Source organism: Lissotriton helveticus, chromosome 10, assembly GCF_964261635.1.
Source record: "Lissotriton helveticus chromosome 10, aLisHel1.1, whole genome shotgun sequence".
Lineage (NCBI taxonomy): Eukaryota > Metazoa > Chordata > Amphibia > Caudata > Salamandridae > Lissotriton > Lissotriton helveticus.
Window position 1 is genome coordinate 269881252 of NC_136071.1, and position 72089 is coordinate 269953340.

Below are 72089 nucleotides of genomic sequence, written 5' to 3' on the forward strand. Positions count from 1 at the left end.
CTCTGGGTGAGCTAGCCATTTCATACTTTCTGAAAGAAAGAAATATACATTACAGTAAGCACAATACGAAAATAATGGAAATGATCTCACTATTCCTGACCCAAAATTGTTTCATGTTTGGAAATGAATTTTTTTGGCAACGCAACGGAGCTGCGATGGGGTATTCCTTCAGTCCCAGTTACACCTGCCATGTAACGGGCTGGTGTGGGAAAGAGAGATGGCATGGAACCCAATGTACAGCAAATTTGTGGACAAAATCATCAAATGGACACGGTTCATTGATGATTTATTCATCGTGTGGAATGGAAGTGTGGGGGAATTTGAGGAATATTTTGAGATTCTAAATTCAAGTGTGGATAACTTGAAATTTACTTACAACATCAGTAATGAGAAAATAATATTCCTGGATACAGAGATCTACATAAAGAATATGAAAATTGAATAAACACTTCATAGAAAAACAACAGCCACCCTTTCCACCCTAGAAGCGACAAGTTTTTACCAACCAGCTCTTATTGCTAGCATCCCTTATTGGGAATTCCTCCGCTTGAGGCGTATTTGTAGTGAGGAGGAGGAATGGAAATAGCATAGTGAGAAAACAAAGAACAGATTTCTGAACAGAAAATACAATGGTAAAATTGATAAATGTTGGTCGAGGGCAAATGAACAATCAAGACAGGATTGCTTGGTACCGAAAACACCCAATGCAAAACCCTCAGCAGAAGAACCAATCCACCTGATTTTGGACTACACGCAAGAAGCAAAAGAAATCTCGCAGATCATGAGAAAAAATTGGAAGATTTTGAAGTTGGATCACACAATGGGCAAACTAATGGGAAACCATCCAACCATCACATACCGCAGAACCAAAAACCTCAAAGACAAATTAGTGCATAGCCATCTAAAAACAAATTAAAAAAAGGACTCGTGGCTGAAAACAACTGGCTTTGCCAAATGCCATAGTTGCAAAGTGTGCCAAATCGCCAACCCTACAAAGGCAATAACTATGGCAGATGGAAGAATTTGGCGGCTCCAACAACTCATCACCTGTAAAAGTAGCCAGTACACTGTGTACATAATTGAATGACCATGCAAATTAAAATACGTGGTCAGCACAATTTGTGAACTCAAAAAAGAGTATTGGAACATGTAAGAGCGACAATAAACAAGGATAAAAACAACGCTGTTGCAAAACATGTGAAAACATTCTCTAAAGGGGATTGGAAATGTCTCAAGTTCAGTGGTATAGAGACTGTTCCTCAAAAGGAACGAGGTGGAAACAGAGAACAAAAATTGAGGCAGAAAGAGTCTCGCCATATACTCAATTTCAGAAGTATGTCCCCTCACGGCATGAATTTTTCGGAAGAAATATACATTCACTTGTAAATAGCTCCCATGATGTCCAATGTGTCATTACAGAAGAGAAAATAAAGGTTCCCGTAAATAGGAGGTGGCTTTTGAAAATTGAACTGCATTGTACAGACATCTAAATTGATATTGTGCTGGAATAGCCATGACTGAAAAATAAAAAAGCAAAATTCACAAAAAAAATCCATAAAGAAACCCTTTGATCAACAAAGCTGTAACATAACACACTGAAATAAAATGCTGGTTATGGATTAAACATTAAAAAAAATGACTAAAAAACAGACTGTAAATAGGAACCTGTAAATATGTATATAAGTATCCTCCTATCTGTTTATTTGCATTTGGAACCAATTCCATATATACTTTTGTAATGTCGTAAAGGTTTAATTTTAACTTTTTGGTAACTACATGTCCCAGAATGCTTGGTGTTACCTTGTGAGTTTGAAACAGGAAATGATGTAACTCATTTTGAACTTACAAAAAACACAGGGCCTCATTTATGGGATATGACGCATCGCTGCGTGAAAGAAGCGATGCGTCACTTCTCAGTGCGCACTCCTTGCGACATTCCTGATGCGTCATATTTAATGTATGACGCATCATGTCGCAAGGAGTTACAGATACGTCAGTATTTCTGACGCATCTGTAAGCGCAAAAGTGACGCATTGCTGGAGTGTGTCACAAAAGTGACGCAACTCCAGCAATGCGTCCTTTCACATGGGGAAAGCCCCATGTGAAAGGGCTTGCGTCAGTCTTATGCCTGGTGTCAGGCAGGCGCAAGATTTTGACGCAACAGCGTCCTAAAAGTGACGCAGTAAAATCTCATAGATTTCACTGCGTCTCAATTACGAGGCTTTTTGCGGGTGAACGCCCCCTCTGCATACATTATACCTGACGCAGGTATAATGTAGCGCAGGGGTTTACAAAGTGACACATCTGCTTAGATGCGTCACTTTGTAAATAGTGCGCAACAGGAGGCATGTTTTACACTACCGATGCGTCACAAAAAGTGACGCATCGGAAGCGCAAAACTGACGCAAGGCCTCATAAATGAGGCCCCCAATGTTTAGAGAACTAACCGACCATTGGCCAAGGTATAGGAATACCGAAACGAGTAGATTGTTTGCTTGTTAGAAAAATGACTGAAGAATAAAATAATAACTGGAATTCGCCTGAGAGAGTGCGCCCTCCTTTTGTTTGCACTGGGCTCAGTGAAAACGGCGAGAAAATATATATATGTATATATATATATTCACTGAAAAACCATAGGTTTCACACACATTATAGTTAGGAATTAGCATTTAAAAAACCTTGCAAATTCATTGAAAAAACCATAGGTTTCACACACGTTATAGTTAGGAATTAGCATTTAAAAAACTATGCAAATTCATTGAAAAAACCATAGGTTTCACACGTTATAGTTAGCTAAACATTTCTCTCATACAACACCTTTGAAATTCCTCCGTTATAGTTAGCTCAGCTAACTATAACTTGCGCGCCCGCAAGGCACTGCTGATGATGTCACATATTACATCACTCATGACATGGTCAGTGACATCACTCATGACATCACTGATGACATCTCAAATGACATCCCTTATGACATCACTGATGACATCATCCAGTAAATGTGTGTCTTTCTGAAAAATATATTTTTTTAATATATGTATATCTAAAGGTCGATGGAAGAATAAATGGGTAAATAAGTGTCTAAATGGATTTTTTTTGTAACATTGATTGTATAACTGACTTATTAAGTATATCTTAGTGAATAGGTGTACTAGCGAGTAATCTTTAAATATTTAAATATCTGTATCAGTGTCTCACTTTGTTTATAGGTGGCTGCATGGCTTGGTGAGTAGCTACATGAGTGTGTATATGGGTTATTAGTTGTTTTTTTGAGTACCAAAATGAGTGTTTGTACGGTTTGGTGGGGAGTATTACTTAGCGCACAGATGCATGAATTGCTGACTCACTGTTTGTATGTGTTTTGAAGACAGTATGTGAGCAGGACTGTATGGGTGGATGAGTGTGTGTATGGGTGTGTTAGTGAGTGAATAACTGTCTCAATACTATCTTTATGAGTAACTACATGTTTTAAACTAGTATATGTGAGTATTGATGTATATAAGTGAGTATATCTGAGAGTGAGAGATTCTAAGACTTCCTGTATAAATAAGTATGTGTTTCTATAAGTGATTGTTTAAGAGAGTAAGTATGTCAGCGATTCTGTAGAAATTAGTGTAGTGGTGGGTGTATAGCTGTATATGCAAGTAAATGGATATTTGATAGTTTTTTTGCATGTGTGAGTATGTGTGTGAGTAACTCTATTGATGAGTGTCGGTGTATAACAGGATATATAGGTGTATGAGTACATATGATGAGTGAGTACATCTATGAGTGACTATATAGAACTGTTGGAGAATGAGTGGATGTATATGTAGATTTTTGGATTACTCAATAGGTTGTCCTAACTGGAATTGGTATCTCTATTTGTTTGAAAATTTTTGTTTCTATTTTTGATCGTGTGTATCAAAGGTTATATTACAGTGAGAGGAGGTCTGCCACAAGAAGGATGTCATAAGTGATGTCATCAGGGATGTCATTTGAGATGTCATCAGTGATGTCATGAGTGATGTCACTGACCATGTCATGAGTGATGTAAAAAGGGGGCGTGCCCTCTGAACACCTGCCTGCAAAAATGTAGTAAATCAGTATAAAAAAATAACATTTAATACATTAAAAATTGTCATTTAAAAAATCTTCGAAATTCAATGAAAAAAAACATAGGTTTCAGGCCTGCTATAGTTAGGAATTAGCATTTAAAAAAACATTGAAATTCACTGAAAAAAACATACGTTTCAGGCCTTATATAGTTAGGAATTAGCATTTAAAAAACCTTGCAAATTCACTGAAAAAAACTATAAGTTTTAGGGGTGTTATAGTTAGCTGGACATTTCACTCATACAAAACCATTGAAATTGCTCCTATATAGTTAGTTGTACTAACTATAATTCGCGCACCCGCAATCCACTGCTGATGATTTCACATATTACATTATTCATGACATGGTCAGTGACATCACTGATGACATCTCAAATGACATCACTGATGACATCACTGATGACATCATCCAAGTGACAATCACATACACATTTTCATACACTGGTAAAATCTTTCATCATTCTTTGTAAAATACAGAGTATCATATTTGAATCCATTGACACAGCAATACAAGTATCTAAAAACCCACTCAGTGATTCCTAGATGTATACACACATCTAATCACTTACCTGTAGATTCACTCATACATGCTGTCAAGGAACAATAGAACACTATCAAAAATACTTATACACCTATATCGACATTACACACCAGCACACAACCTATTCACATATGAAGTTATCCTACTCACTTATGCAAACAATGGATCATACTTACATACTCACTTAGCTACACACTTATAAAAACACCACTTCATCTATTCATTTAGATAGTAAGTCATACTTAGTGTATTATAAAATCATTATTACAAGTATACAGTTATCCATATAGTCACTTACACAATCATTGAGTCTTATGTATACTTATTTATATACAACAACTGACACATACACTGCCTTTTATTTTTCTAGTTTGTTGGACATGTACCATTGAGAAATATATTTGCTCATCTCCACACCCATAAAGATATTCACTCACCCCAACAACTGTTAGAACATGTAGTTTTAACTTCATATATCTACTGAATCAACTATTCACACATCTTTGGGCAGTCACACCCCCCACCGAACCACACACACATTCACTCTCCCATACAAATACTCATTTAACTAATTAATAACTAATATAGACTTTCACATAGCTAGTAACCAACTGGAGAACCAGTTTACACAACAACTGACACAGTGATACAGATATTCACACAGTTTAGTCACTATCCACTATATTTAGTAAGACGCTATACATTGTTAAAGTAAACAGTCAATTACACTGCTACTAAATCCTCCATCCAAATATTTATTTTTATATATCCACTCTTTCCTCAATGCAAATTGCTATATATATATAATGCATATTTAAATAACGAAGCAAACCACATTCACTGGATGATATCATCAGTGATGTCATTTGAGATGTCATTAGTGATGTCACTGACCATGTCATGAATGATGTAATGTGTGACATCATCAGCAGTGGATTGCGGGTGCGTGAAATATAGTTAGTACAACTAACTACATAGGAGCAATTTCAATGGTTTTGTATGAGTGAAATGTCCAGCTAACTATAACACCCCTAAAACTTATAGTTTTTGAGTGAATTTCAAAGGTTTTTTAAATGCTAATTCCTAACTATATAAGGCCTTACACCTATGGTTTTTTCAGTGAATATATATATATATATATATATATATATATATATATATATATATATATATATATATATACGTATATATATATATATACATATATATAATATATATTTTTTCCAAGTACATTCTAAGCAGGGTTATCGAACATGTATCTTCTGAGCTACTGTAACTCTCCAGCTACATCTGAGTACCTCACCTGTGTGCAGCCCAGCTTATTAAATTAGAAATACTTTGCTTGCTTGAATTAATATACATATAAAACAATTAAGATTATACAACACTAATAATATTAGTAGCTCTCAATGCGTTTCATTGAACATAAGTAGCTGTCAGTCCAGGAAAGTTTGGAGACCCTGCTCTACAGGCTTCCACATTCTTCGAGACATTTCAAAGCAATTGTTTCAGTGGATAGAAAGTAAACGGCACAGGTCCTTTAATCAACAGCAATTTTTTATTTCGTTGATTCATTTACACCAAGGTTCAAGCGCATATGACCTACATGTTTTGGCCATAGCCTTCAATAGGGTCATAGAGATTCATGAGACTGAGTGTCAATTGAAAGGAACAATCCTGTTTCTATTACCAATTAAACCAACACAGCAACTGAAGCATCACCCACACATATTCTTTTTACATAAGTGGCAGTTTGGTTGCCATTTTTCTTTTTTAAGGTTATACATTTGTATAATATATTATGTTCATTCTTAGAAAGTGTACATATGAAACAGCTGTTAGTACAAAGCAATTTCTTTTTTTATCTTCTAATTACCTTAGTCAATAAAATGCCCATTGTGCTACTTCTTAGGGGCCTATTACGATGGGGGACGGACTTTGTCCGCCCGCCAACGCATCGGGGCACGAGACCGACCCCTCATGTCGCATTGGTCACGCCATTCAGATTAGGATGTGCCTGCCACACTGGCGGGCCCATCCCGCATTTTTAACATTGCAGCGGGTGGTGCTGTCAGCTGCACCCGCTGCAATGTTGAAAATTAATGTTCTGCATTTGCATGCACAACGTGACAGGCACCGTGTGGTGCCTGCCACCTTGTGCATGCAAATGCAGGGGGCTACCATAGGTACCACCCATGTGCACCCCCCACCCCCCAACACCCTGGGGGCCTGCTACGGGCCCCCAACAGCAATGATCGCGCGCCTTTCCATGGCAGCCATGGAAAGGTTGCTCACCTCCCGCATCATAATATGGATGGCCGTGTCTTGCAGACTCTGTCATCATATTATGCAGGTTTTCCGCTTGGTCGACTGGCGGAAAAGCGGCGGACGGTCTTTCCATCCGCCGCGGACCCCCCAGCCATCCTAATGTGGCAGGGGGGTCATTCATGGCAGGATGGCGGGCGGATCACCTCAGCCGGGCTGGCGGTGGCTACCGCCTGCCAGGCATGGGCAATCCGTCCGCCGTCCTAATAGGCCTCTTAGAGTTTTTGAGCTTATTGGAAGGCTCTATGATATGATATGAGATTCTTTTAAAACACTTTGCAAACAAATTATGGTGAAGTATCCATAGTATACATGTGATGGAGTCTTTTCTATGCCCCATATTTCGAATCAATTTGAAACATTTTGAAATAATGTCAGTGCCCATGATTTACACCAATATGCACAACGGGAGTCTTTTCTGTGCATAATATATCTCTATCCAGAGGCAAAATAAGAACAGTACACCAATATTTCATGATGAAAGTGATCATATGGATTTCAGATGCGGGTACATTCCGCAACCCACTCAAATCATATCTTTACTCAATAGAAGTATTGTGCAAATCTGAATAATAGAACGTGCAAAATGCATCAAATAGCATCCGATCCTAAAGTGCAAGTACACTTTTGATATACAAATCCACTCATTTCCCGTTTCTCATTCGGAAATGAGAAAGATATAAAGTGCAAGTACAGAAAAAACCTACTGATATTAAAGTGAAGGTGCCTTAAATTTTCACAGTAATTTATCGTCATAATATAAAGTGCGAACATATGCATATTATTCACTTCACTTGTTCCCATATATTGTTCCTATTTTAATTTAAAACAAGGTATATCTATATGAAACATGAAGTGCAAATGCAATAATTTCCTATATAAAATGCAAGTGCAGATACAACCTCCTGATCTTAAAGTGCAGGTGCCTTTAAATGTTATCACAGTATCTGATACTCATATTATAAAGTGCAAATGTATGAATATTATTCACTTCACTCTTTCCCATATATTGTTCTTATAAGACAAAGTATCGCTATACAACACATGAAGTGCAAATGCAACCAATTTCTATCCAATCTTAAAGTGCGAAGACTCATATTACAATACCTAGCACTATTGGTGTAAAGTGCGAATGCATTAATCTCACAACTAAGAGGTCTGCACTGATTACTATAAAGTACATGAATTTCACCATGTCCATTTCCATTTTCCACAATTTTGGATTTTGTCACTTTTCATATTGTCAAGTTTGCATTATACACATCTCCCATCAGTTCTTCATATTCTCACTGGTGCATATTACACATCTCCTGTCCTTTCTCCTCCCAATTTGTTAGCTCTCACAATACCTTTTGTTTTACAATTTAAGCCATAATCAATAAGAGCTATGAATTATATACCCAGACAAAATGTAGTGGGCATTAGACCAGACCAAAAAGAGAAAAAGAATAATAAGATGGAAAAAGATATATCAGTAAATACTTATCTAAGAAATATCTGTGTCACCATAAATAGATGAACATGAAGCTCCACATCTGCATTTAAGCCCCAAATATATATATATATATATATATATATATATATATATATATATATATATATATATATATATTCCTTTTTACAACTCAAACAATAATCTTATTCTGTTATTTACAAATATTACTGTATAACACATTCTCTGACAGCAAATGCTTTCTATATCAGAATGAAGTCTTTAAAAGGCGTTGCATTTTGTAGCAAAGCAATTTCTTTTTTTCAAGAACAGAGCATATATAACACTTTCCTATATAGTTAATGCAACATCAGACATTCAATATAGAGGAAAGTTTGACACAGGGTAATGATCCAAAAGGTATACATTTTTACTATGGCAAAATAGTTGCAGTGAAAGTTAGTAACAAAATTGACATTTGTAATAAATGTCAGTTATTTTGATGGCTATCTCTTACTACTCCTATGCAGTGCTGTTGGTGAAAATGGTTGAGACTGTGCTTGTGTTGTGCGTAGGTGAGTTGGTAGGGTTGAGCTGGTGGTGTTGTAGGATCGAGTAGTAGAGGTGGTGCAGATGGAGGTGGTGCAGATAGTTCAGTTCTTCCCGTCAATTATCTGAATGAGTACTTTGGTTGACAGCAGTTATCTCAGAGTAGCCCCCATTGCATGGTTATTATCTCACACATGCAAGTGTTGTGGGTAAAACTGATCCTTCTAGATGGTAGAATAGTATGGTAGATGGTAGAATTAACCTATGTCAGAGTTCCCTAAAGTCGGTCCTGAGGGCTGGATCCATGCCATATTTTTAAGACAAATGCATTTATCTAAATGGGGATATGCAAAAAATCTGGCATGGATCCGGCCCTCCAGGACCAACTTTGGAGAACACTGGCCTATGCCAACCCCCAAGCATCGATCTCACATGGACAGCAGGCTTTTCTGCATGGAGAGTGGTGCAATCTGGGCTAGGAAAATTCAGGAATGGGAAACGCCTGCTCTTCATCTGGGGTGTTATGTCTCTCTGATAATTGAGAGAAGACCGGCGATGCAACTACTTGGGCGGTTGTGTGTAAGAAACTGTTCAAAGTTATCTAGTAGTTGAAGGCTGTGCTAACGTGAGACTTTCATAGTTGTAACAAGTATCCATGGTTGCTAATGCCTGGGACTGGCAATGCTCAGATGTGATTGAAGAAGAACAGTGCCTCCTGGCCAAAAAGTTGCCTTATTGGTGTTCTGTGTGGAGGCACAAATGGCTTCCTCTTGATCCTGTTCCTCCTCCTGGCCCTGCCACAGACATTATTGTTTGGAGGAGAATTGACATTTCACCTCAGATTGTCCACTATCCTATGCTTGTAGATGGTTCTACATCATCATCCGGCGCAATGTCCCCAATAATAGGAAAAATAATAATCAACAGTTGAAGTACATCAAATCTAGTGGTATCTATATTTCAATACAGCACTTTAATAAACACTGTTCTGCAACTAAATACTAAATATAGTACAACCTAAAAAAAAAGGTTCAAGTAGGTATAGAATCTCATAACTCAACATTGTGAATTCTCCAGCTCCAGCCATTGAGATTTGCCTTTTGGGGATATCCCCTGTAGTCACCTGCTGAACTGGGTCCTTGTATGTTTCCCTAAGTATCTCCAGATCGAGCACTAGAAAAAGAGAAATTTGGTACAAAGAATATTAACCCTTTATAAACATCGGCATGAGCACAAATGCTAATATGCTAGAAGTATATACAAGAAAGGTAAACAATCCACACAAATTAAAAGGCTTTTATCATTTTATAAAATGACACAATGGAGGGCAATGAGTTATTGAAAGGAATAGTGATGACATACAATAAGAACAAAACACAGGCTCCATGACTTACCTGACCAAATGATGGTGGCTGGCATGATAGCTCTCCCACAATCCTCAGATTTATGCAGTTTCCTTAGGCTTTTTGTATAGGCCCATTTCAGTATCCAATCACACTAAAAATACTCAGGGCTATCCTCCAGTGATTTTTTGTTATGAGTCTGTGCAGGGGGCCCTTGTTCTATGAAACAGGTATTCACTGTTGGATGATATAGAGTCCTATGATTGGCTTATCCCTGATTGCATGATTTCTGAATTGGCATCCGTAGAGAGGGTTCGGCCAGCTGTTTTAGTTTCACAGAATAGCAATATTATTCAGTCAATTGAGCCCACTATACCTCTCCCTCCAGCAATGACGGCGTATTGCCTACAAAGGTCCCCTAGTGACTTAATATTTCTCTCCTGGAACATAGAAGGTTATGAAAATAAAAAAGATAATCACAGTTGGTATAAAGTGTTTATGAACTTGGATATTATATGTTTCCAGGAAACGTGGACAGTGCAGCATGTGTATGTTAATGGTTATCACTCCTATGTTACTTCTGCAGTTCCCTCAGCATCAGGTATATCCAAGGGGGGGCTACTTACACTTATTGCAAACACAATCACCCTAGGCAATGTGAACTTTATTAATAATTCCCCCCATTTTCATGTTATTAAGGCTGGATGTTTTAGGAAAATTGATTTTTTATTCATTCATTTTTACAACAATAATTTTAAGAAACCCAAACAGGTGATAGAGGAACTAGGGGGAATATTCGAAGCCTTAATTATACATAGCTCATGATAAGTCTTTTTAATTTGGGCTGGGGATTTTAATGTACATTGTTCCCTTAAATAGGATCCGCGTGTGTGTGGGGTAACTGATTCAAATCACGTGTTACTTGTCGATTTTATGCATCATAATTATGGAAATTTTCTGAACAGCTTATTATTAACCTGGAATTTAGTAATAATCAATCCTTGTCACCCCCTGACAGGCCAACTCCTTCCTACTTTTCAACGCTCTGAAGCTACATCGACAATCAATTTAATAATTTCTCAGGCCAAACAAAAGAGCTGTATTAAGTTCTCTAGGACAGAGTTGACAGAGTTTAGCGACCGTGCCTTCCTCCTCTTTAGTTTTGTTGGGCTGTTTTCTGCCAGGCCAAGATCTATATGTGCCCCAAAACCGATACAGAGCGTGAAAAATGGATTTACTCTCGAATGGGAGAAAATTTATCCAATTCTTTTCCTCCTAAAGGTTGTAAAGGAGGTACTTCCAGATATAGATTCCTGCTTAGATACTAACACTGTTAGTTATCATGTAGTAATAGCATTTAACAACATTTTAACATCTATTAACTCTAATCTCGCACTTCCAGTCAAAAGAAATACTCCTCCCATGACTAGGTGGTTTGAAACTAATTGTTCGAAAGCCTCTAGAGAACTTTGTACAGTCCTTAAAACAAACCCAGAAATAAAGATCTAATAAGGAAGCTACGTGCTGACTATACGACAGCCAGAATGATGAGAAAAAAGGAAGCGTGGGTAAATTTGTGTGAGGCATCGAAGAGTAAAGACAGCGAGGCCTTTTGGAGGGTGGTAAATGCTCATCTCATGGAAGATCAGGCGGGGAATCTCTCTAGATGCTCATGTAGATGAATCCACTTGGCTCTCTCATTTTCAGAGTATCTTTAATGTAGAAAAGGATAGTGCTACAAAAAAACTGGGTGACTCAATGGTTGCCCAAAGGTGGATGGAATTCTCGTTAGAGGAAATTGAGCTTACACTCTCTCAATCGCCTACCTTAAAGGCAGCAAGGCCGGATGGAGTTCCTCTGAACATTTTTTTGGTATGTATTAATTTATGGACTCTGCTCTTGACGCATGTTTTTAATGATGCCGCTAAATTGAGACCTCCAGTATCATGGAAACAATCGGTGATCATCCCCATATATCAGAACAGGGATCCCATGAGCCCAGCAAATTATTGCCCAATTTCCATGCAAGATAGTATGGCAAAATTAATGGAGAGATTGCTCTTAAATAGACTAGAGGAGTGGGCATTGGCCAACATCATCTTAGCAGAGACTCAATATGGGTTCAGAAAAGGGAGGGGAATGAGTGGCCAGGGACTTAATCTGGCCTTACTTGCAGCAAAGTATGTTTGTGCAAAAAAGGGCAAGTTTTATATGTTTTTTGTGGATTTGTCCCCGGCCTTCAACTGTGTAGTCCACACAAAATTGCCGATAGGTGTGGAAAAATCCATAATCCTTTTTATGAGGGAGCTTTACAGAGAGGTGGTGCTATGGTCAGGTTTGGTAAACAAGGGGAATGCACAGAAACATTTAAAATTGAAAAGGGGGAGCGCCAGGGGTGTGCCTTCGCCCCTTTTTATTTTCCCTGTATACCAACAAATATAATGAAGTTTTGACTGCACAGTGCATAGATGTTCTTTCAGCTGGTTGCTTATTGCTGCCCGCTCTCTTCTATGCAGAGGATGTGGTCCTGATGGCCAGGACACCCCTGGCCTTACAGCGCCTGATTTGCTCCTATTCATCTTTTATGGCTGAACTGGGTTTGCTTTTCAATAAATCGAAAACATATGTTATGATAGAAGGTATGGGAAAGAAGAAGTCTAATACGTTTTATTTAGATGGGGGATCATTGGAACAAGTGGAGTCCTTCATGTATTTAGGCCTCTTCTTTGACTCCAAACTAAGGGTCCCGCCCGCCACTGTACCAGGAAATGGGATCGACCGCCATAGGTGCAGCAGCCCCGCCATGCAAATTAGGATGCCACAGTGGCGGTGGCATCCTGCATATATTGCTTTGTGGCGTACGGTGCTGTAAGCAGTACCCACCACAATGCAATATATGCATGTCATGCATAGAAATGCACAATGTAGCAGGCACCGCGCAGTGCCTGCCACAGTGTGAATGCAAATGGAGGGGGTACCATGGGTACCTCCCAAGTGCACCCCCAAACCCTCCAACCCCTGGGAGCTCGCAACGGGCCCCCGAAAGTAAACTCCGCCTGGCTTTCAATGGCAGGGTCTCCGCCATGGAGAGCCCTGCACCGCGGCACATCCTAATATAGATCGCTGTGTCTTGCAGACACTGCCACCATATGGAAACCCTTTTCCGCTTGGTCGCCTGTACGACCAGTGGAAAACCGGAAGACGGTCTTTCCATCCACCGGGATCCCCACCGCTATCGTAATTTGGCAGGGGGGAAATGGTAGGCGGGTGGTGGAAAATGGCGGGCGAATTAGCACCGTCAGACGGGCGGTGGCAATCAGCCCGCCATCCAAATAGACCCCTTAATTGGGCAGCCATAGTTGCAAACAGAATCAATTTGCTGCACAGAAGCATTGCTGCCATATGAAAATTTGCTTCAAAATTGGGTAAAAAATTAATCAGAGAAATGCTAGAAATATATATGGCAAAATCGGTAGCAATAGCTACCTACGGCGCTGAAATATGGGGCACAGTTGATGGGGTATTTTGCAGAAAGTGGAGGATAAGGTTGCTAAAAAATTGCTATCAGTTAACCCAGCCTGTTCGAATTTAATCACTCATAAAGAACCTGCCCTCCCTTTTATTACAGACGCAGTTAAACTGGCTCCACTCCTTTTATGTCTGCGCATCTGGAAAAGGGACACAGTCGGGGTAAATCAAACTATATTAAAAGATGTAATTCACCTAGACCGAGTCAATAGCATTCAGTGGCAAGTATATGTCAGGAAGTCCCTCACAGATTTGGGCTTAGATTGTCTGTATACAACACCCCATACATACTTGGCGTTTTCCAAGTCTAAGCTGAGAGAGGCCTTCCTTAATAAATGTGAGTTAGAAAGATGGCAACGCACCCAAACCAAAGTTACGGTTATTCATTACCACACCCTGCCTAGAGTGCCTATGGGCCACGACTCTTATCTTTCCTTTGTTACTAATAATATGCATCAATATCTTTTAACAAGAATAAGGTTACATTTTTTTTCCTTGATGGTAGGATACCCAGCAGACGAACATTCACTAAATAAACATGCCCTAGTGATGGACTGTCTTTTCAAATAATGTCCCATATTTTATTATTTTGTCATTTTTTATAAAACAGAAAAGAAAAAGTATATCCTGCCCATGATAACAAAACTGTGCATAAATTCTCACTTTTCAGTGTTTACAGTTATCAATTCTCTGGAAACTCCATATTTCTGTTTTACGGTTGCAAAATATCTACATTCAGTCCTTCGGACTAGGAGCAGCTCCACAGATAGGGAAGTTGTTTTATTTGATCATTTTTATTAACTGCAGCCACCCCCCCAATCCTAGAAAATTAATTGCTGCAAGGTTAAAAAATATGCTAATTGGAATTTTATGGGGGTGATATCATTTTAACTGACTGTTTTAATATTTTTTTTATAATGATTAAATGTCACTTTTAATAACGAGGTTACCTGCAAATATCGCTATTTTAAAAGGTTAAAACATACAACAATTTATTAATTGATTTTAATTTCTTTTTTTGATCAATTTGTAATAATAAAATTGTGTTTCTTGTTTTTTTTCTGTTATGCATATTCCAAATGCGAATAAAGTCATTTGATTTTGATTTGATTTGATTTGGGTGTTATGATCAGAGTGTGTGCATCCTAAATTTTCCATTTTCGTGATGGAGGGGAGCAGCGAATGTATAGCTACTAGTCTGTCGGTTCGGACATGTAATTTGTGAGAAGCAGAGTAAAAGGAGCAAACCTTCACTGTTGGATTACAGTAGCACCATTCATCCTCTAGGTGCTATTTTTGGAGCCAGTCGGTCAGCATGCAAACATTAGAGGTGGCGAATGTATGGGATAGCAGAGGGAAGGAACCGTCAAGTGTGGTGTCTAATACACTGTTAAAATCTCCCCTAAGAAACCACGGTATCCCATTACAGTGAGAAAGCATATTTGGGACTGGTTGTAAAAGGGGGTCTGGTCCATATTCAGTACATAGATAGATACAAAGAATACAGGAAGGCCATCTAGTCACCCTTGTACTAGTGCATAGCGGCCCTCCAGATCTATATTCAAGTCCTCTGTTACAAATGGGGTCCGGGTCTAATCCACAACAGTGATCCATGAGCATAATTAGATTAGTTAGTGGCATAGATCTGACCTTTCCACTGTTGTTGTAGTCTGTTGTATCAGTTCTATATGCACCACACGTTGTTTCAAATTGGTGTATACGGAGAAATGACGTGATAGCACGTGCATGCCCCAAACATTACATGTAATTATGTTAAAGCGTGTTATAAGTGATGTGCTATGGTACTCAGCCCTCCTGTGTCATTGCCTCACCAGTAAGGGCGAGGGGTCATGGGCATTAGAAAGGTATTATGTAAAGTGAGTGGCAGAGCCTGAAGAGGTAACGGGATGTAACAAACAATTAAACATGTAAATAAAAGTGTATTGTAAATACCAAAAGAGCAGAAGCACAACTAGTGTCCACCCAAGCGAATAACAAATTCTCTAAGGTAAAGTTAGTCAGACAGACATCTAAAGGAGGCCAGCAAAGGTGCCAATAGATATTTACCCCATTTAGCCGGAAAGATGTTTCTGGGGGCCTGTACTGCTCATAGATACATAGTAACTGACTGCATTACTCTCTGGACACGGATCCATTAGTTAATGTTTAGTGAGAAGTGCCATCAGAGTTAACAGAGGTTTTTGTCAGAGCCAGGAACCAGCATGGGATGGGCCGCCATTATGGTGGTCCCCCTGGCCCCGAAAATCAAAAGAGGGGAGAAGGGGGAGGGGACGGGTCACCAGTGACGCAGACCCCCCCCTTAGTGAGCGGCAGCCAATGGGCGCCGCATTTTAGAGCAGTGAACAACCGGAAGCGCTTCAGCGCTTCCGGTTCAGAAACATCCCGGAAGTCTCGCCTGGGCTCGGCAACCCTTAAAAGGGGGAGACCGCAAGTGAGACAGCCTCTTGGTTCCCGCGGCTGCCTCCATATCGCACCCACACACGGGCCGGCTGGCCCCTCCACCCGTCCCTTTATTCTTTTGTTTGTTTTTCAGGTTCCGTCGTGGTTTTTGCGTAGGAGCGGCATCGGGTGATCGGCGACTGCGGACTGCGGACGGAGAGCGGCATCGGAGGTGTCGGTGCGGCCGAGAGCATCTCAGGATCAGCGGCGCTTGCATGGTATTTTCCGGGCAACTCCTTTAGTTAGACGGAGAGCCCGGTGGGGGTACCGGTACCTACGCACGTTCTGGGAGCGACTAGGTTGTGGGGGCAATCTGGCCAGCACAGCGCTCGTCATCTGAGCGGGGAGCGCATAGGGACAACAGGCACAAGGCAGTGTCTGGTACTGCGGTTCTGGGGGCGTCTTTAGCGGGTGCCGCGCTCATAAGGACTCACACATTCTGCCAATTGAGCTAGGGCTGAGGTGTAGAGCGCTCTGATGCCAGGGCTGAATTTTTGTACGGTGTCTCTTATGTCCTAGGGCGAGAGTAGTGTTTTGGCCCCTTAGCTCAGGAACAGGACAGGGTTCAGGGGCTGTTGGTCAGTGGTGGCAAAAAACTGGAACCAATGTGAGGCGCATTTTGCGGGATTGTCCTATTTTCCTCATTGCACAGCTGCAGCTAGGGGTGCTCATTGGGACAGCCTTCGCAGGCGCAGCGCAGCGTAAAACGCAATTTGTCACTTTTTTCTCAGCAGCACCGGCTATCATCGCAGAGTGGACAAGCACCCACCTGCAGGGCAGCAGTCGGTTGGCGAGCATGGAAAGCAGCGGAGGCGGCATTCGGCTAACCAGCAGTATATCGCTTCTGGGAGCCATAGAGGGCTTGAGCGGGCGGCTCGCCTGAGCTTACTGGGTTAGCCAGTAAGTCTTGGCTCTGGTTGCGTGACTGCGCAGGTTGGTCAGTGTCCCTACAACAAACTGGTGAGAGGGGACATTGTCTCCGCGTGGGGACCTGTCAAGTGTTAGAGATTCCCCTGGGCGGTCATAAGTAGGAAGGGCGCCCGATCGCTATGGCCCCTAAGGCACGGAGGCCCGAGAAGCGTTCTCACACGGAGGTCATGCTGGAAGCATTGGTACCATAACCAAAACTGGGTCTGGGCTAACAGGCAATAAGGACAAGCCTCAATAAATCCAACAACCAAAACAAGCACCAATATTGCCAATTACTTAGTATGGGGGCCTGGAAGTGACCACACGACCTACTCAATTAAACAGTAAATCTTAGGACCAACTATTTCGTCCAGAATAAATCAATTATTTTTATTTTAATTTTTGAATCAAAACATATTTCGTAGAAAATTCACATGTTTATGTACATTACTTATTTCACTCCACATTTATTCACGACGACACTTCTTGCACTCAATACAACCACTCAACCATGCATACACATAACAAACGTAGAATCAATAGACATCGATTTTCAACATAAGCTATTTACAGAAATAATTACAAAAAACAACACAGGAAATCAAATCAATTATTTTAAAGACTTTGATGTTTTTTAAGAGCGTCCTAGTGTTGTAAAAAACGGTCTACGCATTTCGAAAACCCTTTCTTCAAGGGAATTCTCTTCAGGACCACGTAGCTCACTGGTGCTTGTTTTCTTAAGTCAGGGGATATGTTTTCTTTCGTAACTGACTTGTGTCTTTTTATGGAGTGTGGACTTTGAAAAATAGCGTCTAAGTCGCTCCAGTGGAGAAAGATGAAAAAGAAAGCAGGCAGGGTGGTTCCCCGTGTTTTTTTGTTTTGACTCCAAACAAATCCAATTTCATTTGCTGGCACAGTGTTCCTCCATGTTTCAGTTCCAGAGGACTGCCAGCCGACCGGCTCTCCTTGCCGTATGTATGCGAACGCCGGGTGATTTCCCCGGGCGGTCATAAGTAGGAAGGGGGCCCGATCGCTATGGCCCCTAAGGCACGGAGGCCCGAGAAGCGTTCTCACACGGAGGTCATGCTGGAAGCATTGGTACAGCAGGTACAGGCCATGGGTCAGACCCTCAATAGGCTGCAGGACAAGGTGGAAGGCCCGGAAGCAGTAGTGGGAGGAAGGCCTAGACGGCCTATTGTGCCCCCAAGAAATTACTCCCCCCCTCCACCGAAGCGGAATAAGACAAAACAAAGTGGGAAAAGGAGAGGGGAGGGCTCAATTGATCCCGTGAGTCCGGTGGCAGTCACAGAGCCCGAGCCCCCTGTGGTCGGTGGGGGTACGGGGCAGCCAGAAGTACAGTTGGCCACGCCAGGAGCTCAGAATACTTTAGGGGCAGTCTTAGAAGTACCTGGCCAGCCCGACATGACGGCCAGTTTAGCGGCAGTTCTGCCATGGCTGGATTCTATAGGCAACTGGTCACATGCCGCAGGGGCGTCAACTGGCGGGGGTGATGCGATGGAGCGTGCAAAAAAGTTGCTCTCAGAACTCGGAGTTGACAAAGCAAAGGAGGGGCCGGCATCACCGGCAGGGAGCCCACAGCAGGTACCTGCTGGCCCAATCCCTAATGAGGCGACCGTGGGGTCACGGGAACAGGTGTCAGGCACCAGTAGCAGCAGTCTGCCGGGAACAAACAACGGCGGGAAGGAGGCGGAGCCAGCAAAGAAGGCTGATGTAGCAGCATCAGCAGGTACAAAGCATTTCGCGCCTCCGGGAGTGGGGGAAATGCGTTCTGAGAGGGAGCGTTTGGGTCGGCATCTGTCCAAAGACATGAAAGAAAGGATTTGGAGGGGGGAATACGTGAATATGTTTTTCCTTTTAATTGATGAAGCGGAGAGGGAAGAGGCTAGGAAAAATAAAGAATGGACTCATCCTAGAGAATGGTCTACCATCTTACTAAAGTACAGGGTGGAGGAGAATTTGGCAAACTGGATACAGGGTTTCTCCACGTACATGTCTGTAATGCTTGAACGCTTCCCAGAGGTGGGGTCAGAAATGGCAATCTACCAGAATAGGATCACCCTCGCTCACGCAGAAAAGGGTGGTGATGGGTGGAAAGGCATTTAGGCGGGCGAAGGCCGAGGACTCCTCCCTGAGGTGGGATCCGACCGATATGTTCCTCCACCTGAAATACTTGGTGGTGGCGTCGCAGGAGGCCGCATGGACCCCAGTCCCAGACGCGGGCCGTTTCCCGCCCTTTAGGACAAGCCCCGCTGGGAACGCGGGGGGCAGTGCAGCCAGATCAGGGGGCAATAGCAAAAGAGGGGTTTGCTTCGACTTTAACAAGCGTACCTGTTCCAGGGCCGCTGGCACGTGTAAATTCAGGCACGCCTGCGGATACTGTGGTAACACCTCCCACCCTGAGTCCAAGTGCAACAAAAAAGCTAGAGAAAAGGGGGGCAAGAAGCAAGAATAATTATATCTTGTTAGGAAAAGCCAGATCTCCAGTGAACATTGGTGCTATGATATCTTGGTTGGAACGGTACTCTTGCACTGACTCAGCGAGGGTCATCAGGGAAGGTTTTGTCAAGGGTTTCAGGATACCTGCGCAGGGCCACAGCGGGGTGACATACTGTAAGAACCAGGTGTCGGTACGATCCAACATGAGCATAGCAAGGGCAAAAATTTGCAAGGAGTTGAACCTAGGGAGGGTGGCTGGACCATTTGAGGACGTCCCGACGGCGGATTTTGTGTGCTCACCCCTAGGGGTGGTACCGAAGAAGGCGCCGGGAGAAATCAGATTAATCCACAACCTATCCGCACCTAGGGGCAGCTCAGTGAATGATGCCATTGCGGATGCGCTATGTAGTGTCAAGTACACATCTTTTTGATCAGGGGGTGGCCATGTTGAGAACCTTAGGTCAGGGGGCCCTGCTAGTGAAATCCGACATTGAATCTGCTTTCCGCTTGCTACCTGTTCACCCCGCTGATTGTCATCTTCTAGGATTTCAGTTTGAAGGCAAGTACTATGTGGACAAGTGCATGCCAATGGGATGCTCAGTCTCCTGCGCTTATTTTGAGAAATTCAGCTCCTTCTTAGAATGGTCATTCAGGGAAAAATCTGGGCATCAGGGTGTCCTCCATTACCTGGATGATTCTCTTTTTCTAGGGGCCCAAGGCTCGGGGGAATGCAGGGCAGCCTTGCAGCAATTTTGCGACCTCATGCAGGAGTTCGGTGTGCCATTGGCACCCGATAAAACAGTGGGCCCAACAACCCTCATTGAATTTCTAGGGATTGAGTTAGATTCTGTCCAGGGGGTGTCCAGATTGCCACGTGACAAGGTTAGGGAGTTTGGGCGCGCGTTGGAATGCTGCATTAGCAGAGAGAAGGATACGCTACACCAGCTACAGCAGGTGGTGGGCCAGCAAAATTTTGCATTGCGCATCATTCCTATGGCGCGTCCTTTCTCTCGCACTATTGCTCACGCCATGTCTGGTCTCAAGGAGAAGCACCACCACACCAGATTGACCAAAGAAGTCAGGCAGGACATGCAGATATGGAAGACTTTCCTGCAGGATTTTAATAGCAAGGTGGTGTGGCCTAGCCCACCCATGTCCAGCCCCGAACTAGGTTTAATGACCGACGCGGCAGGCAGCGAGGGGTTTGGAGCAATTCTGGGGCACGTTTGGGTGGCAGAACATTGGCCGGTATGGTGGAAGCGTTCAGGGCTCACCAGCACCAGCACCATCACTTTCCTAGAGCTCTTCCCGATTCTGGTAGCTTTGGTTGTGTGGGCAGATGCATTGAGAGACCAGTCGGTCATATTTTGGTCTGACAACATGGGAGTGGTGGAATGCATAAACAATCAGTCGGCAAAATGTGGAATGCTGCTACGCTTGTTAAAAGAAATAGTGTTACAGTGCATGAGGTTAAATGTTCTTTTTCGAGCAAAGCATGTTCCAGGAGTGTTGAACCACGCAGCTGACGCATTGTCTCGTTTTAAAATGCAGGAGTTCAGGACACACATCCCAGAGGCAGCGCCCCACCCGACACCTTTCCCAGAACGTTTATGGCAACTTGGTGCCCCAGAGTACCGCACCTCGTGGCTGCGAGCCTAGCGCCTAGGACAAGGAGTGCTTATGAAGGGGCGTTTGGTGAATTTTGTCTTTTCCTAGGGGACCAGTGGGGTGGCAGATGGCTAGAGCATGAGTCAGTAGTAGCTTACCTTGCATTCATGTGGGAACACGGTCGCACAGTGGCAGCCGCGAGGAGACACATCGCAGCAATTTCCTATTTTGCGAAGTTACACGGGAAAGGTGATCCCAGGAAACGCTTTGTGGTACAACAGGTTTAGAAGGGGTGGCAGCGCTTGAGAAAGGCGGAACCCGGTGTGGGGAGGCCTGTTAGCCTAGAGATACAGGGGAAGTTGGTGGTGGTCTTACCACGGGTCTGTACCTCACTTAGCGAGACCGTCCTGTTTCAAGCTGCATTCTGCTTAGCATTTTCCGGTGCTTTCAGGGTAGGTGAGCTGATCCCAAGGAATAAGCAGGATAGGCTGGGAGGGATCCAAGCAGGGCACGTAAAACTGGGCGAAGGCTCGGTGATGATTACCATTCCTCAATCTAAGACTGATCAGGAGGGTAAGGGAGAGTCCGTTGTCCTGAACAGGGCAGGGAATGTGGCATGCTGCCCGGTCGCCAGGTTAAAGGCTTTCATGGCTCAGAGGGCTCTGATGTTAGGAGGTCCTCTGTTTATACACACCGATGGAACACCCCTCACAGTGTTCCAGTTTAGGAGGGTGATGATCAAGGCACTCGAAGAGGCTGGTTTGGATCCAGCCAATTTTGTGACCCACTCTTTTAGGATAGGCGCAGCCTCGGAAGCGGCGGCAAAAGGCCTAGGGCAGGAACGTGTTAAAAAAATTGGCAGGTGGTCTTCCAATTGCTATAAACTATATGTGCGGCTGCACTTACTGTAGTACCAATTTTCGTTTCAACACAGTTGCCCCATACTCTATTCTTGTGACTCAAGAAGTAGGGAGGTTGGTTGTGGACGAGATGTTTCGTTGTATATTTGGATGGCATGCCGGTGTGGCAGTGCACTGACCCCCTTTTCTCTTTTCTATGGTACTTGCAATTTCTTCATCCTGTGACTCAGGGGAGAAACATGCGTCGGATCAACAGGCGGCTGTTCGCAGCGAAACATTTAAAGAGGTGACGCAAGTTTACTCTTCGCACCAGAAGAAACAAGAAATTTGGGTGGTAGGACACTCATATGTTCGCCGTTTGAATGCTTTCTTTAGGAGCCATCAAAGACAGGGTGACAAGTTTAGGGTCAAAAAATTTATTTTTTGGAAGGGGGGACTGTGCGTGGGACAATTCAGGGAGCTGGTGAACCACGCTTTATGCACAAGCTCGGGACCACCTGCAATCTGGATCCTGCACTTGGGGGGTAATGATTTGGCAAAACTGGGTAGGAGGACCTTGACCGAAGAATTACTCAAAGAGGTAGCGTGGCTGGCAAAGCAGTGTCCACAGTCCATAATAGCATGGTCCATATGATACCGAGGTTTCAGTGGAGGGGGGGCGAATCAGTCAGGGCGTTGAATCACGTGGTAAAGCGGCTCAACAACAAATTCGACAAATTGTTTAGGACCCCTAGGTTAAGGACGATAACACACAGGTACATCAGAGGAGAGCAGTTTTTTCTTCAGGATGGGGTGCACCTTTCATATAAAGGTAATCAGGCTTTTATGGATGATATCATAGCCTGGCTCAGGGATTTGAAACAGAGTTCATGACCTTTTCTAGGGCAGGAGGGGGGCCAGATAGTCGGTCAACTATGCTGGCCTGTGGCGGTAAGGTCAACACTGGTAAGCATAGTCTGAGGTCTTAGCGGTCAGCACCATGTAACTCCGGGGGTAGTGACAGCTGGTAAGTAGGCTGTCGGGGTATGGGGGCCGGGGAGTCATCCTTCCCAGTTGGCCTGGGGCCACCCCTGTATGCGCGTGCGCAGCAGTCTGCGGCTCCCTGTTATGGAGATCAAGACCTGGGCGTAGGGGGGGCCCGGGGGAAAAAGATCCGTCCGATAAGCTGGACCCCCTGCGCAATCTTGCTCCAGGAGTAATAGTGGCAGTACCCTGGGACTAGAAGTGGGAGGGGAGAGAAGCCTGCCAGACGTTGACTTTGCCGTCAGGCTCAAAAAGGGACACGCAGAAAGTCATATTGTGCATTGTTAGATTTACGGTAGGAGTGCCTTCTGTATTAGAATGTGTTAAGGTTAGTCCTCGCAACAACATGTGTCTATCAATGTAAACTATACTTTCTGCGTTTAAAGTTTTCTGTAATTTGAAATGTTGAATATTGTTTGTAATATTAATAAATACGGCCGGGGGGGTCACTCCCCCGTAATCCAAATATCTTACCAAAACACCCAGTCTGGTTGTCTAAATCCCTGGGGCAGGGGGAGACCGGGACGGGAGCTACTAGGCACCAGGGGGTTGTTGAGCTGTTGAGGGGTCATAGGGAGTACCCAACCATAATACTTCATACCTGTAAGAGATGACAGCCTGGCAAAGACCGACAGGGATGATAGCCTCGACATGGGCAGAAGCAGGAGAAGGATTGCAAAGTGTGTTCAACAGTTATGACAGGTGTCAGCCAATGTCACTGGACATCAATGGAGTTATTTCTGGAGGGAAAGTCAAATCAGTTCTGGAAGGGCATATGATCGATAAGCCATCGTCACTAAGTCATCTGACAAATTCCAATCTTGTTCTGGCAGTGCTGCTGCGGTCTGCAGCGCCTGTTGGCATTTCTGAGTCATCTGCTCCAAATCAGGGACAGCTTTTAGGGAACGATGCCTTGTTTTGGGACGTCTGTATCGGCGTAACCACCCCACCTCGCTCGCTTCGCGTGTCCATGCAAATTGACCTGTCGGTATTGGAGCATCCTGTAGATTCCAATCAGTCCCAAACATCTTCGTAGGAATCAATGAAGTGAGTTTCCCCTCATTTAGAATGAGCAGGTATGCTGGAAATAGAAGAGAATACTTGATTTCGAGTTCGTGTAAGTGGAGCTTAAGGGCAAGGAAGGAGTTGCGCTGCCTCTGATCCTCCATGGTGTAATCAGGAAAATACATAATTGTGTCATTGTCTATCTTGAGTTCATGTAGTTTCCACGTCTCCTTTAAAAAAGTATCTCTGTCTCTAAAACGCAGCATGCAGAATAAAAATGGTCTGGGATTGCCACCCGATAAGACGCTTTGGGCAGGAACTCGGAGCACCCGTTCTACTGTGAAGTATTTTAAGAGAGTATCTTGAGTTAGTACCTGCTGCATCCACTGTTCCACATATGTAACTGCATTTTATCCTTCTGTTCCTTCCGGCGACCCAACACATGAACATTATTACTGCGCAATCAACCTTCCGCGTCTTTTACTTTATGTTCCAGCATCTTCACTCTATCTGACAGCAGGCGTAGTGAGGTATCAATGTTGTGGTTTTTTTGGTTGCATTATTACAATTGATTGTTCAGCATTGTGAACTTTTTCCACAAGTTTGTGATTGTCAGCGTAGAGTAGCGTTAGATCTGCCATAATTGCATCTATCTTGTTCTCGAGGAAGGCCCTTGTAGATTCCAGTACAGTGCGAAGTTGTTCTACCACTGCCAGGACTGAATCCAGTTTATCTATTAAGGAAGGTGGGGGAGTAGCAGCCCCAGTGGTGTCCATGTTGTCTTGTGACTGCTTTTGCCTAGTCCAGGGCGCAGCATGCATGCCCTGGGCAGCTGTATGTTGTCAGCCCATGCCACCATGTCCTGATCTCATGTGATATCCTGATGTTGTTATGGTTGCAGGAGCCTGCTTGCCTGTACCCAACACAGGGGAAGTATGACTGCACGAGGTGTCCCCGGGGCTCACTGGGCAGGGGAGTAGGAGCATTGAATGTTCGGTGAGTGACAAAGTACTTCTTGGATCTGGCTGCGCTTCACTCACCACCAGCAGTACCGTGTGCTGATATTTGCTGTCACGCTGCGCCACAAATGGATAGGATGACTGCGATGTGTTGAGTACGAGTTATACATGTGACCGGGGAGTTCAAGTATAATAGTGCAGTGGATCCTCCATTGCAGTACAAAAGAGTGAATATTAAGTGCCAGTAATATCGTTGAGGCTCCTGAGCCCCAATGTGTTTGTTGGCAGGCGCTCAGGGTGTCAACAGGTCTGCGCCATCAGCAAATGAAACACACAGTAGTCTATCCTTTGTTTAGAGAGGTCGATGGCTGCATGGGAGAGAGGCTGCAGTTTAGAGAAAGCACCAAGGGGGTCAGAGCGCAGTGCAATAAATGTCTGGGTGTTTATTAACTGTACACCCTCCACACATCATCTTAGTGGTGCTTCACCGTACCAGTACTCACCACGTGAGGCAAGCACCACTCTTGTGTCCAAAGCAGTAATTCGTAATGGCGGCCGCTCAGGAACTCTAATTTACTGTATTAGCTCCAGCCTGAGATATCGGGCCTTGGGTAGAATGGAACAGTCTATCCCCTAGTGGCACCTTTGTTGCAGCAGTTTGCACCGTTATGAGGCTGTCAGAGCTGTGCCCAAACTCCATGATTCATCTTTGCCCACTGTACGGCAGCAAGGCGCAGTCGCTGCTTACACCTGCGATGTGGAAGTGTTCCCTCCCAGAGCCGGGACAATGTCTTCTCCAGACTGCCATCGTTCTCACTGCAGCAGTGCTCTACTCCTCTTGGCACCGCCCTAACGCACCTCCTTGAGTGTCAGTCAGAGCAGGGATGCTCTGAACCGGTGAGCGTAGGCGCCAGTCGGCGCTTGTGTCCTTGGCCTGCTCCCAGCGTAAGGGTCCTTTCTCAGTGATGCCATCACCTGAATAGTGGGAATTGGCCCAAATCATTAATCTCGGCTCCAAACTTCCAAAGTCAGAACCAGGGCTTACAGCTGGCACCAGGGAATCATGGTCACCCAATTCTTAGTGTTTAGAACAAGTCCCCGACAGGGGAAATGATGATTGAGCTAGGCGATTGGCGGAGCTCGCTCAGAATGCGCCCTCCATGGTTTCTTCCTAAGCCACACCCCGGATGTCTACATTCTTCAATTGGCGGCTTTCTGAGGGAGTGCAGCGGGGTGGTGAAGCTGGGCGGGGGAGGGGCACGGTGGGGGGGTAGGGGGAGTCCAACATACGATGGACAGGAGTAAGGTAAGTAATTAAATAAATAAAACTATTTACCTAGTGCGTACTGCATCGCCAAGTTGGTGATGCAGTACGCACTAGGTAAATAGTGTTATTTATTTAATTACTTACCTTACTCCTGCCCATCGTATGTCGGACTCCACTACCCCCCCACCCTGACCGTCCCCTGCCTTGCCTCACCGCCCGCAGTTCTCCCTCAGCAAGCCACCACTGCATTCTTCATATGTTAATACATGCAAGTTAATGAAATGCCACACATGTGCTCTTTTGTCAGTCCTGATGTAATCACAGTCTCGAACTCATTGTGGCCACTTAATATCTTTATCATTCTGTTTGAGGAGCTTTGGCAGCTACATCTACATGTATCATTTCTGACTGGTTTTGACTTGTATGAAAAGCCTACTGCTCCAACTGTGCTGGGGGATGAATGCAGTAATCAGCACAGACACATGAATTCAAACATGTTTTTACCCATCTCATAACAGAGACTCTTTCCAACCCCTGTAGTTAGAGATATCTCTGTTTCAGTAACTACAGGGTGAAGGGGTGAAATATTGTACCGAATTCTTGATTCAGAGTCCCACCCTAAGTGTTCCTCTGGGAATTTTGCCTTAATGCTTTGGGCCATTGGGCTTCTCAGAACACATCTTTTGCATGCTTCAGAATGGTGTTTGGACTGCACTGAACCACTGATATGCCCTAGTTTCAGTGACTGTGAGAAGACCATTTTTCCAGATGTTTCAGTCAACATTCTGTGCTGCCTGGTTTGAATTTGCATGGGCAAGGCGTTTTGAGACATAGTCACTTTGTAAATATAGTTCGTCATCTAAGCATGTGTTCATAATAATTACTGGACTGGAAAGGTGGCCTGTAAAGGAAGAATGGGTTGAGGAATAGTTATGCTTGGGGATGGAATTATAAGTATTCTTGTAGGATACTACCACCTTCTGTGTTCTTACGTAACCCACTACAGGTCCCCAGAGATAAGGCATGCACACATAGGAAGAGAATGAATGGGATCTGACAATTTCCTTGATCATCTCACATCTGTCTGATTCACAAATTTCCCCAAAGGCCTGGCCGTGAAAACTAAGGTAGGACTTCCCATAAACGCATCTAGAGCAAAAGGAAATATTTATAATTTAAGGTTGGTTGCAATGTAACTGCATCTAAAGAGATGAGCCATTGATGAATTGTTTTCATCCTTCAGAAGTAAAATGTTGGCAATATAAGTCTGTTGTTTTGGTGGGTAAAATAAATACTCATTTAGAGGTTATAGGTGTCAACTGCACACGAGCATAGCTGAACTTACATTCTTCAACCCCACACTCTAAATTTAATTATGCCCGAGCTTGTTTTGACTATTCCCTCGGTATTAGACGGCCAAAGATCAGTGTTCTTCATAAGAACGTGTCCCAAAGAACTGCCTAAAAAGTTGAAAGCGATGCCTGGTAATGACGTGAGTGTATTGTGGGTGTATTCTACTTAGATATGGACTAATACGTATTTGCATCCTTAGACGTATGCACAATGACTGCCACTCATGTAAAACACATGAGAGAAAAAGTTATGAAAATGTCATTTATGCTGGTTTTAAAGAGAGTGGGACTTGTTTAGGTTCAAAATATAGCCATACTATATATCTATCTTGCCACCCTTAGGTTCTAGTCTGAAATCACGTTAAATGGCAATGTCTACAGCTTCGCCTTGCTTACCTACCCCAGCTTCATTTTGAAGGCTCCTGTATAAATATACCAATGAACGAACATATAGGTTGTCTTCATAGCAATCCTGATGAAATGAACAGGCGTATATTGTGCCTCGGTCCCATATGTTTGGAAACAAAATCGTCATTCAATTGAGGATGTAACAAAATTGTGCTTCTGTGGCTGCAATAATGACAGCAAACACAACAAGATGATGGATGGAGTGCTGAAACTTTTCAAACACTCACCCCCGGTCAAGAGATCTGGGTTAAATCCATCATTCTTTTGCTCACAATGCGACCAAAGTTTGGACCCAGCCATATGCAAATCAGTATTGACCCTGCTCTACATTGGAGCAGTCCAGCCCGGACTGTCAGACCAGGTCCTCCTTGGACCGGAAACAAGTATCCTGGGACCGGTTTCGGTGTATCAACCCTCATCAGCCAGGACAGCGTGATTCCAGTGGTGTAGAGAGCACGGGACCCACGTCTGGGCATACCCTTGGCCACTTAGGGCGAATATAGTAAACACAACAAGATGAGGGAGAGAGTGCTAAAACGTTACACTCACACACAGTCAAGTGATCTGGGTTAAAGCCATCATTCTTTTGCTCACAAAGCCACCCCAGTTTGCAATAATGACTTCTTCAGTGAGCAGCTCATGTTAAATATATGTATTTTTATATGATTTTTTTGATTTAGATTATTCATTGTATATTGCATTGTAATTGCATGTATATAGCGCTTATTACCCCATATGAGGCATTACAAATGTGAATGTAATTCATTCAGCAAAGTAATGAACATAATTACATTGAATTTTAACCGCGTTTTTATTTAATTACAAAAGTTCTGACTAGTAATGAATGTGATTTATGTTGACTTATAGATCTCTGATTGCATTGTGTATTTGCCTATCTAAATTATGGTATATTGTAACCAATTAAAAACAATATATTTAATAAGGATTTACTTCCACCCCTGCCCCCAATTCTATGGATAGTATTAAACAGTAAACAAACAAAGCACCATAGATCTCCAGCAAACACAAGCTTCGATTACCTGTTCTCTGCAGATGCCAGCTCCAGCAGAATAAATGGCAAGAATAGCCCAGGCAAAGTACTTTAATTGATGGAATCAATATTGCTAAGAAACTGTGGTTATCTTACAGCAATGGATAAATCTGGCAGAATATCAAAAATCTTCAATTCATTTTTCCTATTCATCCGTTTTGTCTTTTATTCCGTGGGTTTCAGAATTGTGCCTTTTACTTCCAGCTCTGACTTCACGGAAAATTCAAACATTATTCACCTGAGAAACATTTGACAGCAGCTAATTACTGTGTGTCACAGCTTTTAGGTAGCAAACACAACTGTCATTCCCACTGAATTCAACACTTCTGCAATTAAATCTAGCCTTGATGAATTAGTCACTTTATGTGGGAAAATACCAATTTTAGTCATTTTATTTTCTCCCTCTTTCCTTCAGAACTGTACGCTATACATGCTCTGATGCAAAAAAATGGTATGAACAAGCTTGTAACTGCAAGCTTTGAAAGTAAACTTTGCAAAAGAAAATCATCCATTTTAATCGCAAACTTGTGTGCTGTAAAAACAACATGCATTTTACCTGTCAGGCCAATACCTCTCTTTGCACATATTTTTGACAGCTTGACTCCTGCATTGTTGATCTATAATTTAAGCTCTGAAAAACAATAAATACATTGCAGAGAGTGGGGAAATAAAAGGGATGACATTAGGGGCACTCAGAAGTGAACAATGCTCGCTACTGCAGAAAGACGAGTGGGAGTAAAAAATATGTTTTACAAGTTTAAAGTAACAAATATGTTGGCGAAGTCGTAGGTGCAATGCGGCACGGATGATTTATTTCCATGGACTGGCGTATGTCTTCATCTATGACCGTTCATCAGCAATTAGAAATTGTCATAGGCAGTGCAAATTTGGAAGAAAAAAAAAATCCTAAAATAAAGCAAGAGAAGGAAGTTTTTCTTTGAAACCTACCTCCATATCGTCTGAATGCCAGATTTCCCAAATCTCAAGGCTCCCTGGTCTTGAAATTACCTATTACATCTTTCTTCCACCACTCTTCACATCCGGTTACGTTATCTCAATCTTTTTCATCCCTGCTTTCTCACTTTAAACCTGTCTCCCCACCTTCTCCTTCTTTCATCTTCTTCCCTTTTATCCTCTTGCTCTGGATCAAAGTTCAACGAAGAAAAATACGTTTTTTTAAGCAAAATACTGGAGTGCCAACCACCAACACAAATTAGCAACTGAAGTTAGCCATGTTAAGCACCCTTGATATCTTGCTGGGTTCTGGACTCTGGCAGAGCAATGAGCGTTCTTTATGATGTAGTCATTTCTGCACCAAACCATATGCTAACATAAATGAGCCCCATTTGTAAGGCTGAAGACTGCTATTTGTATTGATGAGTTATCTTGATACATTTTTGAAATGTAATACAATTTGTAAAATGTAATAACATTTATGGAAATGACCTGTCTACAGCTGGCTGAAAGCATGGTCTAGAGCTATTGAGCAGTCCAGACCTGCAAACCATTTCGTGAAGACAGACACAGGAACCCATTTAAAATTGTGGATCTTCACCCGACATATCCTCGCAATGACCATAGGGCATGACTCTCCAATCAATATTGGAAGTATCCACTGGAACTCTGCAGCAGAACACCCACAACCTGCTAACGACATACAGGACTCTAACCATAGCCCTCAGTCCCACACTTAACCGTTATAGTAAACAATTCCTAGCATATCTCCTACCTTTAACCACATGATGGAGGGCATTTAATCTATTCTTTAGGGAGGTCCTCTGAGAATCAATTTGATATATTCTATGACATCATATGCCAGTTCATTACCTTATTCCTCATCATCATGGAGGGTTTGGCAAGGAAGAAGACCTTTACATTTAGGGTGGACTCCCGTTCTGTTAAACCTTGAGTGAGGCCCTTATATTTTCTTATAGTCTTTATGTCAAATAAATGTCAATAATTCATATATTAGAACAGAAATATTCACCCGCATCCAGCCGCCGCAGTGTGTGTCCAGTGGTGGGGGGGCACTACAATCACCAGTAGTCCCTCCGGCAGGAGCCGCCCAGAAGCCTGCAGCCAATCCAGCGCCTGAATGCGCTTGAAATATCAGCACGGGCCAAGGGTGGGCTCGTCTGCACCCGTCAGCGCCAGGAAGAGGCGGGGCGGGGACACGTCCCCTGGTCCTTAGACTCTGGATACAATTAATTTGCTTGTTCTTCACATCAGCCTGCTCCTGTCCAAGTAAGCACGTTTCCTATAGTTAAGTCACTCGCCACGGAATGGCGGCAAACTCGAAATCATCAGGGGTAAGGTGGCCACTCCAAAATCTATGTCCAACTCCACACTTGACTGTTTCCTGTCGCGAGCTGCAAAGGTAATTGATAAGGAGATTGAGGTTGCCGAGCGGTGGCTATCAGTGGGAAGTGGCCTGGGTGGCTTTACCATTTCCACATCAGCTGCTGCAGATTCCTAGGTTGTGCAAATTCCTGTTACGGACATTGCCCAAAACAATCTTGTACTCTTGAGAGTCCAGTGGCTCCATCTCCCGCTGAAATATCTTATGTAACACCTTTAATTTCACCAGCGGGAGACATGGTTGGGAAAATTTATTTAGTGTATTGTGTATAGCGCACAGCTACCCCAACGGGGTGTCCCGGCGCTCCTGTGTGATTGTGTGCTGGATCTGACTGAGGTAGAACTAGCAGAATAGAAATTATTTCAGGGCTTTTCGAAATGGTAGCTCTTCCTGGATCATTCGGATGGAATGTAGGAAGTTTGTTCCAATGGGAGGCAGCACATACTTGGAACGTTTTACCTCCGGAGCGTACTTTTTTTAATCTGGGGGTGATGAGAAGATTTTTTGAGCTGGAACGAAGGAGTCTGGCATTACTAAAGGGACGAAGGCAAGAGGAAAGGTATGCAGAGCTCTTTCCCTTAACTGCCCGGTGAGCCAGAATTAGGGCCTTGAATTCTGCTATTTTTTGGATTGGAAGCCAATGGAGTCTTCGCCGGTATGGTGAAATGTGCTCGCGAAGGGAGATGCCACAGACCAGCCGGACTGCAGCACTCTGGACCGTCTGGAGTCGATGACAGAGGCCAGAGGCAAGACCAATATAAAGACCGTTGGCGTAGTCTAGGTGGCCTGGACAATTGTTCTCCTGGTGTTACTAGGTAGGAAATTGATGAACTTTTTAACCATCCTGATTTTGGAGAAACACGCAGCGGACACCGTCTGGATTTGTTTATGAAATGAGAGGCAAGGGTCCCATCTTACCCCTAGGTTTTTTACTGATTCCTTGGGTAAGGGGGGCATGCTTAGTTCATGGGGCCACCAGAGATTAGAGTCTAGTGGAGAGGGTTGATGGAAGAAGAGAACCTCGGTTTTTCCGGCATTAAGCCGGAGAAAATAGTCGTCCATCCATCGGGCGATGTTACGGAGGCAGTATTTTAAAGGATCAAAAGTGGACTGAGTAGGATTGTTATAAGAAAACAGAAGCTGAATATCGTCAGCATATGAGGTAGCCTTTATACCTGATTGGGCAATAATCTCGGCCAGAGGGGAAAAGTAAACATTGAATAGAAGGGGGCTTAGTGAGAAACCCTGCGGGACTCCCCACTTAAGCGGACGGCTGTCCGAAGTGAAGGGGGGGGGTAAATACCGCCTGAGTCCGATTCTTTAAAAAGGAGGCAAGCCATTCCAGTGCCTTCCCTTGAATGCCTTTAGATCGAAGACGGTCAAGAATGACAGGGTGGGAGACGGTGTCGAATGCTGCCGACAAGTCGAGCAGCACCAACACCGCTCTAGACCCCTCATCCAGCTTCCATCTCACAGAGTCGGCCATTTCTATTAGAGCCGACTCGGTACTGTGGCCAGTTCTAAACCCATGTTGAGAGTCATGAAAGGCGCCATGGGTTTCTAGAAAGTCCGCTAGTTGCTGGTGAACTAGCTTTTCAAGCACTTTTGCGGGGGCGGGTAATAGCGAGATAGGCCTATAGTTAGCTGGTTCATTAGGGTCAGCATTGGGTTTTTTTAAGAATAGGGACCAATCTGGCATGCTTCCAGGAATCGGGGAAAATGCCTGTCCGAAGGGAGTCGTTCCATATCTCGTTCAAGATGGGGTTGAGAAGAGGGGCCAGGGATTTATAATGTTTGGCCGGCCAAGGATCAATGGGTGACCCTGATCTGCATTTTAATAATTCTGCCAGAGAACGTTGTGGGGTAATTTCTTCAAAGTTTGTGAAGACAGGGGCAGATTCTGAGTTGGCTAAACAATTATCAGTGGGGCCTGGAACGTTATAACATGGAAAGGAGTCATATATAACAGCAATTTTTTCCTCAAAGTAGTCCGAAAGGCGGTTGCAGAGGATTTAGGACATTGGGGATTGTCGTTTAAGGGCCATGGGATCGGTGAAAGATCTGACGGTGTTAAAAATTTCCCTTGAGGAGCCTTGTGCCCGGTTAATTTTTTCCTCCAGGTAGATTCTCTTGTGATCGATTATCCTCTTCCTATAGTCTTTAAGGGCTGCCTTGTATTTGAGTTTGCTGTCATGGGAATATGATTGTCTCCAGCATCTCTCCAAGAGTTTACATCCTGATTTGCATTTACGCAGTTCATCAGAGTACCAGGGTGCGGTGGGGGCAGCTCGAAAGGTTTTAATGGGCCTAACAGGAGCAATAATATCCATGGCAGAAGAGATTCTGTTATTAAAGTCAGTTAGCCTAGAATCCAGGTCAGTGACTCCGATGGAGGCGGCCGGAGTAAAATGAGCTGCTAAACTATCTGGGGTAATCTTACTCCAATTGCGGCCTACTGTTTTGGCCGGGAGTCTGGGCCTGTCTTGGTGGTGGAAAAGGTATGAAAAAGGGATTAAGGAATGATCTGACCAGATCACTGGGAGAGGTTCACTTGTGCAGATGTCAGCCAAGTTAGAGCAGATCAGGTCAAGGGTATGTCCGGCCTTATGGGTCGGGTTGGAGACCAGTTGATTTAGTCCACCATCAGATAGGGTGGACAGTAAGTTAGAATTAGTGGGGTCCTCAGCATTTTCCACATGGAGGTTAAAATCCCCTAGCAGAGTGAAGTTGGCATAGCGGGAGCTCGCCTGAAGGACATAGTCTAAAAGAGCAGGGAGATGAGAAAGCTTGGATTTGGGAGGGCGATAGACCAGTAGGCCTGAGCATGTTATGTTGGCGGCAAATTTAATGCAGAATGGTAGTGCCTCAATGGAATCTATTTGAGTATAGGTAAAGGAGGAGATAGACCATTGTGATCGATAGATTATGGCGACACCTCCACCTGGATTAGGACTCAGTCTGTTGGCGCACAGGATGTTATAATCCGGGGGAACGGCCAAGCATAAGGCGGGTTTGGGAAAAGGAAGAAAAAAACAAAACATATTGAGCCCTTAAGGTGCACAGGGACCAGATCAAATAAAAAACTCCAGGACACAAGCCCGGTACCTTCGGTTGAACTTTTACAAGGTTCTGCCATTGTGAATGATTCTAATACACTATTATCAACTCAGGAAGAGTTCATCCCCCAACACTTGACTGTGGCGTTTATGTCCCTGTAGGAGGAGACTATTGTTAAACACTTTCTCCCAATTCTAGCTAGACTTGACAAATTGGAGTCTACTTGTGGTTACAATGCATTCGTTGGTCAGGGGTTTAACATCTGGTCCCGGGGGCACAACCAAATTGTTGGACAGGGACCAAGATCAAAGGGGAAACCCCAATCAACAGGAGGGGTTATCTGCCACATTTAATAACCAAGTTTCTTGTACCTCGCATGATGGGTTCTCCAGAAATCTTCCTAGTATAGCAGCGCAGAGGCATCAGGGGCCTACCCGTACAAGCCAACAAGTAGATCCATGTAAACCTCTATGCAAGCCTCTGAGGATAAAGAGGTTTGGCCTCCCTCCTCCAGTCCCTATTGGGAATAATGTAAGTTTAAATGAGCAAACATCTTCATCATTGCACAATAAAAATGGCCCAGTAACTACAGACGACAAGGCAACCCTATATCTTCCATCTGAGTTTTGACCTTATGTAGCTATTCTTACTAATGTTCCTACTTTGTTGGGGAATCAAACTGAGTCCCAGTCCCAGCTAAAGAATAAAACATGCCACTGGCTTTCACAGAATACAAATTTCTTAAATACAGACTACCAGGATATTTTACTTGTAAGACGAGTCAGTTGGGTTGGACCACTATGTAAGTCCCTACCTGGTGACTGTATTGTGATAAATTGTAGATCCCCAAATATCGCTAATAGGTTGCTTGGTTGGGGGCCTCATTTAAAAAACCAAAGGCTGGGCAAAGTGATTGCTATCTTACCATTAGGTTTTTTCTACGGGAAACAACCTGTACAACGCAACTTTTACAACGCAATACCATTACAACAAAACTTTTACAACGTAAGATCCATTACAATGCATGCCATTACAACGCAACCATTACAACACATGACACTACAACGCATACCATTACAACACATGTCATTACAACGCATACCATTACAACGCATACCATCACAATGCATAGTACCCTTACACTATCCAAAACTTACCCTACTGTTGCACCCCCTGGAGTTAGAATAGTAATTTTTACCCCTACACTATCCAACACTTACCCTACTGTTGCACCCCCCTGGAGTTAGAATAGTAATTTTTACCCCTACACTATCCAATACTTACCATACATGCAATGTAATGGTATGCGTTGTAATGGTATGTGTTGTAAAGGTAGTATGCGTTGTAATGGAATGCATTGTAAAGGTGAATTTTAAAAATTTGTTGTAATGGAATGTGTTGTAATGGATGTTGCATTGTAAAAAATGCGTTGTAAAGGTACGCGTTGTAAAAGTATGCATTGTAACGTCATACATGCTTTTCTACAGGCATCTTGATAATAGAGGGAGGGAAAATGGGATCATTAATTCTGCTAACATAATGACCCTGAGTGGTGCAAGCTATTGGATGACTTTGACTTGTGTCTGCTGCAGGAAACCTGGGCTGTAAAACATGTCACTACTTACAGTATCAAAGCCAAACAGGTTTCAACTGGCCGTCCAGAGAGTGGTCTCATAATTTGGATAAAAAATTCATTAGTCTGTAAAGTTACGGTCTTACACCTTGGCATAGACTAAATACTTGTGCTGGAACTATCTCCTGGTATGGGGAATATGCAAGTCAAACTATTTAACATCTATAACAGGTTTAGTAGTCCCCACAGACCATCATGGACAATAACTGCACTGTCTAATTACTTGGAATCAGCCCTGGGGAACCACCGACTGATAATCGCTGGTGATTTTAATACAACGTTTGAACCGGTTGATTATATACAGGACCTAAAGCTAGGGGGATCAATAGACTTCAGATGCCATCTATTAAGAAATGCTCAAGGGTGGGGCAACAGATCTTATCTTTCACTATCAAATTTGGGGTTAGAGCTTGTAACGGACGGACAGTCTCTGATAAAGGTGCTCGTCATACATTCAAGAAGGGGGCATCTAAGATACGGATCGACTATATCCTTGTTGACCTTGATCTTTGGTCTAGTGTTCAAGACATGGTAATATTAGTACCAGAAGATAGCGATCATAATGCCCTGGCTCTCACGCTGACTGGCCTATCTATTTTGCACAGGCACCCCAGGTACGAGAGCATTCCGGTTATCATGAGTACCAACAATAAAAGAGTCAAATGGCCTATGATTTTAGCTGATCCATCTGCACTCCCCAAAATATATACTTAGGTGGGGGCAGACTCTTATAGATCTGAGTACTCCCAATGTTGAGCCCCATGATATCATGACCATGTTCTTGAAACTGACAACAAACATAAGACCTCTTTTTCACAAACAATGTATTAGATCATAGCGGAAAACAGCTCCCTGGAATAATTATGCCTGTAAAAATGCTAGCAATGATCTGTTTGATGCTGTGAAATCAAAATCTCCTATAGATGTAAAAAATAGCAGGAAGCTATATAAGATGGCACAAAATAAGGCAAAAATAGACTGTTAGTCTGATAAATGGAGCATGCTTTTAGAAGCTTCAAAACAAAAAAATAGTCAACTTTTTTGGCATCTTATGTCTAAGGGATCCCCAGATGAGGAATTAGAATTAGACTTCCACATACAGCCTCATGTGTGGGAGGAATACTTTGGCCAACTATTTGCACATTGTGGGCTCCACCTCGACCCAGGCTCATATATCAATCCTTTTGATCTAGTAGTTTCTGATGAGGATGACATCACAACAGAGGAAACTATTCTTGCCATAATTTCACTGCAGAGTGGGAAGGCCCCGGGACTAGACAAGCTCCTGGGCGATATGTACAAAGCCGAACCCAGTATATGGGGACCATTGCTACAAAGAATATTTAACACCATTTCGTCAGGGGGAGTAATGGCAAGGTGCAGAAAGTATCCCCATCCACAAGAAGGGTGATAAAGGGACACCTGGAAACTACAGGCCGATAAGCCTGATAGACGTCTCCCCAAAAATCTTTTGTAAAATCATCTTGGCCAGAATCCAACACTGGATTGAGGCAAATAATGTATTGTCAAATTTGCAGGCAGGTTTTAGGGCCTCCACGAGTACTACCAACCAGGTCTTCAGATTCCTCATGTTAATATGGAAAGAAGTTACCATCAGAGGAGGCCATGTGTATGTAGTATTTGTGGACTTAAAAACGGCCTTCGATTTTATAGATCGGTCTCAACTCTGGTTAACACTGAGTGAACTAGGACTACCATCCTATCTACTCAGGATTTTGATTCGGTTACATCATGAGACCTATGCTAAGGTTAGATGGAATCCCGATGGTAGCCTGACTCAGGATATACTGGCTCAGAAAGGTGTTTGCCAAGGCTGTGTTCTTCTACATTATTTACACTTCATATTAATGGTCTAATAGGAGAACTCTATAACTGTGGTGGTGATCCCCGAAAACTGGCAGGCAGTGTAGTGCTCTGTCTGCTTTTCACAGACGATACACTGCTGAAAACCTAGAACACCTTGTGGCGTCCAGAATCTTTTGAATACATTTGCTAAAGTTTGCAAAGTCAAGGGCTTAGAAATAAATTGCCCCAAAACCAAATACATGATTTTTAATCCATGTAAATCGAATATAGGTAAACTTGTGTAGGGGTTGCAAGTTCTGGAACAAGTTAAGTCCTATGATTATTTGGGTGTCCACATTAGCGACAGGCTGGTCTGGACTCCACAGTTGGAGAAGAGTAAACTGACCCTCCAACATGTTGATTGTGCCATAGTACGTAGGGCCAGGGCGTCCCCTTACAGGCCAATATTGCCTATGTTAGAACTCCACTAGGAGAAAGGCCGTGGAGCAGCCATGTATGGGGCAGAGCTCTGAGCGTTGGAAAATTTGAGGGATCTCACCCTCGCCAAAAACAAATTCCTTAGAGCTATTATGACTTTGCTCGTGAATACTCCCCTCCTTCCGCTAAGAAGTGACCTAGGCTTAAAATCCATACATCATTTTGCCATCCTCAGGGCACTTTGTTCTGGGTAAGGGTATGGACAAGCAACACACAGGTCCCATTGACAGAGGCCCTAGGCGAGCTGATTGCCCTGCATAAGCAAACAGGCGGCGTTAAGTGGTTCAGCAAGATCAAGGCTTGGTTCCTAAAAATAGGGCTGGGACAGCTATGGGAGAAACCAGAGTCCATTACTAAATGTATGGTTCCCCCTTGTTAAATAGAGGTTTTGGGACTTAATGGACACGGAGAGTGTAAACTGTATTGCACATGGCACTTTAACCGAGAGGTTTTTGCCCTTTAAAGGAGGTTTTGGCTTTGAGATGTTTTAGATGACATTGAACCACCCCAGGCTCGAGCGTTGTATATACAATTTAGAATGACAATGACTCTGAATGCCAAAAGAAGTTCTTGGGGGAATGTGCCCGTCAATCCATTGTGTCCTTTTTGTCATATTTCTCCCGAGGCTTTTGAGCACTTTTCTATTCTGCTACCCTTCTTATGCTGCCCTCAAAAAAATTTGGATAGCGCTTGTTTGTCGTATTTTATCTTTTAATCATCCTATGGAAGCTTTACGCCTATTCAGGACAGATACCACGAGCTGGTTAGTGTTCGCAATCTCAAGGTTTTTGTTATATGCCTGGTGGAGGAGGTCTAAACAGGGCTAAATGTCTTCTGAAAAGTAGATTTTTTTTTCTTCCCTGAGCATAATACTGACATAGGGCACGATGTTATACATTCTTGTTCTTAAAATGAAAGATTTATCAGTTTGTCGTATTCCATTGTTTATAACATGTATTTTAATGTGTTTTAATGTATTTTTAATTGCTTTATTTTAATGTACTGCTTTTGTATGATGTGAATGATGATATTTTTGATTGAATAAAAGACTACTACTTCACCTGCATTTCTACAAAAAAAATGCTTGAGCCATCAAATAGAGAAATTTAGTGCGCTATTGATGAATGTAGGATAAGTATGTGAAACGAAAAGCCAGCTTGTTCAGGAAGAAAAGAAGAGACAATTGCAAAACCATGAAATGGTGACTATCCCCTGGACCTGGAGGTCTTATATCATGCATTTCGTAGACAGACCAACAATAAAATAGAACGTTTATGTAGCTCTTTATTGCAAAGATCATGTTTTAAAGAGAGGGTGTGGCCTGGATGCTGCACAAAATGGCCACGGCTCTGTAGAGCTCCGTGAAGCTCTGGCACAAGCGTCTCCAACGGTCCTTTTTCGGAAGCATGCATATCGGAGGTCTGTCGCAACGAAACTATGCCATTATTTTCTTCCTACATGTGGACTGACATGCCTTTCTCACCTTAACAAGACGCGGTCTGGGAAACCTCAGCGCATCTGAGGTAATCTTTTCTTCGACCAACACCATTCTATGCATTCCTGCATCTGGCACGCAATACTTTCGGTGGAATTTGCCTGCTGTCTTTAATCGACAGTACTTTCCACTAGGCTCCCACACACTTATATGGAGGACACCATGGGGGCTACTACATCTACATGAGGTTTATTTTGCTTTCCACATGGCGAGTAGCTTCCCTAATGGCAGATGGCATTAACATTTAGAACTATCTGTCTGGCGCTTTATTACTCAAGGCCAACATAGCAGCATACTCTGAGCACCCTTTTATCTTTTATCCTATACTGCCCACTCATTAGTAACATTGAACTTGTGGATTCATATTGGAAATTTATGAGGCACAGCTTCTCCGGTGGCTTTTCCCTATGACTTTCATTACATTGTACATCGTTCCCTCCCAAGTCGCTATTGATTTTGTGTGTTTTATACACCTGGAATTAAATACCTGTATGAGGAAGCCTCGAAAATAGGAAAATTGCAGTAATTCACTTAGCCTTTCCTTTCCTGACTCTTCTCTCCATATTCAGCGCACTCAACCAACTAAATTCAACTCTCTGGTCAACACGGAGAAAGCCTCTGATTTCTTACGAACCTCACTACTACATCTCAACAAACGTACACTATTCCTAAGAAATCTAACACCACAGCTTCAGTTAAGCAACTAAAAAAGGATCTTGACTCGCCTCCTAAAATTCCCTCTCCTTTATTCTTGGATGGTGTTATGGAGGAACTATGAACCTTAAAAACATTCACTCCAATGTATCAAAGAAAAATGAACTGGCTTGATCAGCGAATTTCAACTTTGTAGCAAAGAGTGAGCAACCTCGAGGCTCTGTCTCGTACTACCTCCCAGATGACTAAAGACATTGTTCAACTCAAACATCTCACAGAGAATTTGAAGAATATGAATCAGAGGAACAATCTTCGCCTTTTTGGTATTCTCAAGGGCTTCTAAGATACTAATATGATTACATTTTTGCAGCTCGCAATTCCCTCTATTTGAAAAAATACAGTCCTCCTCTCCTCTGTCTATCCAACAGGCCCACCATCACGGCAATCGTCCGTCTCCAGGCAACAGCACACGCTCTAGAGGAATCATCATCCTGTTTTTTGCAATTTACAGGGTTAATGCACTTGCTCTCTGTTGCTAAAAGAGCCAGATCTATACAATGGTCTGGTCACAGGTTATTCTTCACACAGAATGTATCCCCTGCAACTGCAGCCCGCCGAAAACAATTTCTTGATTTTCGTCATTAACTGAGAACCATGAATATCTGCTATGGACTACTACACCCATGTCTATTCAAAATCACTTTTAAGGACATGTCCTAGTCCTTTGAGGAACACACAGACTTGCAATCCTTCATCAACCATCATAAATCAGACCCCATGGATCTAGGGGAATCATCTTTGACATGACTTATCTCAAGTTTCAAATTTCAGATGTTAATTGTCTTTGTTCGTAGATAAGTTTTATGGCAAAAAAAATGTTTTCCTTTAATTGTTATATTAGCTTATGAATATTCTTAGCATACTTCATAATGTTTATAGCTGCATATTCCATTTAATGCAATTTATTAATTATTTTCAATAAGTGCCCTTTCCCTTGTTCCAGTAGGAACCCACCGTAGATCCTTTGTGTTGTCTTCTCCCTCTTGTTTGCTCACATCATCCTATATGTTCTCCTTCATGTATCGAATGGTAAGTGTGATACTTTTCTTTTAGCCATTTTACTTTCAGTAAAGTTTTGCGATTGCTGTCATCTAGAATTTCTTCATATACATTTATTTACTTGTTTCTTTTGTCTTGTTCCCATATGACTTCTTCCTCCTCTTATTGTTCATGCGTCGCTGGTGCTGTCCCTATCTTCGCAGGTGTTCCTCTCTTCCTTTCCCTTTGGGAAATTATCTGCGTCTCTCTTTTCTTCTTCTTCAGCATCTGTGGACCTTGGTTCTTGAGATACCATAATTATGTATATCCTATTTTCTAAAGGCTGTTTGGTTTTAATATTCCTTTTATTTTCTGCTACTTCTTTCTTCCTCCTTTTCTATTTCTTTTATCCTGAAAGTTATGTTCTGAATTGTATCTTTACATAATCAACAATTGTATATTTTTTGTATGCAATGCAACTTAGAACAGTTACTTGGAATGCTAAGGGCTTAGAAACCCTGTTAAACCTCAGAGTGTCTTATCTTATCTTGCTTGTTTGAAATGTCACATTGCATTGTTACAGGAAACCCATCTCAGTGGCATAAAGGAGGCTACACTTAAGAAGCAGTAGGTCGGTGACATTTTTGTATCCCCTTTCCAAAACAACAAAAATTGAATCATAATTCTACACCACAAATCTCTATATTCCACCATACGCTCTCAGCACCATGACCTAGAAGGACAATGGTTATTAATTACACTTAGAATTGGGTTCATTAAACTCACAGTACTCAAGCTATATTGCCCTACTCACCCAGATTCTGATTTCTGGAAGAACCTATTTCATATTCTTGGGGACCACGCTTCTAATAACCTATTAGGTGGAGGAGACTTTAATCAAGTGTATGATCCATTCTGAGATAGATCCTCTAATTCACACTTGATTCCCCATGCCTCACACAAAAGCTTCAAAACTCTAATTTCCCATTACTCACTTTGGGCCATATGTAGGTGGCCAAATACCGGTCGGTAACGGCCGATTTCGGCCGTTACCGACCGGTATTTTGATTTTCTGATGTAGGTGGCCAAAATATTACCGATTCTGTATATTTACCGAATCGGTAAATTTACCGAATCTGTACATTACCGATTCGGTAAATGTACAGAATCGGTCATATGGGATGTAGGTGGCACTGGAAACAGTGCCACAGGCCCTTAGGAATTCGTTATTTACCATGAAATATTATGGCATGGTAAATAACGAATTTCTGTGTACATGCACATCTGTGCATGTACACCTGTGCCATGTGGCACACAGACATGCCCTAAGGGCATGTATGTGTGTCACATGGCATCAAAGCCAGAAACAGGGGTGCAACAGGGTGTCAAAGTGACACCCTGTCCCCCTTGTAAAATCGGTAATTTTACCGAATCGGTAATTACCGATTCGGTATTTGCTATTGAATCCTATGGGCTTCAAGGCCCATAGGAATCAATGGCAAATACCGATTCGGTAATTAACAAATCGGTAATTACCGATTCTTACCGATTCGGTAATTGTTAAGGAATAATTACCTACATTGCATTTACCGAATTGTAAATACCGAATCGGTAAAATTCGGTATTTACGATTCGGTAAATGCAATTTACCTACATATGGCCCTTTGTGATTAATGGCGGTTATACAATCCTGATCTACGAGAATATTCATTTTATTCTCCTGCGCATCTATCTCAATCACGTTTGAACTACATTTTCTTGAGAAAAAATTTGATGCAACATGTAGTGAACTCGGAGATAGGATCTATACTAATCACAGATCATGGTGCAGTGTTAACTGTCCTTGATATTCTTTCCAGTAAACATAACAAATCCTCTTGGGAATTTAATAATTTGTTACTTTCAGATGGCGTTTTCCTCAAATCTTATACTGCCTTCATCAATGAATTCCTTCACTTTAACGACAATGATCAGACACCATTTCTTTCGATATGGGACTTCTTTAATGCTATGTCGAAAGGATTCATAATAAGTTTCCTCCACTCCAAGAAAAAAAATATTCAACAGAAATCTGCCTCTATTTTGGCTCATATCAAATCTCTTTAACACAATTATTATACTAGTAAGAATAGCAAACTTGACCTTGATGCCTTAAACAATTCTAAGATCGAGTTTAATACATTTTTAACTGAGCAGGCCTGTGGCACTCTCATTAGAATCAATGCAGAGTATTATGGGGCAATAGTAGAGCTGGCTCCCTCCTTGCCCGTTACTTAAAAAGCAGACAGGAAAAATTGGTGATCAAATCCATCACCACTCTGAGGGGAAAACAGATGGTTAGGGCTCAGGATATTGTGGCATGTTTTACCTCCTACTAGAAGGACATACACCCCCTAGAACATACACCATCATAGGCATCTCTTAATGCCTATTCTCCTAAACCAAAGACCAATCCATCTACAGATCTTTCTGTCCTGGAAAAGGCACTTCAATTTGAAGAAATACACTCAGTTGTCCAATCTTTTTGAAAAGGTAAATCCCCTGGCTCGATAGCTTCACGGTAGAATGTTATCTCCACTTTGCTCATCTTTTATCTAAGCCTGGGCAGAGTTTGCGGAGTTCTGCTACACGGAACTCTGCAAAGTGCAAAAAAACCTCTGCTGCAAGTGCGTTGGAAAAATGCTGTTTGTGGTGATTTTCAGTGCCAGGTGCTTGTCTACACTGTGCAATCATCACAAACTGCACCATGCACAGCGCAAGCAGGCAATGCTTCCTTTCTGATGCTTGAGCAGATCTTTACTTGGGTGGCAGCTTTCTCACCGCGAGCGGCCAGTTTCTCAACGCAAGCAGTCAGGGGCATATGCACCGATCGCAATGAGAAAGCTGACCGCCTGCATTGAAAAATCTCACCGGGAGGTTGATTTTCCATGCTCGCCAACTTGATGTTGACGATCGCGAACAAGGAAAAATATCGCCGGGAGGTTGATTTTCCTCACTCGCCAACTTGATGGTGAAAAACTCGAGTGAAGGAAAAATGGTTTGGTTTTTTGTAACTATGCGAGCTCAACATCACATGGAGTGTGGAAATCTCCACAAATGCCGCGAGCGGAGCAAAGTTCAACGCCCAGACTTACTTTTATTTCCTAAACTTTTAAAGCTTTTTACCCACTTCATCAATCCTAAATGCACTTCCGACTCTTTTGCAGAAGCTACCATTTACTGAATTTCTAAGAAGGATCGCAGTCTGACCCAATGTAAAAAATACAGGCACAATTTTTGCCAAAGCTTTAACCCTTTGCCTACTTCCCTTCATGCTTAACCTCATTGATGTCCATCAATACTTCTTTATTCCCAACAGAACTATTACTGACAACTCTAAAACCTTTAAAAACATCATTACTAAGGCTCATAAGTTACAGGATTCCCTAGCAGCATAATCCATAGATGCAGAAAAAAGCCTTTGATAGGGTTAACTAGGATTTCTTAATGAAGGCCTTATAATTGCATGGTATGGGGTCAAACTTCCTTCAACTCATCTTGTTCCTTTATTCTTCTTCTCACTCTTTGGTGTTTGTAAATGGCATAAGTTTTCCTAATTTCTCTCAATGAAGAGGAATGTGTCAGGGATCCCCTTTATCCCCCTAATTATTTGTTTTATCACTAGAACCTTTTCTTTACCTATTGAGAGCCTCTGCAGAGTTTACTGGTTTCAAAATGTATTTTACCCTCATCAAATTCACAGCCTACACAGATGATATTCTTCTATCTATGACCTGCCCTGAAAGATCTCTTCCTGCTTTCCTCCATTAACTCACCCTCTATTTTGTATTCTTAGAATATAAATTAAACATGGATAAAACAGTAGTACTACCATATAATATGTATTACTTTAATGCTATATTTGAAGAAGCAGAACTTTTTTGGAACCCTGCCAAGATCAAATGATATGATATGGGAAAACTCTTAGGCACACTGTTAAAACGAATTCAGAAATCTTATTGGAAAGATTTTGAACGCTTTCTCAGAAATGGTCTCTGTTATATCTTTCCTGGTGGGTTCAACTTCTTACTACTATCAATTTTCATCTCGTGATGCTCCCTATATGCTTCATCAAAACCTTTTTTGGCCCAACCCAAACATTTAATTCCAAATTCCTTTGGCATTTTTGACCTCCTAAAATCTCGTTATTGAGGTTAAAGCTACCAAAATCGAATTGGGATGTTAATTCCCCTGACCTGGTCAGCTATCACAAGGCTTTTGGCATCAAGCAACTCCAACTTTATCTGTCTCCATCAGTTAACACCCCTCTGAAACTATGGTTCTCCTAGAAACAAGCAATGCTAGCACCTTTTTCACACAAACATATTTTTTTTATGTCAAATCAATCTAGATATTGGCTTTCAAACACCATTTCACGTGTGCACTCTTCTCAAACCTTATGTGTTTCACCTTATCCCCCTTTTATAAATTACTTAGCAGTCCTATCTGGTACAATAACTCTCTAAAAAAGAGGAAGACATTTTTTCTGAAAGACCTGGTTGAACAATGGCATCATACGCATTTCTAAACTTCCTAATGCTGGTTACCCTATTCCTTTCCCGAACTATCATTCATTTACAATCTCAACTCCTGTATGCACTCCCAATATCATGAACTGTGGAATTTGATTCATAATTCTATTTTATAACAACTTCCTCCAGACTCATCTCATATCTTATTCCCATCTCACCCTATTGCTAATATTATCCTCTCTAAAGCGCCCAAAATCTTTAAGCTCCTGATCACACCTGACCCTACAAAGCATAGATTGAGACATTATGGAGACTGACTTTAGTCTCTACTGGCCAGTCTCTATTTGGGATAAAATATGGACGAATATTCACTCTACTACTCACACTGCTAGTCTCACGCAAACACTATACTTCTTCTTCTAACAGACTTTCCTACTCTCCTGTCTGCCTTTATAAGCTTAAACTTACACTACGTGACACTTGCTGGCGATGCCATAACCCAACAAGGTACAGACTTCCATATGTTTATTTCCTGTCCATCTCTGTCTACATTCTAGCTTTCAGTATGGAACCATATTACTGACATTACACAAATTCACGTACCCTTTACACATAACCTACTTTTTTTTGGTATTGCCCACGACCTTTGGAAGTCGAATAAGGCACTTGGTAAATTACTTGACTTACTGCTGTCTACAGCTGCTTCTATTATCACCCCCAATAGAAAATCTACTGCCAAGACTACTCTTCTGTAATGGTGGAACATAGGGGCTCATTAGGATGATGGCGGACTTTGTCTGCCCGTCATCCCGTCGTGGGAAGGGACTGCCCGCCATAAAGGCTGGGGTCCCGCGCGTGGAATTAGGATGCACCCGCCACAGTGGCGGGTGCATCCCACATTTTTAACATTGCGGCGGGCGGTGCTGAAATCACCGCCCGCCGCAATGCAAAAAATGCATGTTGTGCGTTTTGAAGCACAACGTGACAGGCACCGCGCGGTGCCTGCCATGCTGTACCTTGAAAAGCAGGAAGGTACCATAGGTGCCCCCATGTGCACCCCCCACCCCCCTTCACCCAAAGCAAAGACCGTATGCCTTTCCACGGCGGCAATGCTGCCGTGTAAAGGCATAGGACCGCAGGCATTGTAATATGGTTGGCGGTGTCTCGCAGACACCACCACCATATGTACTCACTTTTTCCACCGGTCGCAAAAGCGACCAGCGGAAAAGCGGCGGACGGTCTTCCTTTCCGCCGCGACCCTCCAGCCATCCTAATGTGGCGGGGGGTCATTTCAGTTAGGATGGCGGGCGGATTCCCCCCGCCAGGCCGGCGGTGGCTACCGCCAGCCTGGCAGGGGCAATTTGCCCGCCATCCTAATGGGCCCTTAGTTTGCTTTCTTCATAGGCTAGACAGCTATAAGACTGATTCACTACAGTTATCAATCAAGCGTACCCAAATATGGATGCCACTTACTATTTTTTTATCACACTCAGCTAAGGGACATGTTCCTTTGTCTGTCTGAATGTATACCCCCTTAAGACATATTTTCTTACAAGTTATTTACGCTATTGTACTGCATACAGTTCATTTCTTTAAAACATTGTCAAATTTAGTATCCAATGTTTATTATGGCTACAGCTCATTCTTTCAAGGCCATATGTAATTACATTTCTTTTAATTTCTGCTCCCCTTTCTTTCTTCATTATGCTAAAACAATAGTATCTGATTTTACACTGCTTTCACAGTTTGCTTTTCCTTTTCCTTGCAATAACTTGGAGCCTGACTATGATCCTGGCAGTCCGTGAACCGCTGCTGCTTTCTGGCGGTCTGACCGACTGCATACCTGGAGGTCCGACTGCCAGATTATAAGTAGGGCTGGGGGACGACCTCAAGACCGCCACCTCCGCCACAATCCCTTCTACCGCAGCGGGAGAGTCAGAGGCGGGTAATGGAGGCAGACCCTGCTCCTGCAACACAGACCACATTACAACCTGCTTTTCCACCGACCTTTTCATGGCAGTAACATCATCATGAAAAACTCAGCAAAAAGACAGGTAATGGGCCCAAACAAATGACTGTAGGGTGCAAAAGCCCGTTTGTAATGTGGCTGGTGCTCGTGTTGTGCCCTCCAATTCCAACAATGTAAATGGGCCCACTATTTTCCATGCACAACATGGTGCATGGAAACAGTGTGCCCGACTGGCTGGAGATACAGGTATGGCCAACATTGGCTTTCGACTCTTTCTCAGAGTTGAAGCTAGCCGCCAGCCTTAGTGCACTGCCCACAAACCACCAGCCCCACAGTAACATCGTAATGTGGTGGTTGGGTTGCCATTGGCTTGTTACCGTTGTCTCGACCGCCAACATGGCAGGCTGGAGGCATGTCCGCCAAACTTGTAATCTGCCAATTAATTCTTAGTATATCTTCTACATTACTGTATTTTGCCACTACTTTCCACCAATGTAATGCTCCTGTATTTATAACTTCTCATGATTCAATACAAATAATGTATATATATATATATATATATATATTAAAGAGGAAGAAAGAGATCATTGCTGGGACAAAATAGTAATTACATGCTAAAAATAGTTTTTAATTAAGCCTGGGTGGAAAACTACGCTCCACTATCATAGTTTGCATAGTTTTGCCTACTCCACGTTCCATTGCGAAAGCGGAGTTTAGGCAAAACTACGACTCCATGGCGGTATATAGTTAGCCGGCCCCTCCAACCTCCCAAAGTAATTATAAAGTGATTAAAAAGGCACTTACCTGCACTGACTGCCTCCTCCACGCCATGGCCGCTCTCCGTCCTCCTCCTCGACATCATTCTTCACTGATAAGCCCTACATTGTACGGCTTGCGAGCAATCATGGGCATTCACAAGACGTACAACGTAGGAGTTATCTAAGAAGAAGGACAGCGGGGAAGGAGAGCGGCATGGCAAGGAGGAGGCATCCACGGCAGGTAAGTGTCTTTTTAATCACGTTATAATTTCTTTGGGAGGGGGAGGGCGTGGAGCGAAGTTCCACAGAGTTATTTTCCAACTCTGTGGAACTTCGCATAGAGGCACGCCTGCTCTTCCAGGGTCAGTTTTTATACTCTGCCTTACGTGACCAACAATCAATTTTATTCCTCTTTACATAATATCCTAGTTTAAAGACTGTATAGAGAGGCGGGGTTGCTTGAATCTATATCTTTGTTGAAGGCTGGACTGTTCCAATAACTCATGGTACCATGTCTACAGAGATCTGTAACCACACCTCATCTCGATCTTCTTAGTACCTATGAATGAAAGGGAGAGGGCAGGAGTGTGCCATATGGCACTTTCCTGCTCCCTCTTTCTCTGTTGCTCTTTTGGCTGTTTAGCACTAGCACAAGCACCCTTGAATTGCAGACAGGACTGTTTTTGTGCAGGAAGGTACCTTTCCTGCACAAGAACAATCCTTTGAGTCTTTTTCTCCTTCTGTGTGTGCTACAGAATACAACACACATAGAAAGACAAAGAAACAAGAAGAGTTGAAGATAGTTCTCCTCATTACGCCTTCCCTGGGAAGGCATAGCATGTTGACGCATTTTGTAATCAACCACTCAGGGTATATCTGTAATGGGGCAAAAGAAAATCATGTGTGGGTACATGGGAACACCCACTCTTCAAACATGGAACGCCTTCCGACTTGTGCTGCCTTGCAATACTCAAGAGCGAACAAGCACTGCCTTGTGCGGATTGGTAAACTTCCTCTAGGTTTGGTGTTGCTCCTGCGTTCCCTTGCGTGGTGCATGGGCAACGGAAAACTTTGATAAATATGCCCCTCGGTCGCGATGTGTGACAAGTGACCTTTAATTTTATGTTAGTAAAATAGAAGCTTCCTTTGTAAGTAAAAAACAAGAAAGCACGAGTGGTATTATTCATTTTCGATATGTGATGTAATTTCCTGTGATTTTGAAGTAGATCCAAAGGGGAAGTGATACCATTTTTACTACTCGAGGAGTTTTTTGGGAAGTGACATCACTGGATACCAAATGATTGATGGTCTGCCTCTGCATCGGCTCTCTTCAGATAATTGGAACATTCGGGTGGATCTTTTATTCTCCTTCACCAACAACTCTGGTGCAAAGTCTATGAGGAGTAGAAAAGTAGTGCATTTTTGATCATCATAAGGGCTGAAAACGCATAACATGATTGTGCCACAGTGTTTTATGGTAATCTTCAGTTAGCACCTGGCACATTGTCTGATTGTAATTCTCTGTGGAGTTTGAATTATTATGGAAATGAACTCTTTTCAGCACTCAAACATTTATGGTTGTGTTCTTCATATAAATGCAGACATTCCAATTACAATTTAATAGCTTTGAGCACATAACGAGCCTTGCAAATGGAAGGTTTCTAAACAACGTTAAATATCTATAAGAGATTGCACACTTCTAAAATCTGGCAAAAGAGCTTCAGTTTTCTGTAGTTTCAAATTAATAGCCAATATTACGATATTTCCATTGTCATAATGACACACACATTTCCAGTAAAGTAAATGCAGTAAAGTGGATTCATGCAGAACATTTTTGTGCAATGAAAATATAATATTAAAACTAGCAGGTAATTGATCAAGCTCTATACTCAGACATTCTGCTTAAATATGCACAAGGCCAGATCACCTGTAGTCATTTCGAATTCAACATTAAGGTTTGTCCTAATCACAAATACAATTGTAAGTTTGCTTCTGCAAAAATACTCCTGTGCTTGGGTGCAGAATTCACAGACATGTCCAACACTTAGGGGCCGAGTAGGATGGATTGCCCCCGCCGGGCTGGCAGTAACCACTGCCGGCCCGGCGGGGGCAATCCGCCCGCCATCCTCAGTGAAATGACCTCCCCGCCATATTAGGATGGCTGGAGGGTCCGCGGCGGAAAAGGTCAAATATGATGGCGGTGTCTATCAGACACCGCCATCAATATTAGGATGGGCTTTGGGGAATGCCTTTCCTTGGCAGCAATGCCGCCACGGAAAGGCATACGGTCTTTGCTTTGGGGGGCCTGTTGCGGGCCCCCAGGGTGAAGGGGGGGTGGGGGGTGCACATGGGGGGTACCTATGGTACCCCGCTGCGTTTCCAAGTACAACATGGCAGGCACCGCGCGGTGCCTGCCATGTTTTGCTTAGAAACGCACAACATGCATTTTTAGCATTGCGGCGGGCGGTGCACCCTAATACGACGCACGGGACCTCCGCCATTATGGCGGACGGTCCCTTGCCACAACTGGATGGCGGACGTACAAAGTCTGTCCACCATCCTAATCGACCCCTAAGTCCGTAAAGCGGTGCAGTTCACAGCATTCTAGGCTTACTGCTGATACAGTCATAAGACTTTTTTTAAATGTTGCTATATCCTCTTTGCAGCATTTGGTGCAGAGTACAGCTAAAAAAGTCGGGAAGGGAAGCACTGGCAAGCAATTCTGTTGCAGATTTACAAGCCCCTTGTGTCACTTTTGTGCTAACGTTGCATCACTTTTTGTGACGCAGCCATGGGGTAAACGATGCACCACGTTACAACCCATTTACAACATGACACCTCAAGGGAGATGCACCACGTTGTAAAGCTCAGCGCCACATTATATCTGTGTCAGGTATAATGTATGCAGGGTGTGCGTTCCAACGCAGAAAAGCCTTGTAGAAGTTATGCAGTGAAATTTACAAGACTTCACAGCGGTACTTCCAGGACGACACTGAGTCAAAACCCTACTCCTGCTTGGAGCAGGCATTTGGAGTGATGTAGCACAATAAGTATAGGCCTCCCCATGCATTGTTGGAGTTGCATCGGGCTTGTGACATAACTCCACAATGCGTGACTTTTGCGCCAACAGTTGCGTCAGAATTTCTAACACATCTGTCAATCCTTGCCCCAGGGTGCATCGTAATGTAAATATTGGTAGGTAAAAAGTGCCTTCATGGTATTTTATTAGCTACTCTCAGTCAAATGTTGTACAAAAGTAATCACTTGTCCATTAAGCCCCCATTGGTAGCTAACTATTGACGAATCAATACATAAATGAGGTTATTCAAAACATAAATAGTCAACAACAGAATATTTACAAACACAGGAATATCTTTTTTTTATAGGTACACAGTTTTTAATGTTTTTAATGTAAACAGAATTAGAAAGTGTACATTCAAATATAACAAAACACCATGATAGAGGATATACAGAACAACTTGCAATTCATAGGTGTGAACATCTATTCCAAATGAAAATGGAGGAGGAAATGGATATGAGAAAGCAGAAAAAAAATCCTAAAGAGCCACAAATGCTGGGGAAATAGATGTGTAAGTCGACTTTTCGGTCTGTAGTGGCAGATTTGTCGGTCAGACCATCTTCAGGACACGAAGTTGATTGTTAAAAAAGTCCCTTCATGAAGGTTCAATATTCAATTTAAACCAGACCATTCAGAAATTAAAAACTCCAAATGGGCCTTACGAATGGGCTCCTATCGGTATTTAGACTCTAACAAAAAGAGCAATAGTGTCTATCCAATTTAAATATTAGGAGAGGTGCCACTCAGTGCACACAATTGACTATGCCGAAAGAACAGTAGTCTTTAACCGAGTTGTATAGTTAAAATACACCAACCTGTAGAATCAAATAGGTGATGGATGTGCCGTGGTATCGCATGCGTCATGCTTTCAGGAACCAAACAGCCTGAGAGAGGTTCCCAATTTTCTGTCACTGTATTTTAAATATGACGCATCCATGGTGGTGCAAGGGTTTCGCATGCAGGTGCAGGGAAACTGACCAACCTCTGCTCTAACGCAGAGATGTGTCAGTTTCTTGTAAATCTGCCCCTGCATTTTTTTATTCATTTTTCTCCACAGGTAAATAATGTTTCTAATTAATTTTGTAGAGGCTCTGGGTTGGTCAATCATCCATATTTCGGTGTTTAGTACCCCCCACCCTGCCCCTCCCCTGCCCGCCCTTTTTGCCCCACAGAACTCCCTCCACGGGCCACAACTGCTACCGGGCAAAAAGTGGAAGTTGTACGGACTACGGAGCAAGGTGAGACAGGCCTGGGCATAAAGCCCTGAAACAGATCGGCAACCCGCAATCCACTGCTGATGATGTCACGTATTAGATCATTCATGACATGGTCAGTGACATCACTGATGACATCTCAAATGACATCACTGATGACATCACTGATGACATCATCCACGTGACAATCACATACACCTTTTCATACACTATTACAATTTTTCATCACTGTTTGTAAAATACAATCATATTTAATTCCGTTGTCACAGCAATACAAGTATCTAAAAATCCACTCAGTGATTCATAGATGTATATACACATCTAATCACTTACCTATGGATTCACTCATACATGCTGTCAATGAACAATAGAACACTATCAAAAATACTTATACATCTATATCGACATTAAACAACAGCACGCATCCTATTCACATATGAAGTCATCCTACTCACTTATGCAAACAATGGATCATACCTACATATTTACTTAGCAAAACACTTATACAAACACCACTTCTTCTATTAATTTAGATAGTAAGTCATACTTAGTGAATTATAAAATCATTATTACAAGTATACAGTTATCCATACAGTCACTCACACAATCATTGTGTCTTATGTATACTTATTTATATACAACAACTGACACATACACAGCCTTTTATTTTTCTAGTTTGTTGGACCTGTACCTTTTGAGAAATATATTTGCTCATCACCACACCCATAAAGAGATTCCCTCACCCAAAATGTTAGAACATGTAGTTTTAACTTCATATATCTACTGAATCAACTATTCACACATCTTTGGACAGTCACACACCCCCCACCGACTTTCACATAGCTAGTAACCAACTGTAGAATCAGTTTACACAACAACTGACAAAGTGATACAGATATTCTCACAGTTTAGTCACTATCCACTATATTTAGTGAGACATTATAAATTGGTCAAGTAAACAGTCAATTACACTGCTACTAAATCCTCCATCCAAATATTTATTGATATATATCCACTCATTCTTCAATGTAAATTGCTATATATATATATAATGCATATTTAAATAACGAAGCAAACCACATTCACTGGATGATGTCATCAGTGATGTCATCAGTGATGTCATTTGAGATGTCATCAGTGATGTCACTGACCATGTCATGAATGATCTAATATGTGACATCATCAGCAGTGTATTGCGGGTGCGCGAAATATAGTTAGTACAACTAACTATATAGAAGTAATTTCATTGGTTTTGTATGAGTAAAATGTCCAGCTAACTATAACACCACTTAAACTTACAGTTTTTTGAGTGAATTTCAAAGGTTTTTTAAAAACTAATTCCTAACTATATAACTCCTGAAACCTATGGTTTTTTCAGTGATATATATATATATATATATATATATTCATCTCAAATGCCCTGAGCTTTACAGAGGTCACACAATGCAGCCCTTGACCATCCGGTTTAGAAGCCTCGAGGCTGCTTGCAGTTATTTGCATCCATTTCTTTTCTCGATTCCTTGCTTGATTCCCAACGCGTTTCGAGGCAGAACGCCTCTTCCTCATGGGTGCTGCACACGAAAAATGAATACCTCACCAATGTTGTCTCTCTGATTATTTTATTGAGAACATCGCCCCCAATGGGCGTGGCACACAAGAAACGCCCGATGGCATGCTGGTCCATGTAGTTTGTTGGGGTGAGAATTGTATTGAAAGTTCATTTGAAAGTTCATTGTCTCTGTGTTCTTTTATGAAGCTTATTATAATCCTTAAGTAGGCTGGATTGCAAAACTGCAGGCTTTGAAAAATATATGCTGGAGAGCAGAAACGCTGTTGTGTGCTCTCAGAATGCTACAGGGCAATTTGTTGAATATATATATATATATATATATATATATATATATATATATATATATATATATATATATTATATATATATATATATATATATATATATATATATATATATATATATATATGTATATATATATATATATATATATATATATATATATATATATATATATATATATATTTTGTCCACCAACTTGAATTATACTCGCACTCCACCAGGGTGATTTTCTAAAGCAGGTTTATTGTTAACCAATGCGTTTCAATCTTGCGATCTTGCTCACGGTTACAAACATTTGTCCCTTGTTAATTTTTACATTTATACCAGATAATCATGCTTGCATTATTAGGATGCATTATGGTACTGGTAGTTGCATTGTTAATATAAGCATATTTCCTTTACCAGAAAAATCATACTAGCATTATTATGATGCATTATGGTTCTGGAAGTTACATTTACAATTATTTCATTTGTTTCACATTTACGGCAAAAAATATATATATATTTGTGCACAAAAGACTGGTTTGGATCGCTGTATGTACGTGTATAAATCATTATATGAAAACATTGCGTTTATTCTGCACATAAGTCTGTACTCTCTAAGTGAGAAACATTAAATTGACACTTGCAGTATTTGATATAATTGCAAGTTATGAGACGAAATTAGTACTTCACATTCTCAAAATTCAATGTGCTGTTACGTTCGTACGTATTGCGCAATGTTTATATTTATATTATGTGGGGACTAGTGCCCTTATTTTAAAGATATTTATACTTTTACATATTAGACCTCTATATATCTTATTCTCAACCAGAGTGTCTTTTCAGGTTTTCAGGCTCATCAAAGGTGCACATAAAGTTCCTCATCGCCATTTAATCCTCCAGGGATTTTTGTTTTAAATCGAATGATCAGTCGACTATAATCTACGCAGGGTCATCAGTCTGTTTCCACCTCTTTCTTTGATAGGGACAGTTGCTAAGCCACAATATGTGATGTCCTTCCATGTTTTTTTCTCATTTGCATGGGTTAACATGTGCTTGGCCATAGCGTAACTCAAGTCCTTATTTTCAATTGCTCGGATATGTTCCAATATCCTCTTGTGTAGGGGGCAGATGGTGCTCCCGATGTACCTCTTCCCACAAAAACATTGCAATAAATACACCACATGTGTCGTTTTACACGTGATGGTATTTTCTACCTTGAAGAAGTTTCCTTTGGGATCCTTTATTTTGGATAGGTTTCGTCCAACTTGGCATGCTTTACATTGCATGCATTTGGTAAAGCCCTGTCGTCTCCCATCCAACCAATTGTTAGTCTTTTTCTTTTCTTCAAAGTGACTGTTGACCAGTTTGTCTTGTAAAGACGGTGCTTTTCTGAATGTCATTTTTGGAAACTGGCCAATTTCTTTTCCTATGTCAGGATCTTTTTGCAAGACATGCCAATATTTTTGTAGTACTTTCCGTATTTTCTGACTTTCCTTAGAATAGGTCAACATCATTCTGATTGGCTCATTTTTTCCGGTTGTTATTTCTTGTTGTGGTATCAATGTTTCAATCCAATTCTTTTTTCTTGCTCTTTGCTCACCTCGGTCTATATCACATTTGTTATATCCCCTGTTGCTGAATCTATTTGCTGTTTCTTTGAACTTCTTGTTCATTTCTGTTTGATTTGAGCAGTTCCTCTTCATCCTGATAAATTCCCCATAAGGAATATTCTTTTTTAGAGCCTCAGGATGGAAACTTCGTCCATGTAACATGCTATTGGTTGCTGTAATTTTTCTGTGGACAGTAGTCTCAAGCTGACCATTATGAACATAGACCTTTGTGTCCAAAAATACCACTTCACTTGAACTTATACTGTGGGTGAATCTCAGTCCTATTTCGTTGTTGTTTAGGATTTCCATATATTTCAGAAATTCATCATTCGGTCCATTCCATATTAAGAATAGGTCGTCAATAAATCGCAGCCAGAGAATTACTCTGGCTGTGAACTGGTCGTTTCCTTCTCTCCAAGCTACCAGTTTTTCCCACCATCCCATAACTAGGTTGGCGTAGCTTGGAGAGAAGGAAACTCCCATCGCTGTTCCACAAGTTTGGGTGTAGTATACCTTGTTGAAAAGGAAGACATTATTAGTAAGGCACATCTGCACCATTTCAATAAGCATGTCACAATGTTTCAATTGATCTAGAGGTTTTTGTTTCAAGAAGTACTTTATTGCTGTCAGCCCCAGTTCGTGATCAATAGAGGTGTAAAGAGATACAACATCTATGGTTACCAGCCGGTAACCATCCATCCATTCAATGTTCATTAGTTGTCTAAGAAAATCTCCCGTGTCCTTTATGTAAGACGGTAAGGTAGGCACCATAGGGGCTAAAAAATGATCAACATAAATAGCGACATTCTCATACAGAGACCCACAACTGAAAATAATTGGTCTTCCAGGGGGTTTATTCAATGTCTTGTGGACTTTCGGGAGAAAGTACAACGTTGGAGTGATCGGGGTTTGATTGTTGAGGAACTGCATTTCATTGTCATTTAATAGACCTGCATCCTGCCAGCGTTTTAATCGGATTTCTAAGTCTATTGCCATTTCATTTATTGGATTCTTTTTCAGCCTTTTGTAATTTTTTGTATCCATTAGTTGGCGCATTGCCTCCTTCATGTAATCAGATCTATTTTGGATTACTATATTTCCGCCTTTGTCGGCGGGTTTGATTTCGAGATGTTCATTTGCCATTAGCGTCTTCAATTCTTTTCGTTCTTCTATTGTTAGATTTTCTTTCTTGTTTTTATTGATGACATTATTCAGTTGATCAAGTTCAATCAATCAGGTCATTTATAGAGCGCACTACTCACCCGTAGGGTCTCAAGGCGCTGGGTGGGGGGGGGTGCCGTTATTGCTCTTTAAGTTCCTCATTTACCAGGTCATAAAAAGTGTCAATTTTATTCCCAGGGTATAAAGTCGGACAGAAGTTTGATTGTCTCTTGAAGTTTGTACATAAATGTTTGCTAGTTATTTGCCCCATTTCATTTAGAATTTGAGTATTTGAGATGCTCTCCTCAATTCTTTCATGAGCTAATTCATGGGCAGTTCTCAATGCCGGTGCATCTTCAATTCTCCATACTGAATTATCCTCAATTAAGGTATTTTCAATTGTGGGGTCTGCGTTTTGTGTCTCTCGCTTTTTGAAATACTTTGCAAGTTCATTTGAGATGTCATGAATGATCTAATATGTGACATCATCAGCAGTGGATTGCGGGTGCGCGAAATATAGTTAGTACAACTAACTATATAGGAGTAATTTCATTGGTTTTGTATGAGTAAAATGTCCAGCTAACTATAACACCACTTAAACTTACAGTTTTTTGAGTGAATTTCAAAGGTTTTTTAAAAACGAATTCCTAACTATATAACTCCTGAAACCTATGGTTTTTTCAGTGATATATATATATATATATATATATATTCATCTCAAATGCCCTGAGCTTTACAGAGGTCACACGATGCAGCCCTTGACCATCCGGTTTAGAAGCCTCGAGGCTGCTTGCAGTTATTTGCATCTATTTCTTTTCTCGATTCCTTGCTTGATTCCCAACGCGTTTCGAGGCAGAACGCCTCTTCCTCATGGGTGCTGCACAGAAAAAATGAATACCTCACCAATGTTCTCTCTCTAATTATTTTATTGAGAACATCGACCCCAATGGGCGTGGCACACAAGAAATGCCCGATGGCATGCTGGTCCATGTAGTTCTTGGGGTGAGTATTGTATTGAAAGTTCATTTGAAAGTTCATTGTCTCTGTGTTCTTTTATGAAGCTTATTATAATACTTAAGTAGGCTGGATTGCAAAACTGCAGGCTTCGTTTTGCCATAGAGCTACATGCTTTCACGGAAAGAAAGGGTTTCTTTCCAAGCCTTTCCATTCAGTTCGTAGTAAATGGAGCTCCTCTGCCACGGCCAGGACTGCCGTGTGTTTAATCTTCATCTCAAATGCCCTGATCTTTACAGAGGTCACACGATGCAGCCCTTTACCATCCGGTTTAGAAGCCTCGGGGCTGCTTGCAGTTATTTGCATCCATTTCTTTTCTCGATTCCTTTGCTTGATTCCCGACGCGTTTCGAGGCAGAACGCCTCTTCCTCATGGGTGCTGCACAGAAAAAATGAATACCTCACCAATGTTGTCTCTCTGATTATTTTATTGAGAACATTGCCCCCAATGGGGGTGGTACACAAGAAATGCCCGATGGCATGCTGGTCCATGTAGTTCTTGGGGTGAGAATTGTATTGAAAGTTCATTTGAAAGTTCATTGTCTCTGTGTTCTTTTATGAAGCTTATTATAATCCTTAAGTAGGCTGGATTGCAAAACTGCAGGCTTTGAAAAATATATGCTGGAGAGCAGAAACACTGTCGTGTGCTCTCAGAATGCTATAGGGCAATTTGTTGAATATATATATATATATATATATATATATATATATATATATATTACCTACTGGCGATAGCCAGTAGGTATATATAGTTAGGATTTTTTCTCTATGGGATTTTTGAAAATTCTATGTCTAATAACTTTGGCGTTTGTGGACGGAATTGGCTGAAATTTTCAGGAAAATGGAACATATTGTTTCTGACCAGCCCCTGAAAATTTGGGGGGGGTTCGTCAAGGGGGGGCTGAGAAAAAAGGGGGGTCCCAAAACACGTTTTTCCCATGTTAATTTCCATAGGGCGGTTGGCCTCACTTTTAGCCCGAACGGCTGAATGGATTTGCACGAAACTTGGCAAAATTGTAGGGACTGGTAGCCCGATGTGCCTTTGCTAGGTCTCAATATATGTGCTCAAGTGGATTTTGAGAAATGAATGTTCAAAAAAAGATATATATCTGTAAGCGTGCTCCGGGCAGCGCCCCGGTTCGTGTACCTGACGCGTAACGGAACTTCGCGAAGCGAAGCTGATTGGCTCTCCGGTGTCTGTCAACATTCTAAACAGTCCGGTGCGGCCGCCATCTTGTCTCTCGGTAGGATCGAGAGACAAGATGTGGTGAAAAACAAAGGGGGAAATGAAGGAAAGGGGGCAAGGTAGACCCCTCCTGACCCCCTAGGATTGATGAGGGGGATATTAAAGTCCCGCGGGGCAAAAAAAAAAAAAAAAAATTGTGATTTTTCGCCGTAGAGGCGCTCACCGGGCAGCTAACCGGGCAGCTAACCGGCAGCGTAACGGGAGTCTGAGGAGAAGCTGATTGGCTGTCAACATTGTAAACAGTCCGGAGCGGCCGCCATCTTGTCTCTCGGTAGGTTCGAGAGACAAGATGTGGTGAAAAACGAAGGGGGAAGTGAAGGAAAGGGGGCAAGGTAGACCCCTCCTGACCCCCTAGGATTGATGAGGGGGATATTAAAGTGCCCCGTGGGCCCAAAAAAAAAAATTAAAATTTTTGCGATTTTTCGCCGTAGAGGCGCGTCCTGGTACGCGAACCGGGCAGCTAACCGGCAGCGTAACGGGAGTCCGCCATCTTGTGTTTTTGGAGCGTCCGGTTCGCGTACCGGGTAGCGTCCCGGTAAGCGTAACAAAGAGAAACAAAAAAAAAAAGATTTCCAGCAAACTTGGCAAAATTGTAGGGACTGTTTGTTTGATGTGCCTTTGCAAGGCCTCAAGATATGTGCACGTGTGGATTTTGTCTAACTAAAGTAAAAAAAAAATATATTTATCTGTAAGCGTGCTCCGGCGCGCTTACGTTACGGGTTTGGTTTGCGCTGCAGAGCCGATACGTTGCGACGCGTCATGAGGCGTCTCACGTGGCTGCGTGATACGTCACGTAATAAAGAATATATTTTACAGCTATAGATATTAGCTTTTAAAAAACCAATGAAATTCACTGAAAAAACCATAGGTTATAGACCATATATAGTTAGGAATTTGCATTTACAAAACCTTGAAAATTCACTGAAAAAACCATAGGTTAGAGACCATATATAGTTAGGAATTAGCATTTAAAAAACCTTATTTTACTCACACAAAACCATTGAAACTCCATATATAGTTAGTTGTACTAACTATATATCGCGCACCCGCAATCCACTGCTGATCATGTCACATATTACATCATTCATGACATGGTCAGTGACATCACTGATGACATCACTGATGACATCTCAAATGACATCACTGATGACATCACTGATGACATCTCAAATGACATCACTGATGACATCACTTATGACATCTCAAATGACATCACTGATGACATCACTGATGACTACATCCAGTGACTGTATAATTCTGTAAAGTTAAAATATGTCTTACATATTGAAGAATGAGTGGATGTATAAGTGTCTTGATGAAGGATTTAGTAGGGGCATGACTGACTGTATGAGTGACTGATTAAATGTGTCTCACTGAGTGCATGGGTTAGTGACTAAACTGTCTTAATTTGTGCATCATTATGTCTGTTGTTCTGTAAACTGCTGCATGTGTTGATCAGCAGCTATATGATTAACTATATGGGTTATTGATTGGTTGCCCAAGCATTTGTATGGGAGACTGAGTGTGTGTGTGGGTGGCTGGGAGGTGTATGACTCTCTGCATAGATGTGTGAGCAGTTGATTGACTAGATGTATGGGTTCAAAAGTGCATGTGGAAACAGCTGTATGGGCGGTTGACTGTGTGCATGAGTGTATTGGTGAGTGAATGGATATCTCAGTGCTACATGTCAAAGTAAGTACATATGTAAAATACAGTACATGTGAGAGTTGACATATATAAATAACTGTGCATAAGAGCCAGTGAATGTGTGAGTGGCTGTATGGATCATTGTGAACTTGTATCCAGGATTGTATAAGTGAGTAAATATGTTTTAGTATATGTTTGAATAAGTAAGGTGTGTATAACTGTATAGTTGAGGAAATGGAGGTGTGATTGATTCTTTGCATGACTGACTAAGTGTCTGAGTAACTCCATGGATGAGTGACAGTCTATGAGTGTCTGTTTACACTGAGTGTATCTAAGGTTATATTAGAGTCTGAAGAGGTTCATCGTATTATCACATGAATGATGTCATCAGTGATGTGATCAGTAATGTCAAATGAGATGTCATCAGTGATGTCATCAGTGATGTCATTTGAGATGTCATCAGTGATGTCATTTGAGATGTCATAAGTGATGTCATCAGTGATGTCATTTGAGATGTCATCAGTGATGTCATCAGTGATGTCATTTGAGATGTCATCAGTGATGTCATCAGTGATGTCACTGACCATGTCATGAATGATGTAATATGTGACATGATCAGCAGTGGATTGCGGGTGCGCGATATATAGTTAGTACAACTAACTATATATGGAATTTCAATGGTTTTGTGTGAGTAAAATAAGGTTTTTTAAATGCTAATTCCTAACTATATATGGTCTCTAACCTATGTTTTTTTCAGTGAATATATATATATATATATATATATATATATATATATATATATATATATATATATATATTCACTGAAAAAACCATAGGTTATACACCATATATAGTTAGGAATTAGCATTTAAAAAACCTTATTTTACTCACACAAAACCAATGAAATTCCATATATAGTTAGTTGTACTAACTATATATCACGCACCCGCAATCCACTGCTGATCATGTCACATATTACATCATTCATGACATGGTCAGTGACATCACTGATGACATCACTGATGACATCTCAACTGACATCACTGATGACATCACTGATGACATCTCAAATGACATCACTGATGACATCACTGATGACATCTCATTTGACATTACTGATCACATCACTGATGACATCATTCATGTGATAATACGATGAACCTCTTCAGACTCTAATATAACCTTAGATACACTCAGTGTAAACACAGACTCACAGATTGTCACTCATCCATGAAGTTACACACACACCTAGTCAGTCATGCAAACAATCAATCACACCTCCATTTCCTTAACTATACAGTTAAACACACCTTACTTATTCAAACATATACTAAAACATATTTACTCACTTATACAATCCTGGATACAAGTTCACAATGATCCATACAGCCACTCACACATTCACTGGCTCTTATGCACAGTTATTTATATATGTCAACTCTCACATGTACTGTATTTTACATATGTACTTACTTTGACATGTAGCACTGAGATATCTATTCACTCACCAATACAGTCATGCACACAGTCAACCGCCCATACAGCTGTTTCCACATGCACTTTTGAACCCATACATCTATGCAGAGAGTCATACACCTCCCAGCCACCCATACACACTCTCAGTCTCCCATACAAATACTTGGGCAACCAATCAATAACCCATATAGTTAATCATATAGCTACTGATCAACACATGCAGCAGTTTACATAACAACAGACATAATGATGCACAAATTAAGACAGTTTAGTCACTAACCCATCCACTCAGTGAGACACATTTAATCACTCACTCATACAGTCAGTCATGCACCTACTAAATCCTTTGTTCAGACACTTCTACATCCACTCATTCTTCAATATGTAAGACATATTTTAACTTTACAGAAACATACAGTCACTGGATGTTGTCATCAGTGATGTCATCAGTGATGTCATTTGAGATGTCATCAGTGATGTCATCAGTGATGTCAGTTGAGATGTCATCAGTGATGTCATCAGTGATGTCACTGACCATGTCATGAATGATGTAATATGTGACATGATCAGCAGTGGATTGCGGGTGCGTGATATATAGTTAGTACAACTAACTATATATGGAATTTCATTGGTTTTGTGTGAGTAAAATAAGGTTTTTTAAATGCTAATTCCTAACTATATATGGTGTATAACCTATGGTTTTTTCAGTGAATTTTCAAGGTTTTGTAAATGCTAATTCCTAACTATATATGGTCTATAACCTATAGTTTTTTCAGTGAATTTCATTGGTTTTTTAAAAGCTAATATATATAGCTGTAAAATGTATTCTTCTTCTTTAAATCCCAAAATATATTTTATATGTTTATTAATAATTTTTTTTAAATATTTTTTTTGTTTCGCTCCCGGTCCGCGAACCGGGAAGCTTCCCGTTAGCTCAATTTGATTCCGCGACCCGGTCCGCGAACCAGTAAGAAATCAACATAGTGACGGTATCGCGTTGCCGCGTAATGCGTCTTATGACGTACTGCGTTAGTGCACCCGGAAGTGCCCCGGGGCGCGGACCGAGGCGCGAAACGCAGCTCCCCGGAAGCGATCCGCGGCGCGAAAGCGCGACGTATCGCGTTGCCGCGAAATGCATCTTGTGACGTATCGCGTTAGCACACCCGGAAGTGTCCCGGGGCGCGGACCGAGGCGCGAAGCGGAGCGACCCGGAAGCTAACCGGGGAGCGTTCCGCAGCGCGTAACATGAGCGTGAGAGGTCATGTGACTTGTTAATAAAACTTTTCATTGGTTCATTTCACTTTTAGTTTCATAATGATGGAAGGCTAGGTCAGGTGACCTAAAAATAACACTTTTCATTGGTTGAGAAGTATTGTTTTTCCCAAATGATGAAAACCCCTCCTTCTTTCCTCACTCTGACTTTCATCATTGTGAGAGGAAGACCTATTTTGCTTGTTGGAAGACCTATTTTGCTTGTGTGAAAATGGCTTCATTGGTTGCTTCAGCTGGTGCACCCCCACCACCACCACCACCTCCTCATGGGAAGAGAGGACCACCTCCCCAGGTCCTTACCAACACTGAGGAGGAAGAGGAAGAAATGGATGAGGAGGGAGAAGAACCACAATTTTTAGAAGAGTTGCCCCGGGTTTCCAGAAAGAAAGCCAGTTTCATCTGGCAGTTTTTTTCAATGCCTCGTGGCCAAAAAAAGGTCAACGCAAGGTATGTCACCTGCCTGATATGCAAGGAACAATTGTCCAGAGGGACGGACAAAAAATATAGCTTTGGAAATCACACAATGCACAGGCACATGACGAGGAAACATCCCCTAAATTACAGCCGGGCAGAATTAAGGGATATGCACGACAATCCAAGACCAACTCCTGTGGCCAGACCAACAATACCGGTTTCTCTAACACCAGAAGAGGCACGGGAAACTGTGCCAAATATTCAAGAAAATTTTGGGCACATGATTCACTTATGTATGCACTGTCGTGCATTATTAGCTTGTGGCAACATGAGCATCAATGCACTCAACCTGGCATATGAACACCATGATTGCCCTAACCGCCCCCAGTAATTTTTTTTTGCTCCTGTTGAGCCATTTTCAACGCCTGTTTTTTGTTGTTTCCCCCCCCCCAAAAAAAACCAAAAAAAATATAAAATCGTTCAAAAAATACAAAAAAAACCAAAAAATGTTCAAAAAATAAAAAAAAAATATAAAACAACAAAAATATAAAAAAAAAGTTCTTTTCAGAACTACCTTCCCTTTCCAAAAAAATTGCTAGAATGTTTAGCACTCTGGCAAGCTATATTTCTTTTGGTTCGCTTCCGGGTTAGCTTCCCGGTACGCGGACCGGGAGCTAACCAAAAAAAATAAAAAGTGTAAGTATAAGGAAAGGAAACAGAGAGTGATGTTAAAAGAAAGACAGCTATAGGGAGTAAAGAAGAGATACTGTTTAATAGATCTATTTACCGAAGAAAAGACAGAAGAGGGTATAATTGTGAAAAACAAAATAGATAAGGAAGTGAAAGAAAAAAAAAGAGAGTATAACATTAACAAAGAAGAGTTTCTTGGAGAATGTGAGTGAATGTTCAAAATAAGATTAAAACATGAGGAATAACAGAGAGAAAAAATAGAAAACAGAAAACAAAAAATAACAGAAAAAGATTAATTGAAACAGCAAAGAAATGTAATTAACATAGAGCCATATCATCAACATAGGCAATAAAAGTTTTGCAGCTTTTATTGGCAGAAATGTGTCGCTAAAGCTGCTTTTGTGGCAGAAAACTGCCACTAAAACCACTTTTGCACCAGTTTTCTGCCAATAAAAAGAGCAATAATTTTATTGGCTGTGTTCATAATATTCCCCTTAGTGTGCTTCAACTACACAGAGAAAGCATTATGAACAAGTAGTGATAGACTGATCAGTCAAAGACACTAAGAGTAATAGAGACGCAGTGAGTGAACAAGAGTGAGGAACTATGAGAAGAGAGGGACTGAGAAAAAGAGTGGAAGGAGTTGAGTAAGTAGGTAATAGAGAAAGGAATGAGGGAAGTAGCAAAGGCAGGAAACTGAGGGTTAAAGAAATGAAGCAGTGGAACTAATAGTAGTTAAATGTGATATAAATGTAACGAAAACAGTACAAAATATTTACCTTATAATTGTCGTTAAATTACTCACTTTTTGTTTTTATACTTTCAATCTGTGAAAGAGAGAACAAACATTTGAAAAATATTAAAACATGTATTTAAAAATTTGAAAAGACAAGGGAAAAGATTGAAGGATAAACAGTTTTTCAAAAACTTTGACACTTACAGAAGCTTCTGCTTCTCCAGGCCCCCTACACAGTCCTAAAGATATACATTTTAAACTAACAGTATCTTGATGCAGATGAAGTGAGGCCTATCTTAAAACATGGTGCATCTTTTGCATTGCTGTTGTTTCAGAAAAGTGTCGCAACACACTAAAATTTTAAATAATTGCTTCAGGATGCCAATAAGATGTCTACTATCCAGAGGTTTGTTTCAGGTGAGGCCTACTCAGGGTTGCAGATGAAATTTCGAGTTGTTGAAGAGAATAGAGGACATAATACATGTGAAGGTCTACCAATGAAGTGAGTCATGTCCACTGCACTCTTCAACAAAGTCCAAACCTCCTATGTTTCCCTGGACAGACCTAAACTTGATCTGCACAATGTGATTCGTAATGATAGGAAACACAGGTGATGTAATTGAAATACATGCAATTTATTTTGCTCATTTCACAATCACATCACTTGTGTTTCCTTTGCTTAGGTATCTCATTGTGCAGATGTAGTCTAGCATATGAAAGAATACGCAGAAGTGCAGCACTGCATGCAACAACTTTGACACTTACAGAAGCCTCACCTTCTCCATGCCTCCTACACAGTTCTACATATACATCATAAATGCAAACAGTACAGAATTAATTATACATGTTAAATGGTTTATTTTTGCTGTTCTCAGAATGTATTAAAATTCACTAAAAACAGTGACTTGAAGGTATTCATCATGTAACAGCGGGGAAAAAAAAACACAATCAAAATGATTGTGTTTAAAAAACCCATACAACATCAGAAATCAAAATTCAGAACTCCTTAAAGTTAACTTACTTTCCATGACGTCCAAGGATGTCCTATGAACAGCTTACACTCTTTTGTGCTGTTATTACTTTCAGCCCGCCACTTTCTGAAAGAAAATCTCCATCGTTTTTAAAAACACGTTACATGCAATAAATGACTTCTTGCTCTCTACCACAATTTTCCACAAGGCCAAATCTGGTCAGAGCCATTTATAACTCTTGGATTTCTTGTAAGCCAATCCCGTCATTTGGCATTTCCGCAACTTTCAGAATTAAAATGTTGAAGATCATTTTCACAATCCTGGAATAGTAATATCTTCCCCTTCTTGCTCAGTCATGTTCTACTTTTCCTATGACACTGATACAAGCAGACTTACACTACCTCTATGACTACTACAATTATTTAATTCTCTACATCACTTTTAATCACAAAGCAATGTAAAACAGTAGACAGCATTGCAGACTTACATTCCCTCTACTCCATGTTTTGATTGGCTGCTTCAATTAGCTTATAAAAAGAAACAGTTTTTCTGAACTCATTCAAAGTGCACGTATTTCTCCATAATGTCCAGTCCTATGGTTAGAAGTTATGTCTCTGAACTACTCTTATCCTCAAGGCCAAATTGTGTAGGAGCCATTAGAACTTCTTGAAATTCCACAGAGCACATCCCGAGATTATTTCCCTAAAATGTTGGTTTTAAAAACACCAGGTAAGAGTTTTTAAGGTCATACGGCAATTTTTTTTTGAAAATTAAAACAGAATCATTGCAGAATGACCAGCCATTTCTAGACTTTAAATAAGCTGTGTAATGTCCTGATGTTATTGAAGGGCCGTCATGATATATAATTGCTGCAGTTACAAAAGTCCTTCCTGATATTGACAACTGCGAAGCTACAAAATTTTTAATTAAAGTTGTCAATTTTGTTCCATCAGGCCTACATCGTTGGAACATTAAAATGACATACTGGCCATATGTTCGTATAAATAATGTGGACATCATTTCAGATTTACATTGGCTACACTCCATGTTGTGATCAGCTGCTTTTACTAGCTTATTAAAGGAGACTGATTTACTGTCTGGCAAAGTTAAATATATAAATCTTTCTGAGTCTACACTAGTAGTACTTGATACCATACAGTTTTCGCAGTCATGCTGCCATTGATAAGAAAGCCCAAACAGCTGATCTACATCTACACCTTCAGCATGTAATACATCAAGCATATACATTAAAAACTCCTGACAATCTTGCTGAATATTTTGAGAGAATTGTGTTTGGCCTGAACATCTGTCTAACAGATTTCGAATTTCAGACACACTTTCTATGTTTCTTCTATCAGTGCTACATTTCTCTAACACAGAATTTAACAAACTGCAAAATCTTTGATCAGAATTGACCACAATCTCTTCTTTTACATTTTTTAGAGAAAACAAAACATTAACCACTACATTAGCATAGCAGTTGACACCAGAACTGTTTTCAAACTGAAAACCAACAACATCTTCAACAGAATCCTTTTTGTTTCTGCTTGTAATATTAGGTTCATTGACTTTTTGTCTTTTTGCTACAACCTCCCCAGTATTGTTCTCATTCCTTCGTTTCCGGCCTACCACACGTTTCTCAAACAAAGGATACTGAGGCAAATGTGGCGCATACTCTCTTCTTAACCTATTGTATTCCTTAACACAATCTAGATCCGCACAAATGTTTGTGACATCACACTCAATCAAGTACAATCCCGATAAAGTTCTAACTCGTGACAATGCCACATATGCCATACCCTCCTTGAACACAGAACTGCCAATATTCACCAATGCACTGTCTACACTTAAACCTTGCGATTTATGGATTGTCACCGCATATGCCAAGCAAACAGGAAACTGCTTACGGCGAACATATAAGTCTTTTACAAGCAAAAATCTAGCAGAACAACGAGCAATTAGCTGTACTTCCTCAATGCCAATCAAATTTAATTTTTAAAAATTCAATTCCATCTCTATTTCTGTATTTCACAAAATCAACAACATTACCCATTGATTCATTTACCAGACCTCTTTCAACATGTAAATTCCTTCTTAAAATTATACGGCAGTTCAAGCACACATTCAGAGTCTTTTCAAAACCTGCAGTTTTAGATATACTCTTCTCTAATGAATCCAATTTTGTTTTCAGATTCTCAGACAAAATAATTGTTGATCCCATATGCTCTACTCTATCAATAGCTTCCAGTTTCACAATCTCTTGCTTTTCTAAATGCAACATTTTGTTGTTAAATTTGGCACATTCTGCAAGAGTTGGCATCAAACATATTCCAGATTTCTTCTCAGTAATTTTCTGAAAAATATTCTCAGGCACAACATCTTGTTCTGGATATAAATTTGACAGTAATCGTGCATGTAAAGCTTCTTTCCCATGCTCGGTCACTTTTCCAATTCTAACATCTTGTAGAATAGTCTTGTAAACTTCATCCTTCGCCTGACGCATATTTTGATGCAGTTCAGCATAATTGAAGTTTAACCATATATTGACGTTGCCAATGCTGCCTAGGCACTTCCTGGTATCTTCATGCGTGAGCATTTTGAACACAGGTTGCCCTTTCACTGGTGTCAGCTGCAGAAGATCTCCGAAAACAATGATGTGTTTGCCACCAAATAACACATCATACTCTGTTTTGAGAACTTCTTGCATCCTCAAATGCACAAAGGCAAGCATGACATTGGAAACCATGCTTACTTCGTCAATGATAAGAAGTTTCATTTTCCTCAAGATTCTTGAAACTTCAAAACAAGCATCTCCAGATAGCTTGTGATATTGTAATTTGTTGTCATGCTCCACTGGCAGCATCAGTAAACGATGTAAAGTAATCCCTTTAATATTATGTGCTGCCAGTCCAGTTGGAGCAGTGACAACACAAGACAGCGATGACTCTGTCCTTTCCTGCAAATAGCATGAAATTGCTTTAATGAGGAAACTTTTTCCAGTTCCCGCTTCTCCACTCACGTACAGTCGGACAGGCTTCAACGACGTACATGAGCACTCTTTCTTATCATGACTTAATCCATGATCAATTTGCATGGTAACTTCGTCATATATTTTCCTCTGCTCAACGTTGAGTTGTCTTTCCAACTCTTCTAAGTTAACCGCATCCTCTTGAGCATGTGCCATGGCTCTTTCCACTTCATTCATAGCAGTGGCAGCTTCATTTTCGATAACAGGTCCTCCTAGTGGATCCTGACTCAATGAAGCAGAACTCTGACTGTCCTGAGAACTGTCTCTGGCAATCTCGGCTGCAATCGTTGCTTCCTGCTCAATTTCCGCATTCAACATTTCTACATATTTGGGAAAAGCAGGACATTCTATGGTCTCCTTGGCGGCATTGAAAGAGTCTTCGTAACAGAGGAAATCTCCAAGCAGTTCCTCTTCTGCACGCCAAGGCTTGAAAAGTTGCAAAAGTGCTAAATAGAAAAACTCCTTTTTTTCAGGAGATTCACCACTCAATTTTCGATGGTTTACCAAGTGGCATTTTCTTTGCTTGACCAGACATCCCTCACTTCCTATTACAGCATACACTCCTTTCTCAGTATCTTCTTTGATGTTCCTCTTGAATATGTAATTTTGCAGAACCTCATACAGACAAACATTCTCGAGGTGACTGCTTCGATTTGGATAATATGTATCCAACATGTTTGTCTTCAAAATGTCGGTACTGTTTGGCTCCTTTTCCGCCAAATACTCAATTTCCCGCACAGGTTTGAGAACTCGATTACGCGTTGCTGCAAGACCAAGACTCGCCCAAACGATACTCCTGGACTTGGCATAGAGACTTGCTGAAGACAACCGGTCAGAACATTCGCACGCTCCGATTTCTCGATGCGACAACATCTTCAGACTGAAACTGTACAACTTCTTGCTGAGGCTCTTTTCATGGGAAATGTCCTCCCACATATCCTTCAATTCTGTCTTCTCTTTTTTGGTGATGTAAGACGTCACATACCGAGCCACAGCCATACAGTTATCAGCCACAAACTGTATATCCATGTTAGCATTCCACATGGACAAAATCACCGGGTTGTAGTCGTTGATGTACTTGGACTCTTGGTTCCTCTTCAAATTGTAACTGTTTTTAGGTGATTTCTTCATGACATTGTGTCGCAGCGAAGACATCAAACTGTTTACTCTTCCTTTAGAAATCACTGGTCGTGGAAAGCCGAAACGACATTTAGTGTAGAACTTGTCCTTGTTTCGGAATTTACGACGGCAGTACTTTCCACATCGATGGCTTTGGAAACGCAGAACTTTTTCTCTTAGGCTTTTCTTCTCCTTTGCGTTTGGAACAGCACACGTAGAATACTGTTGGATGAAACTCATCACTGAGTCTTCTGGATCCGTTCCAAATTTAGGTGCATCCTTGATCCACAGCAACATATGTATATGAGGAGCACCTCTTGCTTGGTACTCCTTTCTCCAGAAGAAATCCAACACCTCTCCAAGAGGTGGATTCTTCTTATTCATGATGAAAGACATCATAGCTTCAAATCTATGATTGAAGTACCTACATACATTGACTGGATCCAAAGAGCACAGTTCTCCAGGTGTCTTGAATTCGATGTTATCTACGTTAGCATTTGCCTCTCGTAGAAATTCAAGTAAGTCTTCCCAGCCATACTCGGCACAGCTCAGAGTGAGGAACCATGTGGGAGTACCTAAGTTCCTCAGCATACATTTTAAATCACCATGACGACGGTACCAGTACTCAT